Below are 71,746 nucleotides of genomic sequence, written 5' to 3'. Positions count from 1 at the left end.
ACACATGCAATTTCAAGGAGCAATCTAAATGACTCAAGACGTGCTACAAGAGTGAAAGTCTCATCAAATTCGATAACTTCTACTTGGGAGTATCCTTGTGCAACCAGACGAGCTTTGTTGCGGGTCACATTCCCATCTTCATCAATCTTGTTATTGAATATCCATTTTGTGCCCAAAACATTTACCTGTACAGGTCGAGGTACCAGATCCCACACTTCATTTCTGGAAAACTGATTTAGTTCCTCTGTACATGCACCATACCAGAATTCATCTTCAAGAGCTGCAACAATATTCTTGGGTTCAACTAAAGACACAAAACACGAGTACTGCAGCATTTCTTGGAAGTTAAGCTGAACACCTCTGGTCGTTCTTTCATTCAGATTTCCTATCACATCAGCAGCTGAATGATTCTTATGAACAACTAGCTTCTTTGTCGCAAAAGGTGCAACAGGTGACTGTGTCTCAGATGATACTTCTCTGTCATTGACTTTTTCTTCAACAACTGTTTTAGGTGCGTCAGCTGTAGGTGCTTCTGTAGACTCGACAGCTGCATGTGCTTCTGTAGACTTGTCTGCTACAGGTGCTTCTGTAGACTCGTCTACTACAGGTTCTTCTATGAACTCGTCTAGTACATGAGGTAACAGAAATATATTTTTGTCATCAAAGACCACATTGTCAGTATCAACAATGTACTTGGTCCTCTTGTTGTACACTCTGTATGTTGAGCTGTTTGTAGAGTATTCCAAGAAAATTCCCTCATCACTTCTAGAGTCGAATTTTCCAAAGTGCTCATTGTCATTACGAATATAACAAACACATCCAAATACACGAAAATGGCTCAGATTCAGACTTTTTCCCTTCCATATCTCGTATGAAGTGGTCTTTGTTCCAGGTTTTACATAAACCCTGTTGACAATGTAGCATGCTGTGCTAACTGCTTCTGCCCAGAAACCTTGAGAGATGTTTTACCATGTATCATAGCACGAGCCGTTTCCTGCAGTATTTTGTTTTTCCGTTCAACAACTCCATTATACTGAAGTGTTCTGGGTGCTGAATACTGATGTCTGATTCCTTGAGTTTTATAGAACTGTTCAAAAAACTCATTTTGGAATTCTCCACCATGATCACTTCTTATCTGAATGATCCTTCCCTTTTCATTCTGAAGTTGTAGGGCAAGAATCTTAAAACTTTCCACTGGTTCAGACTTCTCTCTTAGGAACTGAACCCATGTGTACCTTAAAAAATCATCTACCAACACAAAGATGTACTTCTTCCCATTGATACTTTCCACTTGTACTAGACCCATGAGATCCATATGAATCAGCTCAAGTACATTTTTAGTTTCAATTTCAGGTACCTTCTTATGATTGACCTTGATCTGCTTTCCTTTATTACATGCACTGCACAAAGACTCCAGTTTGTCAACCAGTTTTGGTACACCTCGAACCACTCCAGCGTTCACAATTTTAACCAGATTCTGGACGTTCATATGTCCAAGTCTCTTGTGCCACAGCTTTAAGTCTGATGCAGATGAAGATAGACAGACATCTGATGCCTTCCATATGTAGCAGTTATTCCCAGAGCGAACCCCACACAGTACAGTATTTCCATTCTCATCAACAGCTTTACAGTCAGTTCTTGTGAAGATCACTTTCAGACCATCATCGCGCAACTAACTTATGCTGATTAGATTAACTTTCAAGCCTTCAACATAGAACACATTTATTAATGATGGTTGATCATCACCTTCAATGTTTCCTTTGCCTTTTATGCATCTTTTACCACCATCTCCAAATGTTACTTTTTCGCAGGCCTCTTCTGTGAAGGTTGACGGAACATTCAGATCACCTGTTATAAGTCTTGAATAGCCACTGTCAAAGTACCAAGGGTTACTTGCAGTTCCATCTGTAGATGTGTAGGCTACCTTTTCTGTGAGACTCTCATCTTCATCAGACTCATCAAGTTGTGCAATGGTCACATTACAGGTCAAGCTGATTCCTTTAGATTCAGCAACTGCTCTGTTGTACTTTTCTTCATCATGCTCAGGATCTTTGTTGTACAGATCTCTCTTGCAAACCCAGACTTTACAGAACTTAGAAGGATCAATAAAGCATTTACGTGCCTGCCACAATTGCTTGATCTTGTCTTGAAACTTGTAACAAAAGTTTCTGGTATGACCTGGTTTTCCACAGTAGAAGCAATCAAACACTCTTCGACCTCTGTTGGACCTGGTCCACTTCTTTCTGGGTTCTGCCTTCCTGTATTTTACAGCCGCATTTTGTGAAGCATCTTGGTTTGTCTTTCTGGATTGCTGTTTCTACTCTACTGTTTTCACTCCTTGAGCATCTTCTCCATGATAGGTTGTACTCTTCACAAACTGGACAGTCTTAGACACATCCAGGGATGCTTTGGGAGCATAGGGCTGATACACCAAACCTTTGTGGCTTGATCCAACTATTCCCATGGAAAGAATCTGGTCAAGATTTTTACCACCACTGTTCAGTATTCGGATTTTCTTGTGGTTTTCACTCAGTTTTCTTTCCAGCATAAGAGATTTTTCTTTCTCTTTCTCATAACCTTCTTGAAAGAGATTCATCTTTTTCTCAAAAATTTGCTTCTCAGGCAAAGGTAGCTTTTCACCAACTTTCTCTTCTTTGGCTTCTACTTCTAACATGTTCACTTTTGCCATAAGCATCAGATTCTCCTTAGTGAGCTGCAGCTTATCATTGCTCAGCAGTACCCAACTGTCATATAGGGTGCGGTAGTTGTCGCTTGTGATCAGCTCTCCATCATTATCTGAATCAGAGTCCTCACTGCCTGATTTGTCGTCATCCTTAACGATGAATGCAACAAAATTCAGTATAACTTCTGTTGCATCATCACTGTCTGATTCAGAATTACTAAGACTCAGAAAAGACTTCTCTTTGACTTTCTATGCACTTGGACATTCAGATTTCAGGTGTCCAACACCATTACACTCATAGCACTTCATATCCTTACGTTTTGCTACAGGACATTCAGGTCTGGTATGTCCCATACCTCCACACTCATGACATTTTAGATCATGCCTTCTTCCTGATGTTTCGTTCGCATCAGACCTGTTGCCTGACTTTTTTGCATCAGACATGTTGCCTAACTTTCCTGCATCACCCTTGTTCCAACGGTTGGATTCCCTGTTTTAACCTCTTTCTACATGTTTCAGAGCTTTTCCAAGGTTTCTGGTTATGAGAGACATGTTGTCTCTAATTTCTTGCAGCGGATCTGGGCCTTTTTCTTCATCAGCTTTGAATGCTATTCCTTTGTTCAGATTTTGTTGATATTCAACAACTTCCATTTCATCAGACTTCAGAATCCCAAGCAGGTCTTCATATTTAAGAGTATCTGTGTTACCTGATAACCTCATGACAGCCTTGTGTGCAGCATACTTCTGTGGTAGACAACAAAGCAGTTTCTTCACCAATTTCTTCTCTTTATATATTTTTCCCAATGTCTTCGCTTCATTAGCAATACCACTCAGTTTGGATCTGTACTGAACAATCGTCTCTGCAGGATCCATCTTCAGATTTTCAAAATCTGTAGCCAATTGATCTAACCTGGTGCGTTTTACACTAGTTTTTTCTTCATGTGATTTTTGTAGAATATCCCACATCTGTTTAGCAGACTCACTTCTTTGAACCAGATTGAATTCATTATCATCAAGGCATGAGTAGATAGTATTCATGGCCCTTGCATTAAATTTGGACAGACTCTTCTCTGCATCATTCCAGTTTGCTTTTAGTTTCTTCACCTTCATACCTGCCTCGGTTGTGCTGAACGGAGCTTCCCAACCATCTTCAATTGCAGTCCAGGCGTCTTCACCCAGCCCTCTCATTAACTGCATCATCCGTGTTTTCCAGTAGCCGTAGCCTTTGTGGTCCAACATCACTGGTCTCTGGAGTTTTGTCTTCGACATCTGTAATCCGCAGTGTAACGCCTCGACCGCCAATTCTCTTAATGGGCCACACGTCCTCTCTCGGGCCCGCAGGCCCACCACTTTCGACGGCCAGTCTGTTATGTCCGGGAGGCTTTAAAGACTTGTTTGCCGACCCTATAAATCACCACATGATCTTTTCCTGTGTTTTGTCCTCATTCACACAGTTCCGACAATCACTTCCCGGAAGGTCACCTATCCTGAAATTGCTCCAGCTCAAGCACCCTTAACTGTGAAGTTCTTTCAGGACAATTGACCGAAAAGATAAGTGCACTTTCGTGACATAGGTGGCCAAATCAATTCTTTTAAACCTCTCTGCATGCACCACCATATTCTTGAAACCGGGGTGTTACAATTCACCCCCACTAACAGATCGCAACGTCCTCGTTGCGCACCAAGACCGTCACCCCCTACGGTGTGAGCCCTCTTGACTCCACACTCGTCTGGGTTCGGCTCTGATACCACTTGTAACGCCCCGACCGCCAATTCTCTTAATGGGCCCCACGTCCTCTCTCGGGCCTGCAGTCCCACCACTTTCGACGGCCAATCCGTTACGTCCGGAAGGCTTTAAAGACTTGTTTACCGACCCTACAAATCACCACATGATCTTTCTCTGTGTTTTGTCCTCACTCACATATTTCCGACAATCACTTCCCGGAAGGTCACCCATCCTGAAATTGCTCCAGCTCAAGCACCCTTAACTGTGGAGTTCTTTCAGGACAGTTGACCGAAAAGATAAGTGCACTTTGGTGACATAGGTAGCCAAATCAATTCTTTTAAACCTCTCCGCATGCACCACCATATTCCTGAAACCGGAGTGTTACACGCAGGATCTTAGCCTGTGTTGAGTCAGCACTCAGGTCGGTCACCTGCTCTGATACCAAATGTTATAACGTAGATGTCGTTGGGATTGAAAATAACCTCTTTTCTTTATTAGGAATCACTTAAACAATCTAATAGATCTGTTTAATCTGATTTACACGACGTTGACACAACTCGTCACTAACCAATTCCTAATCTACCCAATCTCACAAACACAGCAACAACTATGCTGGACACTCTGATCACTCACCAAGAACCCTAACAGCTTCTAGCCTAGAACTTGTGATTCACAGAGATGATAAACGATGGCCAACCTAAGCCTAACGCTTAGACTACCAATATATAGGTAGCCACACAAACGCAGCTAACCTAATTTCCTATTCTAAGATATCTTCAAATCTTTTTTCCTTGATTTGCATATATCTTGAATAACTTGATTCTCACGTTCTGGAAACTCCAGTCACCAATCGCAGCTTGCCACGTCATCATCATTTTATGTCTCGCAGCTTCCCGCATACAGCTCTCTCCTGTGCTCCAAAGGATCTTCCTGTAACTCGACATCCATATGTCTTCAGAATCGAGCACGCACTAGTCAAGAATAATGAGAGAGACCTCAAGATTCTTCTTTCTTGCCATCCAAGGAAACAGAGAAGACGAGTCAGACAAGTGTGAACCAAGAAACACAAAAGCCGTTTATTTCTTCGATTAACACAGATGATGAAGTCTTGAAGCGATATGAATCGTACAGGGAAAACCCAAATCACTACGACAGGGATAAAATCCTTATAATTAACGAGACAGGGCATAAGACCATGTTTTATTTTAACGGTTTGGCAAAGTGAGCGTCACCTCTCACGTTATGATAATTCAGCCAAATTCTGACCAAAATACCCTTGCTTACGTAACGATGTACTGTTTCGTGTACGGTTCAGTTACGCGGTTCAGTTACGCGGTTCAGTTACGCGGTTCAGTTACGCGGTTCTGTTATGTACAATGTTTAGTTAGGGTCATATATTTTTGTTTTTATTTGTTTTTTGCAGCTGTACAGTGAAAATGGAGGCTTAATAACATTAAAAAAACTATGTGCCATCATGATTAAATGCCAAAAAAGTTTAGACATGACTATTGCCCACTTTAATTAATGCAACCTCATCATTACATCTTGTAATATGTGTTTATACGTATATATGAATAATTTTAGGGAAGAGATTGATAATAGACTTTTCAGATCAATTAAACCTAAAACACTATCGTGTCGTCGTAGTATTTTAGGGTGTCAATCCAATCTAGTGCGATGCAAACAGATGAGATATGATCAGAATTTGCTAAGTCAAGCCAAGCAGAGAGTTGTTGTTTTCTAACAATCCTAATGCGAAATAACAGAAATGAAATGAAACCGAGATGCAAACTAGCAATAGCAGGCAGTTGAATAATAAAGCAGGTAAAATAGCAGGCAATCAAATGGATGAGAGATTCCTAAGGACAGGGTAATCGAATAGCGTGGTCTCCTTAATCTATTTAGACGGTTGACAAAACTTCACAGAAGCTATCCCTTGACAACAAGTTCAAAAGCAAATCAATTCACCACCGTGATAGAAATTCTCAAGCAGAGCTAGACACAGACCTAATCACCATTAGCGATCTCTAACTAAGCAGGCAATATCGAATCAACTTGTTAAAGCCAATACCCGCTCTAAACGGCCAATACCTTGGGATAGAGACGAGTATCTCTGGAATTAGTGGATCAAACATTCCATCAAACACCTTTTGGGTGCGGGAATGTCTGGATTCATTTTCCAGTTGATCAGAAAGGAACAAGCAATAAGCGCAACTAATCCAGAAGGGATTCAAACAATCTAAACTCAACCATCTAAATCGACTAAGACAACCACGACCACTCTATCCCATCCTCAGAAATACACTTCACTACTCAGACATAATCAAAAACAATAGCAATGAAACGATAGAAAACATGATAACAAGAAATGATAAAGAGTGAAACAAAAACTGAATTATAAAATACTTGAAAGCAAATACAAAGTCGCAGGAAGAACACACTGCGGCTACCAAAACGAGTCTAGGTAAAAACTGAAAATAAAAACTGGATGCCCTAGGGAAAACCCTTAGAGGCTGCTTATATAAGCGAAAAAAGTTAAATAAGGAAAGTTCGGGATAGTGGTCTTCACAACAAGACTTTGCGATCAAGCATCTGATGGGCTGAAATGGGCTTCCCTGTGATCGAGTGAAACTGATCAAACTGGGCTTCGGGAACTCTGTCTTGCGATCGAGTGGTCTATAGTGAAGACGAGATGGAATGGTCCAGCGACCTTGCGATCGAGTGGTGCGATCGAGTAAATGATGTGAGGTGGTGATCGAGTGGTTTCTTCAGCTTCTCTTCTCTTCCGTATGCTCAGCTTGTCTGGTTGAGTGAGGAATGAGTAGATGGGCTTCTGATGACAAGGTGGTGATCGAGTGGTGTAGAGTGGGTGATCCCTCCGAGCTTGCGATCGAGTGAAACTAAGCTGCTGGCTTCTCCAGGGTTGTTATCGAGTGATATGTCCTTCATGACAGCTTCTGCTCGATCTTGCGATCGAGTGGTTTCTTCTGAAATTGCTCCGGGGTTGTGATCGAGTGGTTTTGCCCTTCATAACAGTTTCTGGGGTTGCGATCGAGTGCTTTGCTCTGTCAGGGCTCCGAGGTTGCGATCGAGTGCTTTGGCTGAGGGAGTGATTGAGCGTTCTGAATTTCTGTTCTGTTTCTCCTCTGTTTGAACTCCAAAAGCATCCAAAGTACCTGAAAACAACCAAATATGCAATGCACATGCAATCCTAATGCAAAAACGTCCTAAGTATGCAAAACACACTAAAACGACTACTAATGAGATGAAATGTGATTGAAACAATGACAAAGTGATGAAGAATGAATGCTTAAATCATGCAAATTATAGACATATCAACTCCCCCAAACTTAGTCTTTGCTTGCCCTCAAGCAAACAAGAAAACATAAGCGGGAGGAGAGGTTTGAAGTTGGGGACTCAGAACCAAAACATGTGATGAAGTAATTAAGCTCAATGTCCAAGTTAATAGTTCTAAGATGCGTGGTGAACGACTTCTACTCAAAAACTTTAGCCATGCTCTGTCAAGATCCAACTCACACTCAATTGCATAATGCGTCAAAATCAACCAATCCCTTTAACATTCATTAAGTTCAAAATCATGAATCAAGCTGTGCAACGTTAGTGAACTCGTTTGGCTAAGGACAGGTTATGAGACAAAGATGGTCCCTTTAAGGTGGTTCAGATTTTAATAACAGCGGACTCTCAATAAGAATAGACTGAGCTTTAGAAGAATGCTAAAGGTAAGTGCCAACCTATGCATACAAGAATAGCATCCCATCTACCCAATGACATAAACTGTGAATAACAAGTAGATGGTCCTATTTCTAAACCCATTGATGATCCTAAGTCTACCCTTTTGCACTAAAGGCATATTTCGATATTTTTCTTGGATCAATCTGTCTTTTCTTTTCTTTGGCTCTTGTTCTTAAGGAGAAACTTTCTTATACTCTATGAGTCTAGTCTAGTGAATTGGTTTTTCTTAAACTCTTATGGCTCTTATAATCTTTTCTGTTTTTGTTGCCATTTTTTTTTTTTTTTTTTTTTTTTTTTTTTTAGAGCATAACTTAACAATTCTTTACTTCCCAAATATTCACTAGACCTGAGTATGATTTTCAACTTCCTTCTCCTAAAGACTTTAACCCGTTTTTTTTCTTTTTTCTTTTCACACTCAATCTCAATCCCAAATAAGTTCCCACCTAGTCCTACCAAGTCCGAAAATGCGGATTGGAACTACATGAGATACTACTCTTGTCGGCTCAAACCTAACACGTTCTACCAAGCTCAATCCTGAAATAGGCCTCACATGCTCTCACAAATAACATGGCTTGAAAGAAGGGTTGGTTAAGGGTGGGGAAACTACTCCAATAACAGAAGCAGCTACTTGGATTAACAAGAGTGGTGAATAAGTGAAAGAAAATCCAAGTATGTATTCTATCCACGAGTTCAAAACCGATGCAAACATGATAATTATAAGTCAGATTCAAGTTCAAATTGACAGGGAAAGGTTTCATGACATGCTATCGAGTGGTTTCTATAGAACATGGTGCAGTTTTACTTCAAAGTCATTCAAATGCATCAGACAACTAGTAACGAGGGCATTGAGTTTATTCAGTAAATCAACATGCTTACAAGGTTATTTCCTCATTATCCCCTATGCATATGCAACAATCCTAAATGAAACACTCTAGACTCGATCCTAAATGCAATGCAGCTACATGAGCACTCTGTTTTTGTGGAACACATTTTCAGAAATTTTCAAATTTTTTTGTTTTTTTTCTATGTTTTAGATGATATGCAGACTCAAATGATATTCACAAAAAATAAGTCAAATACGTCTTGAACCCTCCCCCAAACTTAAATTACACAGTCCCTTGTGTAATAAAAATTTGTGAAAGAATTCAAGATAAACACAAGAAACAAAAACAAAAACGGTATTTACAATTGTTTTTTGGTGTGTTACCTCAGGAAAATTGCCTGGAGATGTAGTCATCCATCTCCGCTTGAGTGTAATCCGTAGGCATGACAGGTCCTAGCTGCGCTTCCGCCATCTCCTCATCATCGTGCTCAATTGCAACCCCAGCAGGTTGTGGAGCACGGCGTTCATGCGATCTCGTGATCGAGTATGTTCAATAAAAATTTCGAACTGTAGCCTTCCCCTAAACCAAAGCACTCGATCGCAAGGCATCAATGATACCCCGACGTTGCGATCGAGTGTGTTCACCATATTTCTTCTGTTACTGCTCTTGACAATTACGCCTCTTGAGAACTAAAAAAACACTACCAACACAAATCAAAAACAACAAGAAAATAAAAACTATATACAAGGATAGTCATGGGACTTCCTCCCAAGTGAGCTTGTTTTAAGTCTCTAGCTTGACTCCTCACACTTATTAGGCCTAGGGAGGTTTGTGGAGATGAAATGCGGCCTCCTCTTCTTCCCCAGTAGATGGATCATCAAACTCAGCATGCTCTCTTGACAAGTCTGCAACTGAGTACTCAATGGCCGATTCTTTAAAGTAAGCTTCTTTCTGATCATCCGGATAGTCTTCTTCTATAGACCAATCAAATGTGAATTCATTTTTTTCTTTGCTAACCAGAGCAATGGCTTCATCATTTGGTACGTCCTTGATATTGAGTGGTCCTTGGTTGGCTTTCCCATGGAGCACTTTGACTTGATCCTTTAGATTTCTCACAGTGTCTGTTAACTCCCTTATGGCTTTGTCCTGCCATTTAGACCTCTCCATGAGTTTTAACCAATCGTCTGATGCAAAATTGTGAGACTCTAGCTTCTGATTAAGCAGTTTTGTCGAGCATGAGCTCTGTGGGCGAGTTAAAGGATTACTCGAGTAGACGGTCAAGTCAGCAGGTCGGTTATGGGGCGAGCTTGCCTCAATTGCTGCCATACCATTTTTTTCTGACGCAATCAAACCCTCAATGACATCTGATCCAGTTGTTGCCTTGCGTGAGTCTAATAAGTTCTCAGAGCTAAAGGTCTCACTTGGGAGATACCCAGCTTCACCACTCTTTGTTAAAGCAGTTTGAAGGCGATCTTCATCAGCAAGCTCCTCTAGCAGTTCATCAGCTAGCCGATCCATTTCCTTAACCATGAAGGTTTGTCCTTTTATTGTCGGCTTCTTTATAGCATCATTGATGTCCAACTTTATCTTAAAATCTTTTCCAAGATTAAGATCAATCTTCCCTTTTTTAACATCTATGACTGCTCCGGCTGTTGCTAAGAAGGGCCTTCCTATGATTAAAGGATCTTTTGGTTCTTCATCCATTTCTAGCACTATGAAGTCTGTGGGCACTTCAACATTTCCAATCCTTATAGGCAAATCTTCTAATAACCCATGAGGTAGTCTAACAGACCTATCTGCCAAGATCAAGGAGATGTTGCAAGATTTTTACTTGCTGTAACCCAGTCTATTGGCCACAGAGAGAGGCATGAGACTTATAGAAGCACCTAGATCACAGAGGCAGTTACTGAAGGCTAAAGGACCTAGAGAGCAAGGTAAGGTAAACGAACCAGGATCTCCCAATTTCTTGGGAATAATCTTCGTTTGGATGATTGCACTGCACTCATGACTCAAAACCACCTTTCCTTGAACTTCTCTGATTCTCTTCGTGATCATATCCTTCACATACTTGTGGGAATCTGGTATTAGTGCAAGACAGTCCACTAGAGGCATCGTTACTTCGAGGTCTTTCAGTTGTTTTTCCAGGAGGGCTTGATACTTCTTAATAAGCACTTTCTTGAATCGACCAGGGAATGGAAGCGGGGGTTTGTAAGGTGGTGGCACCAAGACTGTATCCTTGGTCTTTGCAGCAGCTGGTTTTTCAACAGTGGGAGCGACTGGTGAAGCTGGTGGGCGAGTAGACTGCTTGTCGAGTATGGGCTCCTCTAGTGTTTGGTCAGCCATAACGTCATCTTGACAAAAATCCTCCCCCTCTTGAACCACACTGCCCTCAGTGATTGAGTTAAGGGCATGTCGAGTTGGCAGCTCTCGATCATAGCAGATAGTGATAGCATGAGCAGTGGCATACTCCTTTGGGTTCTGGATTGCTTTCCCTGGAAGTTGGCCTGGGTTGTTGGAAATGGATGTTGAAATAGGATTGGCTTCCAGATAGCGTAGTCTAGTACTCAATGATTCAAACTTGTTGTTAAGGTTACAGAAATTGCGGTCGACTTTGTTGTTTAATTCAGCCAACTTTTTTGCAATTTCCATCGCTCCTGTGGCTTGCCCTTGAAGTATCTGTTGGACCATGTTCTTTATATCAGAATCCGGAGGCGAAGGTGCTTGATGTTGCTGTGATGGGAAACCAGGTGGTGGTTGCTGTTATTGATATCCTCCCTGGAACTGCTGCTTTGGAACGAACCCTTGACCTTGGTTGTATGGAACAAACGGTTTGGGTTGTTGTTGCTGCTGCTGCTGAGAAGGATAAACTTGGTCTTGAGGGTTGGAAACATTGTTGCTTCTGTATGACAGATTCGGGTTTGGTCTGTAGTTGTTGTAGCCACCTTGGTTCTGAATGTAACTGATTTCAGCAGACTGATCATTCTCCCCCTCTTGGACTTGGAATTGTTCATCTTCAGAGACGAAGTGAACATGCGTCTGTTGCACTTGCAGGAGCTTGTCAAGTTTGTCATTGAGAGCTTTCATCTCTTTGCGGTGCTTGTCATCAGTGTCAGTACTAGTGCGGATGCTTCTGTCATAATCCTCGTTGTAATTGCCATCCGACTGAGCTAAGTTTTCAACGAGCTCCCACCCTTCTCCAACGTCTTTGTTGAGGAAGTTCCCATTGGAAGCGGTGTCAAGTAGCATCCTTATCTTGGGAAGGACGCCTCTGTAGAGTGTGCTGAGAAGAGAAGCTTTTCCAAAGCCGTGATGAGGGCATTTGGTCTGATAACCTTTGAAGCGCTCCCATGCTTCACAGAAGGTTTCAGCATTCTTCTGAGTGAATCCGGATATCTCATTCCGGAGTCTTGCTGTTCTGGAGTTGGAGAAGAATTTAGCCAAGAAGGATTTTTTGCAGTCATCCCAGGTCGTGATTGAACCCCGGGGTAGCGTCTTTTCCCACAGATGGGCTTTGTCTCCAAGTGAGAATGGAAACAAGTGAAGCTTGAAACCATCTTCACTTACTCCATTGATTTTAGTAAGGCCACAGAGCCTTTCAAACTCGTCAAGATGATCAAGCGGATCCTCCATTGGCAAGCCGTGAAACTTGTTCCCGTGAACCATTGCAATGAGACCGCTCTTGATCTCAAAGTTGTTGTTCTGGACTGGTGGAGGAACAATTCCATGACGCTGGTTGTGATTGTGTGGGAAGTCACCAGCACCAATGTTGTTGGGTTGGTCTTGGTCATCTACAATATCAGCCATTGTGTCTGTTGCTTTTTGTTCTCTTAGTTGGCGAGCGATACGGTCGATGTTATCGTTGAAAAGGAGATTCTGATTTCCTCTTGACCGTGTATGCATATAACAGGTAACAGCAAGGCTTTAGCAGACCAATCAAAGATGAGTCTGTAAAGCTGGTTGCTGTGAGTACCTGAAACACAGACAGAAAAACACAATGTCAGTATCTTGTGTAACAAAAACGAACTTGATCTTAACGATTCTAATGATCTCAAATATAGCAAACAAACACTAAACTGGCAACGGCGCCAAATTGATAATAGACTTTTCAGATCAATTAAACCTAAAACACTATCGTGTCGTCGTAGTATTTTAGGGTATCAATCCAATCTAGTGCGATGCAAACAGATGAGATATGATCAGAATTTGCTAAGTCAAGCCAAGCAGAGAGTTGTTGTTTTCTAACAATCCTAATGCGAAATAACAGAAATGAAATGAAACCGAGATGCAAACTAGCAATAGCAGGCAGTTGAATAATAAAGCAGGTAAAATAGCAGGCAATCAAATGGATGAGAGATTCCTAAGGACAGGGTAATCGAATAGCGTGGTCTCCTTAATCTATTTAGATGGTTGACAAAACTTCACAGAAGCTATCCCTTGACAACAAGTTCAAAAGCAAATCAATTCACCACCGTGATAGAAATTCTCAAGCAGAGCTAGACACAGACCTAATCACCATTAGCGATCTCTAACTAAGCAGGCAATATCGAATCAACTTGTTAAAGCCAATACCCGCTCTAAACGGCCAATACCTTGGGATAGAGACGAGTATCTCTGGAATTAGTGGATCAAACATTCCATCAAACACCTTTTAGGTGCGGGAATGTCTGGATTCATTTTCCAGTTGATCAGAAAGGAACAAGCAATAAGCGCAACTAATCCAGAAGGGATTCAAACAATCTAAACTCAACCATCTAAATCGACTAAGACAACCACGACCACTCTATCCCATCCTCAGAAATACACTTCACTACTCAGACATAATCAAAAACAATAGCAATGAAACGATAGAAAACATGATAACAAGAAATGATAAAGAGTGAAACAAAAACTGAATTATAAAATACTTGAAAGCAAATACAAAGTCGCAGGAAGAACACACTGCGGCTACCAAAACGAGTCTAGGTAAAAACTGAAAATAAAAACTGGATGCCCTAGGGAAAACCCTTAGAGGCTGCTTATATAAGCGAAAAAAGTTAAATAAGGAAAGTTCGGGATAGTGGTCTTCACAACAAGACTTTGCGATCAAGCATCTGATGGGCTGAAATGGGCTTCCCTGTGATCGAGTGAAACTGATCAAACTGGGCTTCGGGAACTCTGTCTTGCGATCGAGTGGTCTGTAGTGAAGACGAGATGGAATGGTCCAGCGACCTTGCGATCGAGTGGTGCGATCGAGTAAATGATGTGAGGTGGTGATCGAGTGGTTTCTTCAGCTTCTCTTCTCTTCCGTATGCTCAGCTTGTCTGGTTGAGTGAGGAATGAGTAGATGGGCTTCTGATGACAAGGTGGTGATCGAGTGGTGTAGAGTGGGTGATCCCTCCGGGCTTGCGATCGAGTGAAACTAAGCTGCTGGCTTCTCCAGGGTTGTTATCGAGTGATATGTCCTTCATGACAGCTTCTGCTCGATCTTGCTATCGAGTGGTTTCTTCTGAAATTGCTCCGGGGTTGTGATCGAGTGGTTTTGCCCTTCATAACAGTTTCTGGGGTTGCGATCGAGTGCTTTGCTCTGTCAGGGCTCCGAGGTTGCGATCGAGTGCTTTGGCTGAGGGAGTGATTGAGCGTTCTGAATTTCTGTTCTGTTTCTCCTCTGTTTCTCCTCTGTTTGAACTCCAAAAGCATCCAAAGTACCTGAAAACAAACAAATATGCGATGCACATGCAATCCTAATGCAAAAACGTCCTAAGTATGCAAAACACACTAAAACGACTACTAATGAGATGAAATGTGATTGAAACAATGACAAAGTGATGAAGAATGAATGCTTAAATCATGCAAATTATAGACATATCAGAGATAAACAAGGAAAACAATCAAACAAATTTATATGAACGAATGTGATGCTGGAGAAGTTTTGATTTTGTTGTTTTACAAAGTTTGGAGATAAGAAAAACATTGATTGTGTAAGTAATGAAGTTGTTTAAGAAGTTTTTTCTTATAACACACTTGGGTCTTGACTGTGTACGAAAATAACATTGTTTTTGTTATAAAAATCCAGAAAATTTTATTTCCTCTTTTTGAATTGTTGCAAATTCTAAATGAAGATATATTTATGTTTTTAAAGTGTGTAGTTGGAAATTTTTTTTGTTTTTGTAGATATAAATCATGTTTTCAGTTGCATTTAATGGGGTTCTGGTGAATTTATTATTTAGGTGAGTAATGAATATTCATGTATTTACTTTAGTTGGTGAGTGGAGATGCAAAGAAGAAGAATGAAAAATCAAACCAGAGGAAGGCAGGTTTAGTCGGTGTGTACGTGTTATGGAAAACATGAAGTACACGGAATTTGTACGTACATTATGTGAGGTTTTCAGTTTGAAGTCCACTGAATGCAATCCTATAATTAGTTACTGTGCGTGGAAAGATGTCAATGATGATAGAAAGTAAACGTCCTCATGTGTACATTGACGATCAAATGAGCTTGGATACATTCTTTTTTATTCGTGGTGGGGATCCTAGTGTCAACTTGTTTGTCTCTTTTATTACAACCGCCAAGGCAGGCGGGAATACTGTCGGTAGGACTGATGGCCACGATATTGAAAGTGATCGTGTGTCGGGGAGTGAAAAGACACCAAAGAGACAAACACATTGTGTGTTTGAAACTGGACGATGTTCAGATCATATGAGATGTCGTATTCAGATAAAGGATGCAATAACCAAGCCAAGACGTCTTTTCAAGTTTACGAATGCATTGGCAAAACTTTCTGGATTTTTGCCAATGATACAAGATTTTTGGTCTAGAACTGAAGAGCTTATAACTTCCACCTCTGCACTGTTTCGCCTCTCAAAAAAGCTTAAAGCTTTAAAACCAAAGATCAGGGAATTAAGCAAGGAAACGCTTGGTGATTTGCAACGAAGAACAAAGACAACATACGAAGACTTGTGTGAGTGTCAGAAACAAACACTGTTGAACCCGTCGCAGGAATTAATGGTGAGGGAGTCTCATGCTTTTAATAAGTGGCAACGTTTGTCAGATATGGAGGAACGTTTTCTACGTCAAAGATCAAAAATGCATTGGTTACAAGTTGGTGATGGTAACAATCGCTACTTTCACCAAGCGGCAAAGAAACGAGAAGTACGAAACTCGATAAGAGCTATAAAGAGAGCAGATGGAACTATTGCTGAAACTCAAGACGAGATAAAGACTGAAGCAGAACTTTTTTTTCATTCCTTCTTGACGCTATCTGGTTTGGAAGGCAATGGAATCACAGAGGAGGAGTTACAAGGGTTATTGGATTTTTCATGTGACGAGGAAGATGGTGCAAAGTTAATAAAGGAAGTGACAGAGGAGGAAATAAAGAAGACACTGTTTGCCATGCCGGAACATAAATCTCCGTGTCCGTGTTGGTGTCGGATCCCGCACCAGAAGTCCGCGACCAACCAAAGATTGCCACGTAGTCAAAATAATGGCCCATAAAGGATGAAGCCCATTGGACCCATGAGCCGAAGGAGCGGTCGAAGTGGTTGTCACTACCTCGAGAATCCGAAGTGACTGCACTGTGACACGAGTTCGGTGTAGAAGACACGGGTAAGCCGGTTCAAGGACACTTGGGCCAAAAAGGCGAGGCCCATGAAGATCAGAGTCAACTCAAAATTCAAACGTTGAGCATTAAAGTCAAAGAATCAAAACGGACACATTTAAGAAGGAATAATTGTACTTAATTACTCATTTTAATGTCGTTTCTCTATGTATAAATATAGAGGCCAATGGCCATGTAAAGGGGATCTTTGAAGAAAGAAATATTATAGCAATTTTCGTAGCAATTTACAAGCTTTTACGCATTCATTTTTGTCCCTCAAGAATAATCTTTCCCACTTAATAAAATACTTGAGTGTGTGAATCCGACATCCATATTTTGGCGCCGTCTGTGGGGACTGATTAGGATTCTTGAGTGGTCAGATTTTTTCTTTATCACACTTCCGAGATAAGCAACAATGTCCGGAGGAGACGCCGCTGAGACATCATTGGCCGAAACCCTCAAAGCTATACAGCAAACCATGTCGGAAATATCACAAAAGTTCTCGGATGTGGAAAAGGCCGTCGATACGTTGCAAACATCCCAGGTATCTCTTAGTCAAAACGTCAATACTATACAAACTCGTGTTCGCTCTTTAAGTGCAGGAAACCCGGTGGGAATCCGAAGAGGGATATTCAACTCGCCATGTTCCGCTGCACGAAATGAAACCAGCGGACAAACAACCCCCGGTGCTACTAATAATGTAGCTCAGACGTTGGAGGAAGAAACGCAGCTCGGGGATGAAGAACAACTTGCAGCTCAATACGAGCAGGAGAACCTCGACCAGTTTGAGACCATGAGGAAGGTTAGCCAGGAATTAAAAGAAATGAAATCAAAATTTCATCAAGCTACAAGTTCGGAGCCAGACATCAATCGAGTCATTGAAGAGGCTAGGCGAACACCTTTCATCTCGCGAATTGCAAGTTTGAGGATCAAAGATTCCCGGAAACTCAAGTTGGACCCTTACAGCGGATTGGAGGATCCAAAAAGCTATCTCGCAGCTTTTCTAATTGCTGCTGGAAGAGTCGAGTTGGATGAAGCCGATGAGGACGCAGGCTACTGCAAGCTTTTTTCGGAGAATCTATGTGGCCAAGCTCTAATGTGGTTTACCCAATTAGAGCCGGGTTCGATCAGCAATTTCGACGAACTATCAGCCGTATTCTTAAAGCAATACTCCATCCTTATGGATAAAAGCGTTTCGGATGCCGATCTTTGGAACTTATCGCAAGGATCTAATGAGTCGCTTCGAGTTTTTATCACCAAATTCAAAGGAGTGCTATCAAAGCTCCCAAGAATCTCGCAGCAATCAGCTTTATCTGCCCTACGAAAAGGATTGCGACATGATTCAAGGTTTAAAGAAGACTTAATACTTCATAAACCAGACACAATTCAGGATGCACTCTTCCGCGCGAATAACTGGATGGAGGTAGAGGACGAAAAAGAAAGTTTTGCCAAAAGGAATAAACAAGAAAAGCCGGTGATCACCGTCCCTACCAAGAAGTTCGAGTCTAGGGAGAGCAAAGGACCAAGGAAATTTGGGTCGCAACCCTTCAACAGTACCGTCGTAAAGCAATTCCAAGGGAAAGGAAGATCAAACACTTGGGTCCGTGATGAAAGTCTATATTGCGATATTCATAAAGTAACCGGGCATTTAACCAAGGATTGCAGCGTTCTTAAAAAGCACCTCGCAGAGCTTTGGGCCAGTGGAGATCTTTCCAAATTCGATATGAAAGATTTTGTGAAGAAATACCACGAAGCGAAGGAAAACTCCAAAAATCAAGATTCCAAAAGACCAAGGTTATCCAACGAGGAAGAACCAAGGAGTTCGAAGGTAAGATCAATGTGATTCTAGGAGGTTCCAAGTTTTGCGGAGATTCGATAAGTTCCATCAAGAAACATAGACGGAATATCCTACTCAAAGCAAGCTTAAGCGAGGAAGTCGATTTTCAAGGTACATCAATATCATTTAATGAAGAAGAAACGCGGTACCTCGAAAGGCCGCATGATGATGCTCTAGTCATTACCCTCGACGTGGCCAACTTTGAAGTATCAAGGATCCTTATAGATACAGGCAGTTCGGTCGATTTGATCTTTTTAAGTACTCTAGAAAGAATGGGAATCAGCCGAGGAGACATAGTAGGACCCCCATCTCCGTTAGTTGCGTTCACCAGCGAGTCAGCCATGTCTCTCGGAACGATCAAGCTACCGGTCCTTGCCAAGAGGGTATCGAAGATCATGGACTTCGTTGTCTTCGATAAACCCGCAGCTTACAACATCATCCTTGGGACTCCCTGGATTTATCGAATGAAAGCAGTCCCCTCAACATACCATCAATGTATCAAATTTCTAACATCAAATGGGGTGGAAACAATTCGGGGAGATCAAGAAGCTTCACGGACGTGTTACTTAGCTAGCCACCGTTTGAAGATCCAATAGCAACTAACAAAGCCCGCAAAAGAAGGACTAAGGCAAAAATTTCCTAGTGGGCAGAAAAAAGAGGATGTGGTAGTCGAAGTGGTATTGGAAGAAGACAAACCAGATCGGAAAATTCGAATTGGTGCAACTTTGACTGGCCAAATAAAAGAAGCTGTAACACCCGCGTCCCGCGATCCTAAAGGGGGCCGGTTTATTTTAGGAAAAACTAGATCATGGTCGAGAAAGACCAATGAATAAGTTAACCCAAGGAAGGAATGAAACGTTTAAGTCATGAAAAGGGTAGATGACATAGACGACATCGGGATAATCTAGTGATCATGGAGAAATGATCACGGAAAGATTGGGAATGGCGTAGTCAAGGCTAAGAAAACGGACCAAAAGACTTAGCCGGAAAGAACGCGAAAGAACGTTTGAGCTAAACCAGCTAGGTGAGCTGGACAAGCTGGATGAACTAGCTAGCTCAGCTAGGTGAGCTAAACCAGCTGCATGACTAGCTAGCTCAGCTAGGTGAGCTGACCGACAGCTCAACCGAGCTCGGTGAACTGATCGAGTACTAACCCAGCTGGGTGGTCCGGTCAGCTGACACTGAGCTGGTGGACTATGGTAGCTCGGGATGAAGAGGTGTAAGGTCGAGCGGTTACCGACGAACGGTTACCGTTGGCCAAAGGGTGGATAAGGCCGAACGGTTACGATCGGAAAGATGCAACCTTTCGGAAGGGTGCAACGAACGGATGTGATGTTTCGGAAACACACCCATTCGCCCCCTATATAAGGGAGGACGCCCAAGGCATTCACAATCACCACAACAATCCAAAACAAGTCCCAAAACGCTCTACGAAGTGTTGGTCGGAAAGGGGGTGCGGCTCGGCGAGTATCTCCGGAATCGGAATGGATTCTCGGAGTCTCGACCGAACTGATGCGCATGCTACCTCCCGATCCAACGGTTCGATGGAATGTATAGGACGGATGGATGAGTCGGATTGGATGGGTCCAACCGATCGTCTTGGAGACAAATCGGATTGGTTAGACCGATCATCGGACGGATCGGATCGGACAGACCGATCATCGGACGGATCGGACAGACCGATCGTCGGACGGATGGATCAGATCGGAGAAGAAGACGGATCCGGATAGACCGTCGCACAGACGGATCGACCGACCGGGATAGGCGGATCGATCGTCGTGTCAACAAGTCGGATCGACGTATGACCGGATAGGTGTACGATCGGATAAACGGATCAAGGTTTAGATCGGCGGATTGATCGATCGTACCGATCGGCAGGATGACCGACGGTACGTATCGGAGATCTTGTCGAGGGAACATGGCGGATTACATGATCGAGGATTCGATGGGAACCACCGATGGGTTCGACGACTTGATTGATGGTTCGGGTCGATAGCTCGATTATGGGGTCGATGGATCGTCCGTTCTATGAATCATATCGTCGAGGGAAGGACACGAAAAGGAAATGGATCGGCAAATCTAAGATTGTCAATATGGAAGTATTGACGAATCCAAAGATACTCCGATAGATGATATGGTTAACGGGAAGTTAATCGGGAAGGCGTATAAGGGAAAGGTGTTCGAAGAAGCACGAGGATAAGTGCAACCGAACACACCCAAGGGTCGCCCATGGATGCAATCTCACCGGTAAAGGGAGTAAGCACCGAGAATGGGTAAGCGACGTGGTTCACCATGTAAGGATCTAACATCGCGGCCGCCTTCATGTATCAATCGTCATGGCCAATGGTGAAACCGATTAGGAATCGGTAACACCAATGGTGACTCGACGGATAACCAACGGGAAAGTCCACATTGAGAACTGGTGGACAAAACGGATGTTGGACCCGCGAGCAAACCAAAGGCCGAGGGACAAATGATTTCATGGGCTAGCCTACGATAATCCGATGGGTGAATCCACGGACCCTTGGGTGTGATAATGATATTGTTCGGATCTCATGGATGGATCGGTAAGCCGAAGGCGTTATGACCACCATGGACCGTACGGGTAAACGGTTAGTAGACCGTGGGCGGTCGTAGTGATAAACGACCAGATCGGAAACATGGATGGTTCGATAAGCCGAGGGCTTGATCGTCCACCATGAAACCGAAGGGGCGTACGTTTGGAGGACGGATGGACCAATGAGCCAAGAGCTTGATTCGGCCACCGTGAACCAAGAAAAACGTACGATCCCCAATCTCTATCGTAGGGACTTAGACCAGTGGGGTTGGTTGGATGAATGGCTAAGTAACGATAGAGATTGGTCCATCAATACACGATTGGTTAAGAATCGTTGTACGAATGGAATAAGGCGACGAGAGGGCTAAGAGAAGGATCAATAGACGGATCGAAGAGGAATCAAATCCGCATGTAGGCCAAGGTATGTAAACGCATCTAACTTATTAGTTAAGATAGACGTTTGGGAATTGGCCGTTGGATTAGGGATACAAAGAATATGCAATCGTTAGACTTAGAATGGTTAGCGAACAAATTGCATGACTTGGCCGAGTTAATGATCGATCTAAAGTCTAAGGGACAAAGATGATCAAACCGGTACAAGGGTTGGTTGGAATTAAACCAAGGGTAGAAAAGACTTCCGCTGAGTACTAAGAAAGCGATTACAGAAGAAAGCCTCGTAAAGGCAATCTATGTTAAATCGCGAAAAATATGGAGGTTCGGCCGGGAAGTGGCGCGAACGTGTGACCATGGTCGCCGGACGCCGAGACGTCCGGGACGGGGTCTCACAAGTTGGTATCAGAGCATGCTTGATCCTAGGATGGATAAGTGCTCGGGAATATGTCATGGTAAATGACTACTAAAGGTGTAACTTAAATGATTGAGTCATCGGAAAACCGAATTATTAACTTGAACATTAGTGTTGGTGAGCCGGAAGGGGATTGAGGCATGAACGCGATTACATGCTTGGAAACCAAGAGAGTTTGCCAAGATGAATTGGTTAAGCCAAGATGATTACCCAAGGGGCAAGAACTACACGCGTAGCAAGTGAATAATTATTCGGAAAAAGGGGGCTGATTATAGAAGTTGAAAATGTTATGCTAAGTGTTTGGCGGATAAGGAAGTTGAGGTGAATGAGATCGATGTGCTTGAGGAAAGATTACCCAAGGCATGATCGGGCACCAAGATATGACCCTTATAGTCAAACGACTTAACATAACGGGGAAATAGGTATTGATCTATTCGGAGAATGGCCAAGATCAATAGAAATTAGATCTCGTCGGAATTTGACGAAGATCGGGAAAGACTTGATCTATTTGTTGAAAAGATCAAGGGGTATTGACCGAGTCCGGTAAAGGGCCAAGGTCGGGAATTATTGACCAAGTCCGGAAAGGACCAAGGTCGGGAATTATTGACCGAGTCCGGTAAGGGACTAAGGTCGGGAAAAGTGACCGAGTCCGGTGGGGACCAAGGTCGGGAAAATTAACCGAGTCCGTATAGGACCAAGGTTGGGAAATATTGACCGAGTCTGATTTGGACCAAGGTTGAAAATTTGTTCTAGTCGGGATTGGACTAGGATGGGAAACATTTTATCGCGTTCGGGAAATGGAACAAGATCGGGAAAATAGATTGAGTCCGGTAATTGGACCAAGATTGGGAAAATGGATCAAGTCCGAGAAAGGACCAAGATCGGGAAAATGGATCAAGTCCGAGAGAGGACCAAGATCGGGAAACTTGATCAAACTCGGAAATAGATATTTGGTCAAGTATGGAATCTAAAGTCTTGGGAAGACTAAAGATGGGGAAACATTAAGGAGTAACGAAACTCTAACACCCGCCGAATTCGAGGACGAATTCATTTTAAGGGGGGTAGACTTGTAACACCCGCGTCCCGCGATCCTAAAGGGGGCCGGTTTATTTTAGGAAAAACTAGATCATGGTCGAGAAAGACCAATGAATAAGTTAACCCAAGGAAGGAATGAAACGTTTAAGTCATGAAAAGGGTAGATGACATAGACGACATCGGGATAATCTAGTGATCATGGAGAAATGATCACGGAAAGATTGGGAATGGCGTAGTCAAGGCTAAGAAAACGGACCAAAAGACTTAGCCGGAAAGAACGCGAAAGAACGTTTGAGCTAAACCAGCTAGGTGAGCTGGACAAGCTGGATGAACTAGCTAGCTCAGCTAGGTGAGCTAAACCAGCTGCATGACTAGCTAGCTCAGCTAGGTGAGCTGACCGACAGCTCAACCGAGCTCGGTGAACTGATCGAGTACTAACCCAGCTGGGTGGTCCGGTCAGCTGACACTGAGCTGGTGGACTATGGTAGCTCGGGATGAAGAGGTGTAAGGTCGAGCGGTTACCGACGAACGGTTACCGTTGGCCAAAGGGTGGATAAGGCCGAACGGTTACGATCGGAAAGATGCAACCTTTCGGAAGGGTGCAACGAACGGATGTGATGTTTCGGAAACACACCCATTCGCCCCCTATATAAGGGAGGACGCCCAAGGCATTCACAATCACCACAACAATCCAAAACAAGTCCCAAAACGCTCTACGAAGTGTTGGTCGGAAAGGGGGTGCGGCTCGGCGAGTATCTCTGGAATCGGAATGGATTCTCGGAGTCTCGACCCAACTGATGCGCATGCTACCTCCCGATCCAACGGTTCGATGGAATGTATAGGACGGATGGATGAGTCGGATTGGATGGGTCCAACCGATCGTCTTGGAGACAAATCGGATTGGTTAGACCGATCATCGGACGGATCGGATCGGACAGACCGATCATCGGACGGATCGGACAGACCGATCGTCGGACGGATGGATCAGATTGGAGATGAAGACGGATCCGGATAGACCGTCGCACAGACGGATCGACCGACCGGGATAGGCGGATCGATCGTCGTGTCAACATGTCGGATCGACGTATGACCGGATAGGTGTACGATCGGATAAACGGATCAAGGTTTAGATCGGCGGATTGATCGATCGTACCGATCGGCGGGATGACCGACGGTACGTATCGGAGATCTTGTCGAGGGAACATGGCGGATTACATGATCGAGGATTCGATGGGAACCACCGATGGGTTCGACGACTTGATTGATGGTTCGGGTCGATAGCTCGATTATGGGGTCGATGGATCGTCCGTTCTATGAATCATATCGTCGAGGGAAGGACACGAAAAGGAAATGGATCGGCAAATCTAAGATTGTCAATATGGAAGTATTGACGAATCCAAAGATACTCCGATAGATGATATGGTTAACGGGAAGTTAATCGGGAAGGCGTATAAGGGAAAGGTGTTCGAAGAAGCACGAGGATAAGTGCAACCGAACACACCCAAGGGTCGCCCATGGATGCAATCTCACCGGTAAAGGGAGTAAGCACCGAGAATGGGTAAGCGACGTGGTTCACCATGTAAGGATCTAACATCGCGGCCGCCTTCATGTATCAATCGTCATGGCCAATGGTGAAACCGATTAGGAATCGGTAACACCAATGGTGACTCGACGGATAACCAACGGGAAAGTCCACATTGAGAACTGGTGGACAAAACGGATGTTGGACCCGCGAGCAAACCAAAGGCCGAGGGACAAATGATTTCATGGGCTAGCCTACGATAATCCGATGGGTGAATCCACGGACCCTTGGGTGTGATAATGATATTGTTCGGATCTCATGGATGGATCGGTAAGCCGAAGGCGTTATGACCACCATGGACCGTACGGGTAAACGGTTAGTAGACCGTGGGCGGTCGTAGTGATAAACGACCAGATCGGAAACATGGATGGTTCGATAAGCCGAGGGCTTGATCGTCCACCATGAAACCGAAGGGGCGTACGTTTGGAGGACGGATGGACCAATGAGCCAAGAGCTTGATTCGGCCACCGTGAACCAAGAAAAACGTACGATCCCCAATCTCTATCGTAGGGACTTAGACCAGTGGGGTTGGTTGGATGAATGGCTAAGTAACGATAGAGATTGGTCCATCAATACACGATTGGTTAAGAATCGTTGTACGAATGGAATAAGGCGACGAGAGGGCTAAGAGAAGGATCAATAGACGGATCGAAGAGGAATCAAATCCGCATGTAGGCCAAGGTATGTAAACGCATCTAACTTATTAGTTAAGATAGACGTTTGGGAATTGGCCGTTGGATTAGGGATACAAAGAATATGCAATCGTTAGACTTAGAATGGTTAGCGAACAAATTGCATGACTTGGCCGAGTTAATGATCGATCTAAAGTCTAAGGGACAAAGATGATCAAACCGGTACAAGGGTTGGTTGGAATTAAACCAAGGGTAGAAAAGACTTCCGCTGAGTACTAAGAAAGCGATTACAGAAGAAAGCCTCGTAAAGGCAATCTATGTTAAATCGCGAAAAATATGGAGGTTCGGCCGGGAAGTGGCGCGAACGTGTGACCATGGTCGCCGGACGCCGAGACGTCCGGGACGGGGTCTCACAGAAGCTTTGATCGAACTCTTAAGGAAAAACAAAGCATCATTTGCATGGTCAGCAGCGGACATGCCTGGCATAAATCCGAGTGTAATTTGTCATGAACTAAACGTGGATCCAAGCTTCAAACCGGTGAAACAAAAAAGAAGAAAGCTTGGAGTGGAGCGGCCAAAAATAGTAAATGATGAAGTGGATAAACTTTTGAAAATAGGGTCCATACGAGAAGTGCAATATCCGGAATGGGTAGCAAACACTGTCGTTGTCAAGAAAAAGAATGGGAAAGATAGGGTTTGCATCGATTTTACAGACTTGAATAAAGCATGTCCCAAAGATAGTTTCGTGCTCCCGCATATAGATCGACTTGTGGAGTCCACCGCTGGAAATGAGCTGTTAACGTTCATGGACGCCTTTTCGGGTTATAATCAGATAATGATGAACCCCGAAGATCAAGAAAAGACGTCATTTATCACAGATAGAGGTATCTACTGTTACAAGGTAATGCCTTTTGGTTTGAAAAATGCAGGAGCAACTTACCAACGGTTGGTGAACAAAATGTTTCACAATCACCTCGGGAAGACTATGGAAGTCTACATAGATGATATGTTGGTTAAATCGTTGAAGAAAGAAGATCATGTTAAACATTTGGAGGAATGTTTTGATATTCTCAATAAATATCAAATGAAGCTGAACCCGGCGAAGTGCACATTTGGAGTCCCATCCGGAGAATTTCTTGGCTATATCGTGACAGAAAGAGGGATTGAAGCCAATCCAAATCAAATTAACGCCTTTCTAAACATGTCATCTCCAAGAAACTTCAAAGAAGTACAACGGTTGACTGGGCGGATTGCGGCTTTGAATCGTTTTATCTCGAGGTCAACAGATAAGTCGTTGCCTTTCTACAAAATTCTAAAAGGGAACAAAGGATTCCTTTGGGATGAGAAGTGTGAAGAAGCTTTTGGGCAGCTTAAGGCATACTTAACCACTCCGCCTATACTGTCCAAACCGGAAGTGGACGAAAAACTTTATTTGTACGTATCAGTTTCAAACCACGCGGTTAGTGGAGTCTTGGTTCGGGAAGACCGTGGAGAGCAGAAGCCAATTTACTACGTGAGCAAGTCAATGACGAATCCGGAAACCAGGTACACAATGATGGAAAAGCTTGCACTCGCGGTGGTAACTTCGGCTCAGAAGCTGCGTCCATATTTTCAGTCCCATGCGGTTGAAGTATTAACTAACCAACCACTCCGAACAATACTTCATAGTCCAAGTCAGTCCGGACGTTTGGCGAAATGGGCGGTGGAATTAAGTGAGTACGACATAGAGTTCAAAAGCCGGATCAGTATGAAGGCTCAGGTCTTAGCAGATTTCCTGACCGAACTACCAATACCTGGAACGATAGAGCAACCGGAGAACCAAACTTGGAAATTACACGTAGATGGGTCTTCAACAAAACAAGGATCCGGAGTGGGAATCAAGTTGGAGTTTCCGACGTCAGAAATTCTAGAACAATCATTCCGGTTGTTATTCAATGCCTCCAACAACGAGGCAGAATACGAAGCCCTGATTGCCGGACTTCGGTTAGCACAAGGAGTTGGAGCTAAGGAAATATTGGCTTATTGCGATTCGCAATTAGTAGTTAACCAATTTAATGGAGACTATGAAGCCAAAGATTCAAGAATGGAAGCGTACCTCGAAGTGGTAAAGGATTTGTCTAAAAATTTCTCGAAATTTGAATTAATCCGCATACCTCGAGGAGAGAATACAACTGCGGACGCGCTTGCCGCATTAGCGTCAACATCAGATCCTGAGTTGAAAAGAGTTATTCCAGTGGAATGCATTTCGGAGCGAAGCATTCAAGACAGCAAAGAAACCCTCGTCATTACAAGGTCTCGAGCGGCGGCACACGACCGTGGCGAACCAGAGATCGAACCGCCACCCAACAAACGGAGGAAGTCAAGGGGATCAAATACATCTAACAAGGAACCCGTTGCCTTAACTGAAGATGTAATTCCAGAAACAGTATTAGAAACTGAACCGTTAATCGAGGAGGATGTTCTTGAACCAAACGAGCATCCCGAACCAGAGCCACGAATGTTTCACAAGGTTGACCAAATTCTGGCTAAAGACTGGGGGGCTGACTGGAGGGAGCCAATAAAGCACTACATCATGAAGGATTATGTGGGAGTCATTCATCAGGACGAGCTATGGCTTTTAAAGTTAAAAGAATGGGGTATTTTTGGCCCACTATGATCACAGATTGTGTTAAGTTCGCCCAAAGATGCAAGCGCTGTCAACTCCATGCACCATTGATCCATCAACCGTCGGAATTATTCTCTTCCATTTCCGCCCCATACCCGTTTATGAGGTGGTCAATGGACATCATTGGACCATTGCACAAATCAACTCGAGGTGTACAGTACCTCTTAGTCCTTACGGACTACTTTTCAAAATGGATTGAAGCTGAGGCGTATGTTAGTATCAAGGATTCGGCGGTGAAGACCTTTATTTGGAAAAACATTATATGTCGACATGGAGTTCCATACGAAATAGTCACTAATAATGGACCACAATTCATTTCACACGAGTTTGATGCCTTTTGTGCGGACTGGGGAATCAAAGTTAGTTATTCTACTCCACGATATCCGCAAGGAAACGGTCAAGCTGAAGCCGCAAACAAGACAATATTAAGCAATCTCAAGAAACGCTTAAGTCATCTAAAGGGAGGATGGTATGAAGAGCTCCAACCCGTCCTTTGGGCCTATCGTACAACCCCTCGGCGGCCTACTGGAGAAACTCCATTTTCTTTGGTTTACGGCATGGAGGTGGTAGTACCAGCTGAACTCAATGTGCCCGGACTTCGTCGAACAGAAGCACCGTTAAATGAGGGAGGAAATTCAGCAATGCTTAACGATTCACTAGATACTATAAATAAAAGGCGTGATCAAGCTCTAATTCGGATTCAGAATTACCAACAGGCAGCAGCCCGGTATTACAACTCTAAGGTTAAAAGTAGGCTGTTCTTCGTGGGAGATTATGTATTAAGGCGCGTCTTTGACAACAAAAAAGAAGAAGGTGCCGGTAAACTTGGTATTAATTGGGAAGGACCTTATATTATTACCGAGGTGGTTCGAAACGGTGTTTATAAGTTGAAAGACCTAGAAGACAACCCAGTCAAGCGACCTTGGAATGTGATCAACCTAAAGAAGTTTTATGTTTAAAAGCTACATGCATTGTTTATGTACATGAACTACGATGTGGCTTGATCCCGAAATGGGTACGTAGGCAGCTCGGAAACGAGTTCAGCTATTAATAAAAATTTGTTTTATTTCTTTATTAAAGGAAAAAGGTTCGACTGTGCGAACAAGTGAAGCAAATAGAAGGTTCGGCTAAGCAAACGTACAAGAAATTGGGAATACAACGTTTATTCAAAAGACGGAATGTCCCTCACCATACACTTCGGACTATGAAAATCTTGTTGACGAGCAGAACACTTCAACTCCTTGACCAGCAAGACCGAGGATTGGCATCATGCAGTCTGGAATTCGAGCAAAGTCAGAAATTCCAAGCTCAATCCACTCTCCGGGGTGAGATTCAAGGATATGAAGATTTCTTGACACCGTAGTAAGCCTGCGTTGCATCCGGTTAATCCTCTTCCGAAGTCTCCTCTTTTCCAACATAAGCCTCCGATGTTGAAGCTCGAGTGCCTCTATGAACGCCGTCGCTGTTCCTTGGTCTCTGATTGGGAGATCCCTGATCATAGCACATGGGGCTCGGATCTGAGTTCTTAAGAAGCCGCGAGGTGGAGGAGGCTGCCTGTTTGGCTCATTTGGAACATCTTCGCTCATCATTCCGATTCTGGAAAAGTCAGGCATAGATTCTGAACAGCGAAGATTGAACTCCATACCTGCTAAAATAAAAAGAGTGGTGAGAAGTAAAGGGAAATTGAACCTATAATTTATAGGAACCCCATATCCTTAGCAAGCTGCGGATTCTATCCAAGGAATGGAGTGATTCGCGGAGAGATTTATGCCCTCGAACGGATCCTGCATTAAAAGGCGCATCTCCGAGAATATTTGAAAAGAAAGGAAAGTTGCAAATATTTCCATAAATAAAAAGGGGCCGAAGCCCATTACGAGTTTTTTAAAAAAAAAGAGAAGAAGTGAAGAAGTTAAAGAACATTTATGGGAGAGGCTCAGGAACAGGCTCCTTCATCGCCGGTTTAGTTTTCGAAGTGGACGCCTTGTTCTTGGCATCCACTTCGAAACGATCCCGAACGCGTTTCCGGCAGTTGCTGGCCTCCTCCTCCAAGTCCTCTTCCTCTTCACTGTCAGATGGAACGGCGCAGACAGGGGCGTTCACGGGACCCGGGACTCCTCTAGCGCGGAGATACATCCGAAGCATCTTCGGGATCTCAGCAACGGAGTCGAAGTTCCGCCACTCCCATTGAAAGGGATCACTCTCCAAGGCCCGTATCTTCCTTTCCACCCGAGCGATGCGAGCCTCGAGCGTCTGCCTTTTGAGTCCCAGCCGCTGCCTCTCTTCACACAAGCGACGGTGCATGTCGGCAACCTAACATAAAAATGAGTAAATAAGACGAAACAAGAAGTTTTTAAATCAAAAACTTTAATATTTACCTTGTCAATAAAATCGCAAGCCTCTTTCTTCTCCTTCGAAGGAAAGTGAAAGACGGCGTGAGGGAAGAGAACGCCGGCCGGTTCAAAGCCGTCGCCGGACAAGAAGAGTGGGCTGCCAGGATCAACGGGGGCTACTGTTTCGTTTTCCATTCTTAAAATATTTCTCAAGTAAGATTCTAAAGTCATGTTTAAATAAAGCTTAGAGGTAGGTAAGCCCTTATTTATAATGATTTAGGGTTTGTCTTGGAACCATAAATCCATTAATGGTAGCGTGTCCGAATGGTTTAAACCATTTTTGGAAAATCGAGAAAAGGCAGTTATTGCATTAAAAGACGAGCCGTTTTCCTTGAGAAGGGAAAGAGCAACCGTCGCATTAACTACAAAAATTTCTAAGGCCCAAGCCCAATAAATTTATCGAGTTGACTAAACCCGAAGTGGGGAACTCGCTTTAAGCCGAGCTCAGTTCTCGCATCCTAAAGAGAAAGGTCTGATCAACCTAAAAATCTCAAAAGCATAACCACAAGGCTACAAAAGGTTAAAAGCGGACTTTGCAAACCCGCATATAAATTTAACCAAACCCCCTTGGGTCACAACCTAGAAAGGTTTAAAAGCCTCCTCAGGCAAATATCTTGTTCAAAAGAAAATAATAAAGCCTCCTTAGGCAAAGACAAGTTCGAAATTAAGTCTTAAAATTAAAGGGACAATTCCCAATTTAAAGTGGACACAGCCACTACGGAGCAGCAGCCACCTCGGAATCCGGCTCAACAGTCGAAGCTTCATTCGCCTCCTTGGCAGCCGCTTGGTCAGATGAAACTCCTGATCCACTCTCCACGGTACGACCAACCTCCGGAGTGACCTCCGGTACCATAGGAACTACGGGCGGGACAACGTCTTCCGTCTCACTTGAGCCTAGGAATAATAATTCCAGTCAATCAAAGGTACAAGGTAAGAAAAGGTAATAAATATCAGGAGCCAAGCATTACCTGCCCAGTCTAGACCTGATTCACTTATAGGAGGCGATTCAGTGAAGAATTCCTCGAAGTCCTGAGGGTTGAAGGTCGAAGTAGGAAGAGCTGCCAAGCGACTCCGCTTTTCAGAAAGATTAGCCGACAGATCGGTTCTCTCTTGCTCCTCGGAGAAATCTGTGTCATGGATTTGATCCAGCAGGATCAGGTTGCTCTCGTGCTCCTTTATGTCTGATTCCAAATCAGACCTAGCCTTCTCAGTCTGCATGAATCGGATGGCCCCTTGGATCAACTCCATCCCGCGTCCCTTAACCTCTTTTCTGGCTTTTGATGCCGACCTCGCCAACTCGGAGTCACGCAATTTGGCAATCGCCTTGTACTTCGCGTTAAGCTCGATGAGTTGGTTGTTCAGGGAATCAGCGTTTGATTCGGACTCTTGAAGCCTACCCTGAACACCAGAAAACTCTTCCTGGAGCTTGAAGTTCTGGTCGTACTGACCTTGCAGCTCCCCCTTTATCTGCGCAAGCTCGGATGTTAAACTGTCGACCTTATCCTCTAGATCGTGCTTGGAGCCGGCAGAAGAACTGAGTTCAGCCTCAAGGGCAGAGAGTTTCTTTTTCCACATGTCAATCTCCTTCTCCCGTCCAATGACCAACCCTTCGTAATGTTCGATCATGTCGTTAAATTCGCTATGAGCCTGGCATTATACATGAACCCGGGATGGCGAGTCAGTTCGCAAAATGGCGCAGCAAAAAAAAAAAAAAAAAAAACGGAACTAACCCGAGATGAGTGATGCGCGTGAAGCAAATAGCGTTCACGAATCGCAGGGCGCCATTTGTCGAAGTCTGGCAAGATCGAACCCGATCGGGTCTTGAAGCATCGGAAGACGCTGCCCTCTTTCTCCATAGCTGCGAAGAAAGAAGAGTTGTAAAAATCGAAATCTTAATGGAAATAAAAAACGTTGAAGACTGTATGAATCACCAAACCTGAAAACGATTTGACTTGAGGGACAAGAGCAGGTTTTAACCTCGAGGAAGCATCTCGAGATTCAGAATCTCCCTTTTTCGGAGACGCACTCCGAGCAGTCTTTCCACTATCAGGCTGGGAAGAGGAAGACATATCAGCCGGTCGTGGAGGACCCATTGGTTCAGGAGGAGGGGATGATCGAGGTGAGCGGTCAGTCCGGGCCCTTGACTTTTCCCTCCTCGGGGAAGAATCACTGCGAGAGGACTTGTCTCTCTTCCGGCGAACCAAGTTCTTAATTGGTTCGTTACTAAAATCATCTCGGGGAGGACGAGGTGAGTCACGGCGAGGAGATTGATCCCTCCGAGGAGAACGTGAGTCGCGACGATCGCGACGAGGAGTTAATCTGAAGGAAGCGACAGATCGAGCTCCCTCGGTGCTGCCATCATCAACCAGCAAGGTCCTACTGTAGTCCTTCTTGTCTATAGAAGTCGCGAGAAACTTTTTCTTCTCCTCGCAAGCCTCATCCATCGGCTTGGAAAGCAACTTACGCTTGGCCGCAAGGGCCCGAGATGACATTCCCTGAGTTGAGGGAGGAGGCGGAATTTGGTGAAGATGACCAGGTGGACTCATCCTGAGTCTGTGGTTAGCTTCTAGGAATCGTTCAAGAGTGAAAGAATTCCAAAGGGTTTCCCCTTCAAGAATTATTTTGAAGAATTCGATGAACTCTTCAGATGGGAGAGTGGAAGCGACGAAAGCTGCGAAATGAAACAACGGTGTTAGTCAATAAAGATAAAGAAACAACCGAGAAAGATACGGGCGACCTAATCACTACCGGGTTTCGCAGACCACTTCGAAGGGAGAAAATCTGCAAGATTTCCAATCGAAGCGGGAGTTTTCTTAATCAGAAACCAAGGATGATGCCAATTTTCATCCTTGTTCGGAAGATGTGAAATGATGTTCCTGTTGGCATTAGGATATGCTGAGAAATACCCCGTTTTCTTCGATGAACTTCTCACGCTTAGAAGCTCATTTAGTTCAGTAACTCCGACAACGTAACCGGCCTCCGCCGCGATTGTTATAATTCCAAGAATAGTACGGAGGAGATTGGGGGTTAATTGAGGAAGAGCGCTTTCAAGAGCCGCTAGGTATAGAACTAGGGCTTCGGAAAGAGGAAAGGTCAGCCCGCAACCCTTGAAATAAATCTCGTACACACAGAAGTAACCATCGCGATGGTTCTCTGGGGATTCTGTGGGGGAAGCTATTTGTGCTTCCGCCATAATTTCCGGCGGAATCCGGCAAAGCTCTCTCAACCGCTCGAGGGATTGAAGAGTACAAGTGGACCTATAGTGCGGACCGGCAATATCATCAGAGCGGGTGCACTCATCATTGCTAGAACGCCTCTCATCGAAAGACGGAGACTCGGGTCTATCGGAATCGGAAGTCATTGGGAAGAAGGAAAAATTCAAGATCCGGCGAAGAGGGGTTTTTGTGAGGAAACAAAGAGAGAGGTTCCGATTAAAGTACAAAAGTAAAAGAAGAGAGTAATGGTGAAAAGAAGTTACCTCAGGCTAATGATGAAACTGCCTCGGAAGTTGTGTGGGAAGTGGGAAGGTTTTTTTTTCCCGTTTTAATAGTAATTAATCAATATACGGTCATAATGATGACAGATGTCACTGGGTTAAAAATGGCTAGTGTCGAAATTAAAGGAGTGGTGAGATTTTCGGCGGGAAATCAGAAAGATTCTCGAGCGCAATCTTTGGCCACTTGAGCATTTAAAGTCCTCCGAATTGGAATAGCACTTCGAAGAACTTGGGGGGCTAATTGTTGGTGTCGGATCCCGCACCAGAAGTCCGCGACCAACCAAAGATTGCCACGTAGTCAAAATAATGGCCCATAAAGGATGAAGCCCATTGGACCCATGAGCCGAAGGAGCGGTCGAAGTGGTTGTCACTACCTCGAGAATCCGAAGTGACTGCACTGTGACACGAGTTCGGTGTAGAAGACACGGGTAAGCCGGTTCAAGGACACTTGGGCCAAAAAGGCGAGGCCCATGAAGATCAGAGTCAACTCAAAATTCAAACGTTGAGCATTAAAGTCAAAGAATCAAAACGGACACATTTAAGAAGGAATAATTGTACTTAATTACTCATTTTAATGTCGTTTCTCTATGTATAAATATAGAGGCCAATGGCCATGTAAAGGGGATCTTTGAAGAAAGAAATATTATAGCAATTTTCGTAGCAATTTACAAGCTTTTACGCATTCATTTTTGTCCCTCAAGAATAATCTTTCCCACTTAATAAAATACTTGAGTGTGTGAATCCGACATCCACAGTCCGGATGGGTTTACTTGTGAATTCTTTAAAGAAGCTTGGGAAGTGGTAGGTAAAGATTTTGTTGTGGCTATTCAATCCTTTTTTGTGAAGGGCTTTCTTCCAAAGGGTTTGAATACAACAATACTGGCGCTCATTCTTAAGAAAACAGAGGCACAAGAAATGAAAGATTACCGTCCGATCTCATGTTGTAATGTTATCTACAAGGTAATCTCTAAAATACTGGCTAGTCGTTTAAAGCAGGTGCTGCCAAAGTTCATTTCACCGAACCAGTCAGCATTTGTTAAGGATCGCCTCTTGATGGAGAATGTCTTGCTCACTTCGGAATTGGTAAAGAACTATCAAAAAGACACGGTCTCGGCTCGTTGTGCAGTCAAAATAGATATCTCGAAGGCATTTGATTCTGTCCACTGGCCATTTCTTCTATCCACTTTAAAGGCGTTGGCCATTCCAGAAAAATCCATTCATTGGCTTCAATTATGCATCACCACGGCATCTTTCTCTGTACAGGTAAATGGTGAGTTGGCTGGTTTTTTCAGAAGTACAAGAGGACTTCGCCAAGGCTGTTCATTGTCGCCATATCTGTTTGTGATCTGTATGCAAGTCTTATCAAAAATGTTGGACAAGGCGGCCAGAGAACGACGAATTGGATACCATCCCTATTGTCAGAATCTTTGCCTCACGCATTTATGCTTTGCTGATGACCTGTTAATGTTTTCTGATGGAAAAAAAATAGTCCATTGAGGGCATACTTCAAGTGTTTCAGAGTTTCGCGGCAGTCTCGGGTTTGAATATCAGTCTGGAAAAATCAACACTTTACATGGCGGGAGTTTCAGCAAGAACAAGAGATGACATCCTTAAGAAATTTCCATTTGATAGTGGCTCCCTTCCGGTTAGGTATTTGGGACTGCCTCTATTGACTAAGCGAATGACTGTGAATGACTACACACCTTTATTAGAAAAAATTCGATCAAGAATAAGATGTTGGACAGCGAGGTATCTCTCATTTGCTGGTCGTCGTCAACTTATTGGATCAGTGATTCATAGCCTTACCAATTTCTGGATTTCAGCTTTTCGCCTACCTAAAGCTTGCATTGAAGAAATAGACAAACTATGTGCTGCATTCCTATGGTCTGGGCCTGATTTGAATACAAAAAAAGCCAAGGTTGCTTGGAAAGATGTCTGCAAACCAAAGGAAGAAGGGGTTTGGGATTACGTTCAATTCTGAAGCTAATAAGGTGAGCTGCTTGAAACTTATTTGGCGAATTTTATCTGCTCACTCTTCTCTATGGGTCAACTGGGTTCGAAGGTACTTAATACGCAAAGGATCTTTATGGTCGGTTAAAGAAACATCATCTCTTGGTTCTTGGACATGGAAGAAGCTGCTGAAATACAGAGATATTGCTGCACCTTTGAATAGAATAGAAGTCTACAATGGTGCATCCACGTCATTTTGGTTTGATAACTGGTCACCAATGGGTAGATTACTTGACATCACAGGTTCACGAGACAGCAAAGATTTGGGGATACCTATATTTTCGACCATCGAAAGTGTGCTGGCCACACATAGACGCCGAACTCATAGAGTGGATTTTTTGAATAATATTGAAGCAGCAATTGATTCTCAACGTCAACGAGGCTCTTCGGAAGAAGAAGACTTGGTTTTATGGAAACATAAAGGAGACAAATTCAAACCCAGATTCAGCTCTAAGGAAACATGGTATCTAACTCGAGAATTGCAGCCAATAAAAGAATGGTATAAGGGAATCTGGTTCACACATGCAACTCCCAAATACTCATTCATGGCATGGCTTGCAATTCAAAATAGATTATCGACGGGTGATCGAATGGTTGGTTGGAACATGGGTGCTCCAACGGTTTGTACATTCTGCCCAGAGCCAATGGAAACTCGGAACCACATTTTTTTGAGTGTCCATACTCAGCAAAGGTTTGGCGAAGTCTTACTCATAAGCTCTTTGATTCGACGTTCACGGTAAAATGGGATTGCATAATTGGGTTCCTGGTTGATAATGCACAAGATGCTCTCCGCCTTTTCCTCGTGAGGTATGTATTTCAAATCTCAATACATACAATTTGGCGGGAGAGAAATGGTAGGCGACATGAAGAACCGGCGACTCACCATTCTAAGCTAATTCAGTTCATTGACAAGCAAGTACGTAATAGACTTTCGACGATTCGAGCCATAGGAGATACTAGATTCGACAAAGGATTGTCGACATGGTTTGCAACACGATAGAATAATCTTTCTACTTTTTTCTTTTAATCTTTGAAAATAGTCATAGAAATTCTTTAAACTAGTTGCAATTCTTTGTACAAAACGTTTTCTTTTTGAATAAATTTTACATTCTATTCAAAAAAAAGAAAAAAAAAAAAAAAAAAAGAAAGTGTAAGTGGAGTCCAAACCCGTGGTTAAACACGACAAGTAAAGGCCGATAGATTGATGGTAATTGTCAACTCCTTCTAAGATATGGTTAAAGAGATTAACATACCTTGCCATACGAGCATGCATGCCAAATGCTGAGCTGTCCTTCCCTCGGAGTCTTCTTCATCTTTATTAGCAGTAGCAACGCAGTTTTCAGACCCTTCACAGTGAGTTTACAAATTACCCATCAGAAATAATCCCAACTAAGGATGAGATTCAGGCAGAGTAGGAAGCAGTTTACCTTCACATCACCAAAAGCAGCACTCTTATGAACAATACTTATTTCTTCATCCAGCCTTTTGAACACACTTTCTTCATCCAGTACAACTTTAATACATTTCATCTAGGAAACAAAATTAACCATGGTAAGTTAGGTCGTCCAAAACCCGCGTATGTAAGGGCTGATCGATTGATAGTAATTGTGAACTTTCCTTCTTTATTGTTTCGTAAAGATTTCAGTTCTATCGAAAGGTTTTTGGTTGGTAAGAGATTGACATACCTTTTCATACTCAAGTATAATCTGCAATACTTTCCTTCCCTCAGATACTTCGTTACCACCCGATGCCGACGCAGTTTTCAGACCCTGATTGGTTAACGAAATCGATTCACAGTTAGTTTACACGCTACCCTCGGGAAATAATACCGATTAAAGATAAGATTTAGGAGGAGTTACTAAAATCTTCGATTCCCATTAAAATCTTAGCCCAATCGAGAATTCTGTTTCGATCGTGTCGTAAGAGGGAATCGATTTCTCCTCCTTAGATCATCCTCTCCTCTTCTTCTTTGTTGACAGTTTATAATTCTCTTCGTCCCTCTCTTCTTCATCTCCTTGAAGAACAGAAGACGAGATGGTGATTAGAATATTTCTTGTGATATTTTTTATTTATAAAATCCTTCCAAATAACACCTATAAAGGTGTGATTTGTTCATGCCTATTTTTCAAGTAAAAACTTATCCAAAAGTCTCCCAAAATCAATGTTGAATATCTCTTTCATTTTTTTTTGGTAAGTTTCAATAACAGTTGATTTGATATGAAGTTTTTAAATCTTTGATTGAATAACAAGTGATTGTGAGTTATTTTGAATGACTTTACATAAATCTCAAGTTCAATAACATGGGATTTGGAAAGATATTTAAAAATCATAAGTTGAATAACAGTTGATTTTAAGAAAATCCCAAAATTTTATAAAATCCTCCTTCCAATACACCCCCCTTATAGTCACATATATTTTTAGAATAGAGAATAAATATTTACAGCATAATTTAGAATTTATCAAAAAGATTTTAAAATATTCCATATATATTCTAACAAATTTAACACAATCTTATCATTATATCCTATACGGTTACCCTACAGAAAAAAAAAAAAAAAACAAATTCGATTTCTAGTATTGGTGCGCATGTTTTAAAAATCATAGAAATTGGTTTCTACGGGAAAAGGGTATTTTCATACCCGTACAATTTGTAAAGTGTGTTTTCATACATGAACAAACACGTAGGGTTAATTCCAACTTAAACCGTAAAATTTTTTGAATTTCATACCCAAACTTTAGATTTAGTGTTTTTTCGGAGTCCTAATTAACCAGTGTTAGTCAACCATTACGGTTGCTAAGTCAACTGGCACATGTTTGATGAGGTGGCTTAAAACGACGCCGTCGTGTTTGTTGGAGTTATATTATTATTATTTCTTTGCAAAAATCGGGTTCCGAACCCCTTACATCTCATTCGTTTACACAACTTATAACCCACAACCAGTAAGATTTCGGGGCTTCGAGACCCAATTTTTGCAAAAAAAATACAATATTAATTCCAACAAACACAACAACATTGTTTTAAGCCACACCATCAAACACGTGTCAGTTGACTCGGCTACCGTGACGATTAACTAACACTGGTTAATTACGACTCCAAAAAAACACTAAATCTAAAGTATGGGTATGAAATTCAAATTGTTTTACAGTTTGGGTTGGAATTAACCCTACGTGTTTGTTCAGGTATGAAAACACACTTTACAAATTGTACGAGTATGAAAATATCATTTTCCTGGCTTCTACGTATCTTGAAATATCGATTTTTACACGGACTTATTGGATGGATTAGGTAACAATGTCATTCATATTTACTTAATATTTTAAAATCTTTTATCTATAATATTTTATATGATTTATATATGTCCAAATTCAACAAAATTTAAATTTTTATTTTTATATGTAAATCTTGATGACTAGAAAGATTTAAAAGGCAATAAAGTAAAGGAAGATTTAGAAGGTGATATGCGATAAATTTTGCCTTAAGGAATAGTATTTAAAGATTGAATTCAAAAAAGAGTGATAGGTATAGAGATTGAATTAAAAAAAGAAGATCTGGCTAAGACAAAACTAAACTTGGGGGTTTTGGTTTTGGGTTTTCTAATGACTAACCAAAGAAACAAGTAAGTAAACGTCGATTCTAAGCTATGGACTAAGACGTTGGGCATGCACAATCTTAAAACAAATAGTTAAAATGAGATTATTATGTAAGATATTTTAAAATAAGAATAAATAAAATAGCACAATCATATAATATAATTGTAATAATTATTACTTTGTCAAACATTTTTTTTATTGAATAAAATGCTTGTTAAAATTAAAAATAAAAACTGTAATGCAAAAGTGTAATTTATTGGGCTCATTAACAAAAAAGCCGATTTAAAGCTGCTGAATCCGCCAAATCTCCAGCACCGCCCAATAACAATGCCTATAGACAAATCGAATTAGCCCCCTTCCGTCTAGCACCTAGGCGATGCCTAAAGTAGCCGCCTAGAAAGCCTTTTAGAACACTGCATGTGAGTAAGGACAAAGTAAATAAAGAAAGATCAAGTGGTGATTTGCATGATTGGTAAACAAGTCCTTAAAGTCTCCGGAAGTAGCGAACTGACCGTAGGACAAGAGTGGGCCCATAGGCCGAGAAAAGACGTGGAGCCCACTAAAAGTGGTGATCGTGGAGGTAGGATCGTTCCAATTGGTATCAAAGCTAGGTTAAGGCCATTATGGTGCTAACCCAGAGGGTCAGATTTTGAAAACCATTTCACAAAAAGTTTACAAAAAAGAAAAAGTTTTGAATGATTGATTTTGTATTTTGCTTGAACTTGATGATTGGTTAGTTTGCTAGCTTGAATGTCTTGATTGCGTAAGTTGTTGTTTGAGACTTTTTCGCTTGTGCGAGAAACTAGGAATAATGTTTTGCGCTAAAAGTTTTGTGGAGATTGAGCCAAAACATCGTATAAGAAGTCTTGAGAGTGATGTAGCAAAAGCAAAGCTTGTGTTATTAAGCAAGCGCCTGCTTAAAGAAATGGGAAAGTTTGAACCTAAGTAGGAATGTTGTCTGCTAGTTATGATGCACGTGGTTGGGGTGTTCATGGAAATGAATAGAAGAGTGGAAAACAGTAAGTTCGATTGAAGAACTCTCTGCCAAATAAACCGACGATGAATTTCATTTAAGTGGAGAGAATTGTAACACCCCGCTCTGTTACTTCTCTATTGGGCCGATTTGCATCATTGATTGCAGCCAATTAGATCCCAAGCTCTATTTAACGACAAGGGTTTCGTGACATGTGCATATATATATTGATGTCAAAGAGAAACACAAAACCTAGACTTATGAGCATACCAGCACTTCAATCATTGAGTGTTGAGAAGATATAGGAAAAGATTGGTATCATTGAATTAGGAAAATAACTAAAAAATGTTACCAATCATGATTTGTTTTTAAAAATTTGTATTAGAGGTTGAAGTTTATTGAGTTATGAATGACTTACATTTTTGATTTATCTCCTTTGTAAAATTGCTAAATCAAACCTTAACTCAAAAACATGGAAATTCTCATGAGTTAGGATGTGGTAAGTTGAGTTATAATTTTTACTTTTTTAAAAAACGAAAATTAGTTTTAAATTAAAAGAAAATATCTTAAATTAATTTGAATAATGAGAAAAATTGTTATTATTATCTTAATTTTATTCAATAACATTTCATAAAAATAGGTAATTAAATTTCTTAATTTTCTTAACATCTTTAAATTTTTAAATTTATGTTTTTTATTTTCATTTAATTATCAAAACTATTTACAGGATTAGATTTAATACATATGAAAGTTTAAATATGCTATGAAATGTAAGTCATTAGTTTTATAACTATTATGTAACAAAAATATTTTTCAAACTAACTATGTTTTTAGTATTATTTTATTTTATTATTTAATTTTTAAGAATTATTATTATTATTATTAATGATATTTAATTTAATTAGTTTTGATAACATATACTGCAACTTTTAAAGAAACACAATAGTTACCAGTCACTTGTATTAATCAGATTGATAACTCATGTTTTTACAGCAAATTACTACATCCGTCTACAGTTTATACCACATAAATTTTACTGTAAATTACATCAAATTATAACATCGACTGTAATTCAACCTTAATAACACGTGTTATCAGTCGGAGCGTCGTGATCTTGTCGTTGATGTCATTCATTCTTTGATTTTGGCCATGATGTTATTTAATGAATGATCCACTAAATCAAATTAACACTAATATTTTTACTAATCTAACTTTTAAGTTTTAACGACCGTTGTGACTTGAAAAAATAGCTCCCACAAATCGAGAACAACTCTATTCACCTGTCTTGTTTCTAATCACATGTCTTGACTTTTTCGTTTTTTTTCGGTTAAAGTAAAAAACAAAAAGAGAATCTAAAAGAGGACAAGTGTTAGAGAAGCACGACGACGATTATTCCCTCTGATAAGCCATGTCAACTGGCGATTGCTTCCGTTGTCATCAACCAGGCCACTGGGCCAACAACTGTCCTCTCAAAACCACTACGATACCTACCACCGTCGCCGTCGCTTCTCCGCCGGTCATTCACTGTCCCTGTAACGCCGGAGCTTGCAACATTTTGACTTCCAAAACTGAGAAAAACCCAAACAGGAGATTCTACACATGCCCAAGCTGTAAATTTTTCAAGTGGTGTGATCAAGTGAGTATCAAATCGGAGCCAATCGCCGATCTCCCTACTTGTCCTTGTGGCGCAGGACCTTGTAAAAGAGTAACAGTCATCGACGGACCAAACGCTCAACGTTCTTACTTTGTTTGCTGCGTTAAGAAGGTTAAGACAAAACCTAAACTCATCTTCATTACATACTTCGGATTCTGATTTGAAAAGTTGTTTCTGTTTTTTTTTTTTTTTGTTAGGGTTTTGGGGATTGTGGATTCTTTAAATGGGAGGATGATGTTCAAATTCAACCTGAATCTGAACAAGTAGAGAACGATAGATTTTCGGGTTTTGATGAGAGTTTGCTTCACGAAACCGAGTTGGATTCTGATGGTAATGTGAAAAGGAACAGACTTGGAGTTGTGGTTGAATCAGAATTGAATCCAACTTCATCTAGTGAGTCTACGACTCTTGGAAACAGAGTTGTGGATACTCTTCCAATGAATGCAGTCACTGTGGGAAAAGAATCGATTCCGGTTTTCGCAGGTTTCAACAATCAAGAATCGGTCTCCAACGGTGTAGTTGCCTCTGCAGATGGTATTTCTCTGTTTCTTTATATGAAGCGAGTTGTTTTACATGTTGGCAGTCACTAATTTGAGTGCTTATTCTTGTATGTTTTTTTTTTGCTAGGGATTGTCCCTTCATTTGATTTGATTACACTACATGATGATGCGGTTCGCCTTGAGACGGAAGAGCAAGTACTCCCTTTAGTTGCCCCTAAACATCTTGATCCTCAAGTGGAGCCTTTGTATGGTAAGAACAGTTATGCATCGGAGGGCGTAGCGGGTCATTCTGAGAACACAAGCGATCCAGTTTTGAATGGTAGCAAAAAACCTGAGCATATACATCAACCATCTATGACATCTGGTAAAATCGAGGCCTCATTTTCAGGTGGCTCCTCCATGAAGAAACTTATTGAACAATATAACTCAGAGAAGCTCAATTTCGAGAGTATATCTATGAAACATGTTGATGCGTTGACTGCTTTTATGGATTCGTACAAGCAATTAGAGTCGCTTCGTGATAGAGCACATAGCCTCAGGAAACAGCTACTTGAAGTAGAGAAACAGGTGAAGCTTTACGAGGCTGAGACCTCAGAATTTGCAGCAAGTCTTCAAGAAGTTTCTGGTGAAATGGCGAAATCGCAAAAGAAAATGGTGGAGACAGCAGGGAAAGTAGCTAAGGAAGTGAGAGTTAACAAGTAAAGGGATTACGCAGCTCCGTAGAGAAGAAGAAGAAGCTGAGAATGGACTTATCTTCCACATGAATGTATCTATCTATAATATGTATATTGAAGATGATCGATGTTTTGTAAAACTTATGTATTATTTAGCGCTAAGCATTTTGTGAATTTCCTATCCAACTTGTAGTCTTTTCCCTTTCCTTGAATTAGATAATGAAGTTAACTACATTCACCCTCTATATTGATCCCCATTAGCTGCATCGTATGTAACCGGGCTTTCGCTTCTGCTTCCAGAGGTGATAGTACAGTTCTAAGTTTCCTTTAGAATCACAGACAATACAACACATAGTCTCTGAACACAGTTACTTAAAGTTGAGAAACAGATGAAGTTTTACGAGGCTGAGACCTCAAAATTTGCAATGAGTCTTCAAGAATGTTTTACCAATACAAACTAAAGTTGTTTTATAGACAAAGTAAGCTAAATCAGTTTACAAGTGAGTGCATATGTCTAGAAGTGAAACAATGTCCACTAAAAGCATGAGAGAAGCATTCATCACAGTCACATATATAGCCATTTTGCAACGCATACATTCAGAACACAAACGACATTACCCGCTTGTCTCAAGAGTCATTCATCAAACAGTAGCAGATAGGATTTGGCTTCAAAAGGCTTATCAAAGAGAGAGTCACAAAATAAGCTAGCAAAGCGAGTGCAGATCTTTTACAAGCGGAAAAAACGTCAATTGCATTTTGCTAAAAACACAAGACATTCCTCAAAAAGTGACATGCTTAAAAAAAAGAAACCTAGATAACCTGATTCATTACGTTCAAACCTATGTCATGGGTCATAAATCAAAGAGTAGCAGCGATAGCACTCACGAATTTATAAGACTTAGGAACTGTAAGCACCGCATCAAACCACTCGACCTTCCCCGAAATCTCTTCACCACTGCGCATTTCAAGCGAAATCTCTGCACACCAAATCATCTTCTTCTTATACCCACTAGCAGGCACATACTTGTCCCAAAAAACCACCAACTTACCACCGTAATCCGCCAATCTAACAGTACAATAACTAGCAAACTTCGGTAGCCCTTCTAAACCCGCTACTCTTTTCCAAACCGATCCCGCAATACTAAACTTTTTCCATAAAAACTCATTGTTATAAGTTATAACAATAGGTTATGTTCTCTATCATACAAACAGGACACTGATCCGAATCTATATCCAATCCTACCAATTCCCATTTCAAATCCTTTGGCTTAAAAGCTACACCAAACACTGCATCCAAGCTCATGTAAATCTTTCCTTGTACAATATCAAATTCGTATCTCAATGTTTCGGGTGGTACAGGTTTCCAAGTCTGAGTCTTTGTGTTGTAAACTTCAACACAGTTCAAAGAATCTGGATTCTCAGAACTTCATGGTAAATACATCTTCCTTTCAAACTCACCATCCGGGTGAGATAATGACATTCTTGGAGCTTCAAGCCAAGTATGAGTTCGACAATCAAAAAAACAAATGTTATAGTGAGGAGCTTCTTCAATGTCTTTGCTAATGGCGTAGAGATTAGAACCAACAGCTACAAGACCTGACCATTCCACTGTCGGAGAATTGAGAATTGTGATTGAAGCTAAACGATTGCCACTTCTTGAAACCTTCTTCTTCTTCTTCTTCTTCTTCTTCGTCTTCTTAGTGGTGTGATTGGTTAGGGTTTGATTAGGTTTGAGAATGAACCAGCGAGGGTTAGCTTCATGAGGGAAGAGTAAGCACACGTAGAGAAAATTCTCAGTGAGTCCTAAGAGGGTTCGGGTTTGGTAAAGCTCCGGTGAAGCAATGATTGAGCGGAAGTTTTTGGAGACTAAGGAGAGATTTGGGTGATACGATCTCGAGACGCGAGCTAAGCAGGTTACTACTAAATCATTTGGAAGTGAAGGATTTGAGGTTTGCTCTTTCGACTGCGTCTGCTTCTTCTTCCACGGTGGTTGGCCGTCCGTTGCGGCGGAAGCGGAAACGGAAGCGGTGGACGACATTGATGAATTCTAGCGCTGGGAGTTCGGTGAAAACCGATCAAACCGACCCGATCAAACCGACATTTTCGGTTATCGGCGTAAACCAAACAGCTTCTTCCTAACCGATCGGCGAAATTAATTTGGGTAATCGGATTTCGGTTCGGGTCGGTCCGGTAATCGGAACCGATCGGTTTTACTTAAACCGAGAATTTGCAGCCATATATAAGGATACTGAGTCATTTACCCTAATTTGGTTTCATTTTCTTCTGCGCCTCTGCCTCTATCTAAAGCCGAGTTCATCTTCTTCTCCAACCTAAGCCATAATCAGCACCACGTTTCTTTTTCTTCATCAATTGTTGTTAGCTCTTCCTCTTTCTACACCCGTAACCACAATTTTTTAGGGATAAGCTCTTTTTTTCTTCCCTTAATCGCTTCTTAGTTTGATTATTTGTTGTTTTCTCGCTAAGCTCTTCCTCATCACCAAACTCACGGCTGGATTCACTGGTTACTCTTTAGATCTGACCAACCTTCGTTGAATTTTCAATTTTTTTTACTTTTATGTGGTTATGATGATGATATCTAATAGATCTTGTTGGTGGCAGATTTTCTTGCGGTTGGCAAATAACAAGCTTCATCGGACATAAAGATTTGACATCACCCTCGCCGTGGTTGCCTCGCCGTCGCCGTCGTTGTCTCTTTGTCACCGTCGTTGTCTCTTTGTCACCGTCGTTGTCTCGTTGTCACCGTCAACCATTGTCGAAAACCCTAATTTTAATGGGTTGGACCTTGTAAAATTATTTATTGGGTTTGTAAATTTGTTAATGTATTTTGATGATGTAATGAGTTTGGGCTTTGTTGCAATTTTTTTTTTGTAATTCGGTTTAAATTAACCGAAATAGAAAACGATCGGTTTAATTTCGGAAATAATTTTAAATACTATAACCGAACCGAATAACCCGAGTACCGATCAACCTGAACCGAAATTAATTTTGGTTCAATTCGGGGAGATTTTTCAAAACCCGAATTTCCCCAAAACCGAATAACCCGACCCGAATAACCCGATTTCACCGAACTCCCAGGGCTAATGAATTCGCTTTTTCACTTGAATGTTTCTTTATTTTTTAACAACCAAAGTTTTATATAATAAAACTAACTTGTTATCTATTGTCACGTTATCGAGTTATATTGCAGGTGACTTTTGGGATTGTGGTTTGACATACATTTATTTGACATGGAGGTTTATTTTACAAAATAAAATTACATGGAGGGTTTTTTAGCAAAAATCCCTTATATTTTCAATGCAAAAATCCCGGGTGTCACGTCATCGCTACACGGGAGGGCTGTATTGCGGGTGACTTTTGAGATTGTGGGGTTGACTTGCATAATTCAGACTTGGAGGGTAAACTTGCAAACGAAATTGACTTAGAGGATTGTTTTGCAGAAAACCTTATATAAATAGTACTCTCTCCGTCTCATAAAGAGTGTCGTTTTAAGGTTTTATTTTTGTTTCACAAAGAGTGTCGTTTTAGGTTTTCAATGCAAAATTTAATGATTTTTTTATGTTTTATGACTATTAGTATTCTGCATATTGTTTTACTATTGGGCATATTATGTTTAGGTATATAGTTAATGATGTTTTTGTTTAGAAAAAACAAAAAATTTAATGTTTTCTTAATCTGTGTGCAAAACTCTAAAATGACACTTTTTGTGAAACAGAGGGAGTAGTATGTAGTGGTGTGGTCGGAAAAAAAAATATTGAGCTGCTGCGGACTAACTACACTGTTTTTATTTAGAAATAAATTTGGTTCATAAGGGATTGTTGTCCGTCTTAAAAATAAGACAGTCTAGAGGACCGTCTCTACCCCTAGGCAAAGTAGGCATATGCCAAGGGTCCAACATTAGTTTCTTAAAATTTCTTAAAGAAAAAAGGCCCAAAATTTTTTTTACTAAGAGGGTTTTAAATTTTTTTGGTTTTGCCATAGGTCTCATTATATATTGAGACGGTACTTCAAGTCCATTACTGGTTTAGTTTGCTCCGACTGCACCGTCTATTCAAAGCCTAAATAACATGACTGAAGATGAGATCTATCTAGGGCTAAGCATTTTGTAACATATCTTAAGTATCAGCCACCATATTATTCAATGTGTAGTAATTGCCTTTTTCTATTATTTAGATCATGAAGTTGATAATAAATCACCCTCCACATTAGATGCATTGTAACAGGGCTTTTCCTTCTGTTTCCAGAGGTGATAGTTACAATTTTTGCAGTAAGTTACTTCTGTGAATCATGGACAATACAATCTGCTGTGGCAATCAGGACACTGGTTTGAAGTATCATCGATACTGTTGTGGCAGGATTCTGATATTACAGAAGACTGTATCCATTCATTCACATCTTTACTGGCTTTCCTAACGCCCTGGGGGTATCAATTTGTTGATAGCCGGAAGATAATGCTATTTCTGTATTTCCAAATACGCCATACAATCTTCGTTTGTGAAACCGGACAGGAGAATAGAACATGATTGATAGACTCAGGTGTTGCACAGCATCTTTGGCATGTTTCATCAATCTTCGTTCATCAAGATTGTCACATTGGCAAAGCCCTTCATAAAGTGTTTTAAATTTCGATGCCACTTCAAGCTGCATTTTATGTAGCAGTTTTCCCTTTCTTTTTGTAGAGGTGATAGAGCAATTCCAATTTTTGCAAAACGCGGTAAGCAGTAAGTTCTGTGTAAATACAATCCGCTGTTGCAGTCATATCCAGGTAAATGTCCAGTTTCCTCAAAAGAGTCTTCGATATTGTTGCGGCAGGATTCTGATTTCGCAGAAAACACTGTATCCATCCATCAACATCTTCAGTAGCTCTGGATGATATCAGTTTCTAGATTTTCAAATACGCCACACACGAACGAATATGATGTGTTGTGGGTACTACTGTAGCTCACAAACCATCAAAACTCTGATAGTCTAATATAAATTGAAGTGTATTCAGTTCTGTTGTGAGCACATTAGCTTTTGTGGCCATGTCATTAGCGAAACCGGACCAGAGAACAGAACAAGATTTCTAGATTCGGGTGCTGCACAACATCTTTGACATGTTTCATCAATCTTGACACCACTTGAGTTTAAACATGGACAGATCCCTGCATAGAAAGTGTTCTGATTTAGATGCCACTTTACACTTCCATATTCCTTGTTTCAACTCCATGTAAATTTCTGCAACCTCAGAACACCATTAGCGTTGGAAGATCTTACTGTGACATTGTAAAAATAAATGAAATCATTATATTGACTTATTGCTTCGTTCGATACAAAAATATATCCTCTGTAAAACCTGGGAATGTGCTCAATTAATGAAACCATACCCATTCGTTATAAATTACAATACAACCACCAAAACAAAATCAAACATTATAAACAAATAAGTATAGGTGTATGGAAGGATATATGTTTTGGTCGAAAATGCTCTGCGGTGAGAATAGCTTGCCGGGTGAGTTATGCGTGTAGTGTAGGTTTCTTCTTTCTTCTAAGAGAGAAGAGGAAAATGGTGGCCAGGAAGGTTCGGTGGATCGAGGCTGATCAGATTAGCCCATAGATTCGCAAGTGGTAGCAAGTAATGCTCTCCGTTCCACTCCACTGTCTTGATTCCTGCTTCACAGATCCAAGTGGAATAAGCAATCAGAGTTTCAGTTCATGAACAATTGCATCCTTTAGGTCTAGATGATATTTCTAAATGCAATTGCTAGAATCAGCGTACCTGTTACTATGTCGGTATTTAGCCCAGAGATGTAGCATGTGGGTGATGTGGCTGAGGTTATGCAGGTGTGAAGCGTGGAAGCGTCAACTTCGTTTATATACTTGATTGATTCTAGAAGTTGATCAGCAGAATCGTCATGGTCAAGTTCTTGACGGTTGAAACCATTCAGCAGAGCTTCTACTAGTCCAGAGCTCAACCACAACTTCACACACTCGTCCAGAACAGCCAACACATTGGATGAAGTTGGAGATAATAAAATCCATGGTTTATATAATCTGGTTGATGCTCTCAGAATTTTTACTACTCTGTAAATTTCTCCCACTGAGAGAGCATAGCTCTTCCCTGGGCACACAGAATAAGAATAAGTCACGGTTAAAAATGGCCTCCATGCAAGAGGATTTATGGGGTAATGGTTGGTACCTTGAGGTTTAGATAGGATTTCTTCTTGAACATCATATTTAATCACCTGCTTCCAAATGGATGCAGCATGTCGCAATTCTTGAGCACAGGCCGAAGCAATTTCAAACCAAGTGGAAGCGTGTTTCGACTGTTGCTCAGGTGAACCCAAGTTTAGGATCTTCAGGGTCAGCGTAGTGTGTTTGAGTAGTTCGATTGTTGATTTCCAGTCCTTCTCTGCCTATGAAAATATGTTAATTATATCTTCAGTGTAAATATTTCACGTTAAAACCATTCATCTCAATATACAGGGCACGGAGAACTCCGACAGAACTTAACTGATAACAATCTCTCTGTCAGGAGATCTTCTGAATCAAGTGGTCGAAACTTTGGCTCCTGGATAACTTTAATAAGTTCAGTACTGCCAGAGGATCTTGGTTGGAGACTTTCTAAGTTGACTCCACTGATCAAAACATCATCGTTCAGCAAGTTTTGCAGATCCTAGAAGAGAAACACAATAATTAACTCACTCTGAAGCATTCCTACAATTCGTTTAAGGAAAATTAAGGAAATCATCGAATATACTTACCTCGATTTCACTGTCGCATTTTTGAACTTCAAGGACTTCATCAGAATCAGCAGCCAAGTCACGAGCTTCCTTCAATATCCAAAAGTCTAAATGATGTAACAAAAATAAAAAATATGGGATGTACAAAGAAAGTGTTATGCAGGGAAAGGTCCAGACACAAAAAGTCTACTGACCTTTAATTTCTCGAGATGGTTCAGAGCAATGTGGTATAAATCAATCTTCAGCTTATGAAAGAGATCTTGGTAATCACTAGGTTCTATCCGAATTACTGGTTTTTCATGCAATTCTCCAAAACCATTTGGAAAAGAGGATCGATTCCCATCTTCATTTTCCACAGAACTATGTGTATATTCCCATGAACCATTATCTCCTATCCTCGACGTTGTATCTTTCACAAGCTGTTTTGGACCTTGAAACTCCCAGGAATCATCGTCAAACTCATCGACACCTTCTGTAACATCAGAGTTTTTCAAAGCTGGAGAAGGACCTTGAAACTCCCAAGTACTGTCAAAATCATCAGCACCTTCTGCTATGCCCGAATCTGTTATGGGCTTTTTGGGGCCCTGAAACTCCCATGAATCATCCTCACTATTTACTACGTTAGAATCAGTTGCAGACTTTTCTGAAATATTAACAGCAATCTTCTCCTCCACCTGACTGTATAAACTTGATATTAAGTCACTGATGGACACAGTTGGACTTGGAGCCTTAGTTTTCTCTCTCACAGGAAAATCGCTGGCTAAAATAAATTTATCTTCATGAACCAAAGTGTCAGAGGTTTCCGATTTCTCATCCTCGAAAAAGGACAATGGCAAGACTCCCTTGGGCTTGCCTGTTTGCAATTCCTTTTCCTGAGTATAGGTACGTACAAAATCAAGAAGATGAAAAGGGAATTCCATTAAGCTAAACAATGTATATAGAGGTTTCAGCTTCGGATAACATAAAAGAAAAGATATATATATAAAGGCAAATCTTAGCAGCAGTTTTATATGTTCGCACCTAATTAATGTTCAATACGATGTAATAAGATACCAACCGCAGGTGAAGCAAAGTTACAGATGAATAGCATGTCAGATAAAACATTTAGTAGTATAGATATGACAGATTAACCAAGATCAGAGTAACGATACCATCAAAAGTCAAAACTATTCATTTCAAATCTAGCAGACAAAATATCTGTAAAGCCCAATTATTTTGCTGGAAATAAGAAACACCACATATTATCCTATGTTAACAATCAAATACTATGCAGGTTAAAAGAGATATTACCTCTTTCTCGTTTCCAGTTTCCAAAGATGGCTGCTTAAAGGCCCAAGAAGTTCCTCCAGAATTCACATCTCCATTGCTTGGAAAGGAAATCGAGCCATTTTCCATCTTTTGTGTCTCTTTCTCAACGTTTGATTGAAAAGAGTTGATTGTTTCGATTTTAGAAATGGGTTCGAAACCAAATCCGAACTCCCACCCGTTAGATTCCTGAAAACACATGGCAAGTAAAGCTTGTAACCTCTACCAATGCAAGGATTGTTTTTATGAAATGAGGCTGGTACCTTGTTTGTTAAATCGTTCTTTGGCTCTCCTGCTTCAGCAACTTTAAACTCCCATCCGTCATTGTCCCAAGGGTCATCATCTCTGTTTTCCCGTTCAGAAACTAACTTAACTGCATCTACTTTATCAGTATCAAAATTTGGACCTGTTCCATTGGTATATGAACTCCAGATGCTTGAATTTAAATCTCTTGTATTCTGAACCACAACAGATTCACTTTTAGCATTCTCTCGTTCCTCCTGCTTGAATACAGTTATGTACAAGGGCATTAAAATATCTTGCTGACTATGTCACAATGTCAACGTAAAGCTACATCTTCCTTAATATTTCCAAGTCTAAGACCACAACAAAGAGGTACTTGATATCTTAAAAGACTATACAAATAGCAAAATATTACAAATTGCTCTACGAAACAAGTACAATTTCCTCACTAGATTTATAGAGAACGATAAGAAAAAGGTGTATGCTTAATTACAACATACCTTATAGCTTCCATCTGGAGTTCCAAACATAGACTCAGCTGTCTTAAACTCCCAACCATCAAGATCATCGTCATTTTTCTCGGCAAAGCCAAAATCTGAATAATTTGGATCCAATGTGACCCCAAGAGTACTTGAATTCACCACATTGCTCGCCTTTTCAGACCTCTCTGTACCCAAATTCAATGGATTCCAGCTCATAGTCTCCAAACTAACAGCTGAATTCTCAATTTTACGATTCGAACTTGAGAGATCTACATTGAATCCATTTGAATTCCTATATGAATCATTCCCATTCATTTCGAGATTCGCAGGATTACGTTCTGGCAAATTCAGATCACTATGTCCGTTCTCTCTATACAGATTTGCGATCAAACCACTAATTCCAACAGTAGGATTCGTATTCGAATTCACTACTCTATTCACAGATCCGTTGCCATCATTGTGTTTACTGGAAAACGAATCAAATGAGAATCCAAACGATGGAACCGACGCACCTGATTCTGCATCGTCTTCTTCTTCTTCTCCGAACACAGAGAGTGGCACCGGACCACGAGAATTAACATAATTCGCCTGACTCTTCTTCTCCGACTCGATCCGATTAGGCGACGGATCGGCACCGTTTCGATCTGCATCGGAAGAGACGACGAACTCTCCCCAATCATCACCCTCGCCGTTGTTTCCGGTGGATGTATCGACGGTTGGCGAAGGGGAGAAGAAGAAATCGAGGCCGTTCATTTGATCGGGAAACCAGTTTTAACGGATGGCTTTGAAAGCTTCGGTTTTAGTCGGCAGTTTAAAGCTCCGCCTAGTTGCTGGGTGGGTGCGCAGGATAGCTTATCCCGCGCACTTGAATCTTGTACGATTTCTCAATGATTGCATTGTTTATACCTTCCTAATAATATACGTTAATTGTTATTCTAGGCTATAAAAATATGTTAGGGCTCTCGATTAAACACATAAAAAGCGGACGCGGATGCGGATACAGATGCAGATATAGATGTGAGAATTTGCAAAAACGGACGATTATGGTTTATTAATTGATTTTTATGACTAGTATGACGATCGTTTTAAATAAGCATAGGAGTTTGGTTTACTTTGGGTCAATCGGCTTTGACATTTCGGTTAATCGGTTTTTAAAATATCCTACAACTGTTATTCGAATAAATATTTAATCCATGTTTATAATCCATACAAATATTCAGTTCGGTTCAGTAACAAGTTCGATTTGGTTCGGCTACCGAATTTTGAGGAATTTTGATATATTTTTGGTTTATTGTAGTTCAAAAAATCGGATAACTGTTTGATAAATCGATAACCGAGCCCATCTAAAAAGTCTGATGATCGGCTTACCTTTAGTAACTAACCAGTAACCATGTACTAAAATGAACAAACACCGAATCAGTTCAGTTTGAATATTTATGGCAAGCTAGTTTCAAACTTGACAAATGGATTTGATCGCGGCTAAATGAAAAATAAACAAATTATATTTTTTTAGATAAGTATTACAATATGTGAATGATACATGAAAAAACTAGTATAGATGGTTAGAAAAATATTGGACATACACAATGATAAAACATATAAGGATAAATAATAAGATTAGCATTGTCGTTCACATCATCGTAGTTAACAATAGATATAACATTACCATTCACCATGTACTTTAAAGCATGTTTCCGTATATTGTTGATGTCATTTGGTTTGATCGGTTTTTTCTCATAAAACATATTTTGTTGCGCATGACAAAGGCTCTTGCTCAATTCTTTTGTTCACTACCATTGTAATCACTGTAACAATCAATCTTCTTCGACATCAAGAAGGCGTTGAAAGATTTGAAGCCGGAAAAGATTAAATGTTATAGTAATTTTGGTTGACATGAACAACAACATTGAACAAGAAATTTTATCATATGGAACTATTTGTTTTATGAGATAACTAATACCACACATCAATATCATATGGAAAACAAGCTATAAACCACAAAATGAAGTGTAAATTCACATCCATTGATGATAATGACGAGGAGGTGCACAACAATGACAACCTTATTATTTGTCCTTACATGTTTTACAGTTTGTGTTTATTTTGTTAATTTGACTTAAAGATTAACGAAAATGTAGAAAAATAAAATCTAATGACGAAAAGATAATCGTTCTCCGGTAGAATAACCGAGAAGACGGGAATACAAGAAAATTTAAAGATACTAGAGACATTGAAATCTAATCGGTACGAATCCGAATTTTATAATATTAGGTCATTGCAAACGTCAATATTATAAGGTAAGAAACGCGGCACACATATCGAGTATTGATGTATTAAATAGTTAGAGAAAGTTTATCCTTTTAGATATTGTAAAACCAATACCACAGAATTTTAAGAAAGATTTTCAAAGTCAATCATCCAATAATACATGAATTTGTTTTCAAATTAACTAACCAATGTTGCTCACTCAATTTCAAGTCAAATGAAATCTCGAATAATTGCCAAAAAAAAATATTTTTGATGAAATCTTAAAAAGATTCAACGATAGAGTTCATAGGGAAAAAATTGGCATATCCTCATATTTTGGTATATAATAACTTTTTGATTTTATTTTTTGTATTTATTTATAAATACTTCTTTTCATTGACAATGGATTTTATTCAAATATTTGTTACTTAATTTAGCCCAAAAAATTGTAATGGAAGTATTATAAGCCAATATTGAACATGACCCTTGTATGGTTTGCACCTTTTAGAAAAAGTACACCAGCAAATGCAAATTTGAGTTGTTTTTACCTTTTTCCAATGTATTTGCTTTATTCTTTCAATTAAAAAATATCATCTTTTATTATATAAAACCAAAGCCAGTCGGCAATCGTGGTTGCGACACGTGTCATCCTCAATTTTAAAATATAATTATTTTAGTTTTTAAAATTTCTTTAATAGTCATTTTTTTAACGTAAAAAAAAACATCCAATATCTAAGGTCTTTGTTTTCCACGATCCTAAGATGAACTTCCTACGTTCATCATATTTTATCAACTGTTTTTTAACAAATCACCACTATATATATTACAATCAATGAATCATATATATGAAAGAATGTGAACTTTCTCCAGAAAATGGACACGTCAGCACACGAGAAGTCACTACAAGAAAAATGCACATTCTTAGCTCACGATAAACGCTATGATACGTAATCAATAGCGTTTTTCTAAACGCTATTTCTGCCCCAGCTATAATAGGGTCTCCCCATATAATAGCGGTTTTTGATGCGCTATTATATGTCGTTCTATTATAGCGTTAATTGAATGATGTAATATATATTCTTATAACACATTTTTAATGTTATATTATATTTTACTGTAACACTTAATAATTGCTGTATTATATGTGCTCTTATTATGTGATATTTTACCCCAATATTAAAATTCTGTTTTGCATAATATATTTAATTAGATTTATAAAAAAAAATTATATTGCATAAATTATCCAAAACATATATTCCAAGTTACATCAAACCATGTCTTATACTAACTAATTCACTACTAGGAATCATGCTCTTCACTCCCAACAAGTTCTTCAATCTCTTGAATAGTCCGAATGACACTCTTCTTAACTCCCAACAAGTTCTTCAATCTCGAATTGCCCCAATGACACTCTTAAGCCCCTGCAACGTTAGTACAAGAAGAAACTTATCATTCAATTCAAAAAAATAAGCTAACAATATAAGAACACATTAATGGTCGGAGAAAAAAGAGTATTGTGTAAATTTGGTGTGAAAGCAAATAGACATCACCACTTTTTGGAGAGAACTAAATGTCAAAGCAGATCTCAACACTTGCAACCTATACATAACATGATCTGAGTAAGTAATATAATCACATAATTTCAAATGCTTGACTCAAAATACAACATAAGCAACTTTCTCTTTAGTATATGCGGTTCCCTTCACATCTGAACATATTCCCATGAGGAAATCATATGAAAGAAAAAGCCTCTAGCACTAAACCAAAGTAGTTTCAATCCCATAACAGCAACATTCTCATATCATGTCAAACGTCTTTGCGTTACCCTTAACAAAAGAACTATACATTATCAAGATCACAACCTAGATACCACAACAACAAGAGTAGAAAACAACTAGCATAGTACGACCTAGCATCAGACTAAATCAATTTTGCAAAACTAAGAGCAGAGCTTAGAGAAGAAGGAAATGTGGATTACCTTGCCTTGCTCTCGGATGAGATAAGCATACTTGTCAATGTTAGGCACAATAAGAAGTTTTGGCATAAGGTGATTCATGAATTATCCTTCTGCTACCTTCACCGTCTCACCAGCTTTGCCAAGCTTCTCAATGCTCTACAAAACCAGAAGAGATCAAAAGGAAGACAATAAAAAAAAAACCAGAGTCTGATTCAACGAAATCAAATGAAAAGCAATTTCAAAATCAATCTCCTTGCAGAATCATTAAACCCACCATTGTAAGAATAACTTCCTTGATAGGGGAATAACGCTCCCAAACCCTTTCTCTTTTTATGAGCTCACGAACATCATCTCCCACACCTCTCCTAATTCCATCAATCGAGCAATGAAAGACAAATTTTAGGGTTTAGAAAAACAAAACCGAATTTGGTTCTACGCACCAGCCATCGAGAGGGAATTCGGTGACGAAAAAGGGAATGCCGAGACATGAATCCCCCTCTCTCTCTTTGATTCCCGTTTCGTCGAGATTATTGTCGTTCATCTTCTCCGTTCCCATGGCGATTCTCATACACGGTGACGCAGCCGATGTCTCCGCCTCTCTGCTTCTTCTTCTTCTTCCATCTTCCACATCCGCGTCACCACTGATAGTAAGATTTTAACTAAGATCAATTATCCTTAAATCACTGTCATGTCATTGCAGTATTTAAGGTGTCAATCCAAATGGGTGTGATGCTAGCAATCAAGATGCAATCAGATTTTACAGAGTCAAGCCAAGCAATAACAGGTTTTGATGTTGTTAACAATCCTAAGTGATCATGCAAAAACAGAAATTATAACAGAAATAGCTAATATACTCGACCAACACAGCCTGATGCCAAGCATTGGGCGTGGTCGAGTATCAGGTCGAGTACCAAATGGAAACTGCAATAAAACTACTCTACCACACAGTTCGTTTCCAAACCACTGTGTGTGGTCGAGTACTTCAAGTGAATTAAGCAAAAACGAAAATTAAGAACCAAGTGACAAGATCAAGCAATCAATAGCGATGTAAACAAAGAAATCAGTTGGAAGAGAAATTCCCGAGGATGGGCTAATCGAGTAGTGAAGTCTCCTTAATCTAACAGGTGGTTAACATGCTCAACAAACTATCCCTAGACAACAAGTTCAATAACCAAATCAAAGTGCTACCGCAACAGAGATCCTCAAGCAAAGCTAGTCCCAGACTCAATCACCATTGACGAGAGCTAACTTAACAGGCATTACGAAACAACAAGTCTAAGCCAAAACGCTCCCTGTAACCAATACCTTGGTACAGAGCCACGAATCTCTGGAATTAGTGGTTCAGACATTTCATCGAACACCTTTTGGGTGCGGAAATGTCTGGGCTCAGATTCCAGTTGATCAGAAAGCAATCAGCATTAAGAACAACTAATCCAGAAGGGATCTACCAATCAAACTCAACCACCTATCAGATTAAAGATTCTAAGCTACTCTAACCCATCCTCAAGAACCCTAATCACTACTCAAAATTCATAACCAAGAACACAAACCCAGAAATGCATAAAAACTTCATATTAGCAAGATCTCAACAAGATGAACAACTTTGTAGAAGAAATCAAAAGCAAATACTCAATAAATTAAGAGAAATCTGGATTACAAAGATGAAGAATACACTAATTGTTCTGCAGAATAAAACTTAGACAGAATAAAACTTAGTCTGAAAATTATGAGAAACAACCTATTTATAGCAAATACTAGGAAACCCTAAATCACAAGACGACAAAGTATTAAGGCGGTTTACGGAGACATTCGGCTTCGTGCAATCGAGTGAAGAGGTCGAGCAAAGCTGGCTCCTTTGCGGTTTCTTGATCTGGTCGTGATGCGATCGAGTGACTAGGTCGAGTATGCACTCGAGTCCCGCTTCATCTTCTTCTCTTCCTTATGCTCAGTGTCTGGTTGAGTTGGGATCTGAGAAGCCTCTGAAGCGTGCAGTCGAGTGCTTGGTCGAGTAAGTTGGTGGAGGATACTCGACTGCGTGCTCGAGTCGTGATCTGGAGTCGTGGTCTACTTGGTGAAGGAGCTGGTACTCGACCACGAGGTCGAGTGGTAGGTCGAGTTGGTGAAGGAGAGGGTACTCGACTTGGTGATCGACTTGGTGCTCGAGTTGGTGATCGACTTGGTGCTCGACTTGGTGCTCGACTTGGTTGTGGTCGAGGGCATTTGGAAGGTCATGATGATGGTGCTCGCCCTCGTGGTCGAGCATACTGATGGGTTCTGGTCCACTTCTTCCAATTTGCTCAGCAACAGCTCCAAATCACCTGAAAACAACTCAAATATGCAACATGCATGCAAAACTATCCTAATCATGCAAAGTGATGACAAATGATGAAGAATGATATGAAACAATGACGAAATGATGATAAAGTGATGCTAAATGGATGCTCAAAACAAGTAAAATATAGACATATCAACTCCCCCAAACTTAGTCTTTGCTTGCCCTCAAGCAAACAATTAAGAACAAGCTGGAGGAGAGGTTTGAAAGCGGGGACTCAGAACCAAAGCATGCAAACTAAGCAAATGAACTCAATGTCCAAGTTAGTAATTGTGGAATGCTTAGAGACCAAACTCTACTTAAAAACTTTAGCCATATTCATCACAAGACAACCTAACATTTGTTCCAATCTACACACACCTTCAGATCATCAATTCCCTTTAACATTGATTAAGCTCAAACCATGAATCAAGCAAAACATTGTTGAAGAACTCATTTGGTTTAAAGGACAAGGCTGAGAAACAAAGATGGTTCCTCTGTAAATGGTTTCGGACTTTTTCACAGTAACAGGGAACTCTCATGAATGGACAGAGCTTTAGTAGAATGCTAAAGGTTAGAACCAACCTACGCATACAAGAACAGACCCCATCTACCCAAATAACCATAAGTATATCAAACTCCATAGATGGTCCTATCTCTAAACCCCATAAATGATCCTAATTCTACCCTTTTGCACTCAAGGCATGTTTCAATAATCTCTTGGATCAACCCATTCTTTGTTTTTGGTTTTTGTTTTAAGGAGAGGTTTTCTTTTAGACTTTCTAGCGGATTGGGACTTTCTTTAACAACTAAGGCTCTTCTTCTCATCTCATGACTTAAGACAACTCTAGGCTTTTGCCTTTCTTTTTACTTTGCACAGAGCCTAACTTCTTTTATTTTCAAGCTTCCCAATTCCTTTACTAGACTAACATGATATTCTTTTCTGTTTCACTTCCATCTCCTAAGAACAATAACACTTGTCTTTCTTTCTCATTTTTATTCCAAACACATTCCCAAACCCAAAGTAAAACTCCCACCTAGTCCTATCTAGCCCAAAAAGCGTGGACTAGAACTACATGGGATACCATTCTTGTCGGTTCATACCTAACTCTTTCTACCAAGCTCAATCCGGAAATAGGCCTCATGATATGTCTATAATTTGCATGATTCAAGCATTCATTCTTCATCACTTTGTCATTGTTTCAATCACATTTCATCTCATTAGTAGTCGTTTTAGTGTGTTTTGCATATTTAGGACGTTTTTGCATTAGGATTGCATGTGCATCGCATATTTGGTTGTTTTCAGGTACTTTGGATGCTTTTGGAGTTCAAACAGAGGAAAAACAGAACAGAAATTCAGAACGCTCAATCACTCCCTCAGCCAAAGCACTCGATCGCAACCTCGGAGCCCTGACAGAGCAAAGCACTCGATCACAACCCCAGAAACTGTCATGAAGGGCAAAACCACTCGATCACAACCCCGGAGCAATTTCAGAAGAAACCACTCGATCGCAAGATTGAGCAGAAGCTGTCATGAAGGACATATCAATCGATCACAACCCCGGAGAAGCCAGCAGCTTAGTTTCACTCGATCGCAAGCCCGGAGGGATCACCCACTCTACACCACTCGATCACCACCTTGTCATCAGAAGCCCATCTACTCATTCCTCACTCAACCAGACAAGCTGAGCATACGGAAGAGAAGAGAAGCTGAAGAAACCACTCGATCACCACCTCACGTCATCTACTCGATCGCACCACTCGATCGCAAGGTCGCTGGACCATTCCATCTCGTCTTCACTACAGACCACTCGATCGCAAGACAGAGTTCCCGAAGCCCAGTTTGATCAGTTTCACTCGATCACAGGGAAGCCCATTTCAGCCCATCAGATGCTTGATCGCAAAGTCTCGTTGTGAAGACCACTATCCCGAACTTTCCTTATTTAACTTTTTTTTCGCTTATATAAGCAGCCCCTAAGAGTTTTCCCTAGGGCATCCAGTCTTTATTTTCAGTTTTTACCTAGACTTGTTTTCGTAGCCGCAATGTGTTCTTCCTGCGACTTTGTATTTGCTTTCAAGTATTCTATAATTCAGTTTTCGTTTCAGTCTTTATCATTTCCTGTTATCATGTTTTCAATCGTTTCATTGCTATTGTTTTTGATTATGTCTAAGTAGTGAATTGTATTTCTGAGGATGGGATAGAGTAGTCGTAGTTGTCTTAGTCGATTTAGATGGTTGAGTTTAGATTGTTTGAATCCCTTCTGGATTAGTTGCGCTTATTGCTTGTTCCTTTCTGATCAACTGGAAAATGAATCCAGACATTCTTGACCCAAAAGGTGTTTGATGGAATGTCTGATCCACTAATTCCAGAGATACTCGTCTCTATCCCAAGGTATTGGCCGTTTAGAGCGGGTATTGGCTTTAACAAGTTGATTCGGTATTGCCTGCTTAGTTAGAGATCGCTAATGGTGATTAGGTCTGTGTCTAGCTCTGCTTGAGAATTTCTATCACGGTGGTGAATTGATTTGCTTTTGAACTTGTTGTCAAGGGATAGCTTCTGTGAAGTTTTGTCAACCGTCTAAATAGATTAAGGAGACCACGCTATTCGATTACCCTGTCCTTAGGAATCTCTCATCCATTTGATTGCCTACTATCTTACCTGCTTTGTTATTCAAGTGCCTGCTATTGCTAGTTTGCATTTCGGTCTCATTCATTTCTGTTATTTCGCATTAGGACTGTTAGAAAACAACCACTCTCTGCTTGGCTTGACTTAGCAAATTCTGATCATATCTCATCTGTTTGCATCACACTAGATTGGATTGACACCCTAAAATACTACAACGACACGATAGTGTTTTAGGTTTAATTGGTTAAAAACCTATTATCAATTTGGCGCCGTTGCCAGTTTAGTGTTTGTTTGCTATATTTGAGATCATTAGAATCGTTAAGATCAAGTTCGTTTTTGTTACACAAGATACTGACATTGTGTTTTTCTGTCTGTGTTTCAGGTACTCACAGCAACCAGCTTTACAGACTCATCTTTGATTGGTCTGCTAAAGCCTTGCTGTTACCTATTATATGCATACACGGTCAAGAGGAAATCAGAATCTCCTTTTCAACGATAACATCGACCGTATCGCTCGCCAACTAAGAGAACAAACAGCAACAGACACAATGGCTGATATTGTAGATGACCAAGACCAACCCAACAACATTGGTGCTGGTGACTTCCCACACAATCACAACCAGCGTCATGGAATTGTTCCTCCACCAGTCCAGAACAACAACTTTGAGATCAAGAGCGGTCTCATTGCAATGGTTCAGGGGAACAAGTTTCACGGCTTGCCAATGGAGGATCCGCTTGATCATCTTGACGAGTTTGAAAGGCTCTGTGGCCTTACTAAAATCAATGGAGTAAGTGAAGATGGTTTCAAGCTTCGCTTGTTTCCATTCTCACTTGGAGACAAAGCCCATCTGTGGGAAAAGACGCTACCCCGGGGTTCAATCACGACCTGGGATGACTGCAAAAAAGCCTTCTTGGCTAAATTCTTCTCCAACTCCAGAACAGCAAGACTCCGGAATGAGATATCCGGATTCACTCAGAAGAATGCTGAAACCTTCTGTGAAGCATGGGAGCGCTTTAAAGGTTATCAGACCAAATGCCCTCATCACGGCTTTGGAAAAGCTTCTCTTCTCAGCACCCTCTACAGAGGCGTCCTTCCCAAGATAAGGATGCTGCTTGACACCGCTTCCAATGGGAACTTCCTCAACAAAGACGTTGGAGAAGGGTGGGAGCTCGTTGAAAACTTAGCTCAGTCGGATGGCAATTACAACGAGGATTATGACAGAAGCATCCGCACTAGTACTGACATTGATGACAAGCACCGCAAAGAGATGAAAGCTCTCAATGACAAACTTGACAAGCTCCTCCAAGTGCAACAGACGCATGTTCACTTCGTCTCTGAAGATGAACAATTCCAAGTCCAAGAGGGGGAGGATGATCAGTCTGCTGAAATCAGTTACATTCAGAACCAAGGTGGCTACAACAACTACAGACCAAACCCGAATCTGTCATACAGAAGCAACAACGTTGCCAACCCTCAAGACCAAGTTTATCCTTCTCAGCAGCAGCAGCAACAACAACCCAAACCGTTTGTTCCATACAACCAAGGTCAAGGGTTCGTTCCAAAGCAACAGTTCCAGGGAGGATATCAACAACAGCAACCACCACCTGGTTTTCCATCACAGCAACATCAAGCACCTTCGCCCCCGGATTCTGATATAAAGAACATGGTCCAACAGATACTTCAAGGGCAAGCCACCGGAGCGATGAAAATCGCAAAGAAGTTAGCCGAATTAAACAACAAAGTCGATTGCAACTTCAATGATCTTACTAGCAAGTTTGAATCACTGAACTCAAAGATACGAAACATGGAAGGCAAGACAGCTTCGACATCCGCTTCAAATAAAACAGGACATCTTTCAGGAAAAGGAGTGCATAGCTCACAGGAGTATGCTCATGCAATCAATCTAAGAAGCAGAAGACAATTGCCCACCAGGGAAAATCCTACTCAAAACACTGAGGACAGTGTGGTTCAAGAGGAGGAGGATTTTTATCAAGATAACGTTTTGGCTGATAAAACAATCGAAGAACCGATTCTTGTAAACCAACCTACTCAATCACAAGCTCCGCCTATCGTTCCCCCTGTTGAAAAACCGGTTGCTGCAAAAACCAAGGATACAGTCTTTGTCCCTCCACCTTATAAACCCCCGCTTCCATTCCCTGGTCGATTCAAGAAAGTGCTCGTCAAGAAGTACCAAACCCTCCTAGAAAAACAGCTGAGGGATCTTGAAATCACAATGCCTCTGGTAGATTACCTTGCGTTGATACCAGACTCTCACAAGTACGTGAAAGATATGATCACAGAGAGGATCAAAGAAGTCCAAGGGATGGTGGTATTGAGTCATGAGTGCAGTGCAATTATCCAACGAAAGATCATACCTACGAAATTGGGAGACCCTGGCTCGTTCACTCTACCATGTTCATTAGGTCCTTTAGCATTCAACAGATGCCTCTGCGATCTAGGTGCATCAGTGAGCCTCATGCCTCTCTCAGTTGCAAAAAGACTAGGTTTCAGCAAATATAAAGCTTGCAATATCTCTCTGATTATAGCAGACAGATCCATCAGAATACCTCATGGCCTTTTAGAGGATTTACCAGTCAGGATAGGTGCCGTGGAAGTACCTACAGACTTCGTGGTGTTAGAAATGGACGAAGAGCCTAAAGATCCATTGATCTTGGGACGACCATTTTTAGCTACAGCAGGCGCCATTATTGATGTCAAGAAAGGAAAGATCGACCTTAACCTTGGAAAGGATCTCCGCATGACTTTCGACATCACCAACACAATGAAAAAGCCTACGATAGAGGGTAAGGTCTTCTGGATTGAGGAGATGGAATTATTAGCTGATGAGCTATTGGAGGAGCTAGCACAGGAAGACTACCTAAAGAGCGCTCTGACCCAGGAATGCAACGATGGGGACTTGCATTTGAAAACTTTGGGATACCATAAGCTAATGGACATGCATAAGGAAGCTGATGACCCGGAGGACTTTGAGGAACTGGCTGTACTCGATCGCGAGGAGGATTTTTCTCCCGACAAAACCACTCGATCGCATGGTATTCACAACCACTCGTTCGCGTCACTTAGTCATGATGCTAACCTTGACTCTGAATCAACATCTGACGATTGGTCTGAGCTCAAGGCACCCAAAATTGACCTGAAACCGCTTCCAGAAGGGCTAAGGTACGTTTTTCTTGGTAGTAATTCCACTTATCCTGTTATAGTAAATGATGAACTAAATGCTGAACAAGTAAATTTGCTGATAACTGAACTAAAAAATTATAGGAGAGCTATAGGGTATTCGCTAGATGATATCAAAGGTATTTCACCTACTTTGTGCACTCATAGAATTTACCTAGAAAAAGAATCATATTCTAGCATTGAACCCCAGAGGAGATTAAACCCAAATCTGAAAGAAGTGGTAAAGAAGGAGATACTTAAACTATTAGATGCAAGTGTAATCTACCCTATATCTGATAGCACTTGGGTGTCTCCTGTCCACTGTGTCCCTAAAAAGGGAGGAATGACGGTCATTAAAAATTCTAAAGATGAACTGATACCCGCTAGGACAATAACAGGACATAGGATGTGTATTGACTATAGGAAGCTTAATGCTGCCACTAGGAAAGACCACTTCCCTTTACCCTTCATTGACCAAATGCTAGAAAGATTAGCAAATCACCCCTATTACTGTTTTCTAGATGGGTATAGCGGATTTTTCCAAATTCCTATTCACCCCGATGATCAAGAGAAAACTACGTTCACATGTCCCTATGGAACTTTCGCTTATAGGCGAATGCCTTTTGGGCTTTGTAATGCACCCGCCACTTTTCAGCGGTGCATGACTTCTATCTTCTCCGATTTAATAGAGGAGATGGTTGAGGTGTTCATGGATGATTTTTCCGTGTATGGCTCTTCTTTCTCCTCCTGTCTGCTTAATCTGTGCAGGGTACTCAAGAGATGTGAGGAGACAAACCTGGTGCTAAACTGGGAGAAATGCCACTTCATGGTCAGAGAAGGAATTGTCTTGGGGCACAAAATATCAGAAAAAGGGATAGAAGTTGACAAAGCCAAGGTAGATGTGATGGTGCAGTTGCAGCCACCCAAGACTGTGAAAGATATCAGAAGTTTTCTTGGGCATGCGGGGTTTTACAGGAGATTCATCAAGGATTTCTCCAAGTTGGCTAGACCACTCACAAGGCTGTTATGCAAAGAATCAGATTTTACTTTTGATGAAGAATGTCTGACAGCCTTTAGACTGATCAAGGAAGCACTAGTCTCTGCTCCAATTGTCCAAGCACCAGACTGGGATCACCCCTTCGAAATCATGTGTGACGCTTCGGACTATGCTGTAGGAGCAGTTCTAGGACAGAGAATCGATAAAAAATTGCATGTCATCTACTATGCTAGCAGAACGATGGATGAAACACAAGTGAGATACGCCACAATTGAGAAGGAACTATTGGCAGTGGTATTCGCATTTGAAAAGTTCAGGAGCTACTTAGTGGGCTCTAAAGTAATCGTTTACACCGATCATGCTGCACTGAGGCATATTTATGCGAAAAAAGATACGAAGCCAAGATTGCTAAGGTGGATTTTACTGCTTCAAGAATTTGATATGCAAATAGTGGATAAAAAGGGGATTGAGAACGGTGTAGCTGATCATCTATCGCGAATGAGAATCAAAGATGCGATCCCTATCGATGACTCTATGCCTGAAGAACAGCTTATGACTATCAGGAAATTGAACAAAAGCATCCAATCCCTAGATGAGGCACTTGCAGTAGAGGAAAAACTTCCCTGGTATGCCGATTATGTCAACTATTTGGTGTGTGGTGAAGAGCCTCTGAACTTGTCAAGCTATGAAAAGAAAAAGTTCTTTAGGGACATAAATCGCTACTACTGGGATGAGCCCTACCTCTATACTCTCTGCAAAGATAAGATTTACAGGAGATGCACTTCAGAGAATGAAGCAGACGGTATCTTGCAGCATTGCCACGGTTCCAGCTATGGTGGTCACTTCGCTACATTTAAAACAGTATTAAAAATCCTGCAAGCAGGTTTTTGGTGGCCGACGATGTTTAAAGACGCTCAAGAGTTCATCTCGAGATGTGATTCATGTCAAAGAAGAGGGAACATAAGTAGAAGGAACGAAATGCCACAAAACCCTATCCTGGAGGTCGAAATTTTCGATGTATGGGGAATTGACTTCATGGGTCCGTTTCCCTCTTCTTATGGAAACAAGTACATACTGGTCGCAGTAGATTACGTATCGAAATGGGTGGAAGCCATAGCTAGTCCCACGAATGATGCAAGAGTCGTCATAAAGCTGTTCAAAACCATCATCTTCCCTAGATTCGGAGTTCCCAGAGTGGTCATCAGTGATGGAGGTACGCACTTCATCAATAAGGTCTTTGAGAGTTTGCTGAAGAAAAATGGAGTTAAGCACAAAGTCGCAACTCCTTATCACCCACAGACGAGTGGACAAGTGGAAATCTCCAACAGGGAGATAAAATCAATTCTAGAGAAGACAGTGGGAATTACAAGAAAAGACTGGTCGGTGAAGCTTGACGATGCACTATGGGCTTACAGGACAGCTTTCAAGACCCCCATTGGCACAACTCCTTTCAATCTTCTTTATGGAAAATCCTGTCACCTGCCGGTTGAACTTGAATACAAAGCCATGTGGGCAGTCAAACTTCTAAATTTTGACATCAAGACCGCTAAGGAGAAGAGGTTAATACAGCTGAATGATCTTGACGAGATCCGACTAGAAGCCTATGAGAGCTCTAAAATTTACAAGGAACGGACCAAGTCGTTCCATGACAAGAAGATAACCTCAAAAGATTTGAGAGTAGGCGACCAAGTACTGCTATTCAACTCTCGCTTGAAACTCTTTCCTAGAAAGCTCAAGTCAAGATGGTCTGGCCCTTTCAGAATAGTTGATATAAGACCTTACGGAGCTATCACTTTAGCAGGAAAAAGTGGCGACTTTACAGTCAATGGCCAGAGAGTAAAGAAATACATGGTAGACCAACATCTTCCAGAAGGAACTTTTGTTCCATAGGATGAGCCTCCCAGCGCCTAATAACTGTAAGGAGTCAAGCTAGAGACTCTAAACAAGCTCACTTGGGAGGAAGTCCCATGATTATCCTTGTATATACTTTTTATTTTCTAGGTATTTTTGATGTGTTTTGGTTGTGTCTTTGGTTCTCAGGGAATAAATAGCATCTGGAGTAATAAACAAGTGTGCGATTGAGTGTTGAAATAAAAATTGTTTCAATTTTTACTAAACCACTCGATCGCAACATAGGAGTGGAGAGCTCGGGCATGCGATCAAGCAAAATTGTTTCGATTTTGGATCCGTCTCTCGCCCCGTAACTCACTCGATCGCAACACTGTCACAACTGGAAGTCACCTCTCTCATTCCCTTTCGAGTGGTCATTTATTTGGCTAACCCATTTAACTCGATCGCAAGGGTAGGTAAAGTGTCCGACAAGAACTTCAATGACAACCCATGCTTCAATAAGACAACATGTCTTCACTCACTTCACCGAGCTCAACAACCTGCTGGGGTTGCAATTGAGCACAATGATGAAGAGATGGTGGAAGCGCAGCTAGGACCTGTCATGCCTACGGATTACACTCAAGCGGAGATGGATGACTACATCTCCAGGCAATTTTCCTGAGGTAACACACCAAAACACAATTGTAAATACCGTTTTTGTTTTTGTTTCTTGTGTTTATCTTGAATTCTTTCACAAATTTTTATTACACAAGGGACTGTGTAATTTAAGTTTGGGGGAGGGTTCAAGACGTATTTGACTTGTTTTTTGTGAATATCATTTGAGTCTGCATATCATCTAAAACATAGAAAAAAACAAAAAAATTTGAAAATTTCTGAAAATGTATTCCACAAACTCAGAGTGCTCATGTAGCTGCATTGCATTTAGGATCGAGTCTAGAGTGTTTCATTTAGGATTGTTGCATATGCATAGGGGATAATGAAGAAATAACCTTGTAAGCATGATGATTTACTGAATAAACTCAATGCCCTCGTTACTAGTTGTCTGATGCATTTGAATGACTTTGAAGTAAAACCGCACCATGTTCTATAGAAACCACTCGATAGCATGTCATGAAACCTTTCCCTGTCAATTTGAACTTGAATCTGACTTATAATTATCATGTTTGCATCGGTTTTGAACTCGTGGATAGAATACATACTTGGATTTTCTTTCACTTATTCACCACTCTTGTTAATCCAAGTAGCTGCTTCTGTTATTGGAGTAGTTTCCCCACCCTTAACCAACCCTTCTTTCAAGCCATGTTATTTGTGAGAGCATGTGAGGCCTATTTCAGGATTGAGCTTGGTAGAACGTGTTAGGTTTGAGCCGACAAGAGTAGTATCTCATGTAGTTCCAATCCGCGTTTTCGGACTTGGTAGGACTAGGTGGGAACTTATTTGGGATTGAGATTGAGTGTGAAAAGAAAAAGAAAAAAAACGGGTTAAAGTCTTTAGGAGAAGGAAGCTGAAAATCATACTCAGGTCTAGTGAATATTTGGGAAGTAAAGAATTGTTAAGTTATGCTCTAAAAAAAAAAAGATGGCAACAAAAACAGAAAAAATTATAAGAGCCATAAGAGTTTAAGAAAAACCAATTCACTAGACTAGACTCATAGAGTATAAGAAAGTTTCTCCTTAAGAACAAGAGCCAAAGAAAAGAAAAGACAGATTGATCCAAGAAAAATATCGAAATATGCCTTTAGTGCAAAAGGGTAGACTTAGGATCATCAATGGGTTTAGAAATAGGACCATCTACTTGTTATTCACAGTTTATGTCATTGGGTAGATGGGATGCTATTCTTGTATGCATAGGTTGGTACTTACCTTTAGCATTCTTCTAAAGCTCAGTTTATTCTTATTGAGAGTCCCCTGTTATTAAAATCTGAACCACCTTAACGGGACCATCTTTGTCTCATAACCTGTCCTTAGCCAAACGAGTTCACTAACGTTGCACAGCTTGATTCATGATTTTGAACTTAATGAATGTTTAAGGGATTGGTTGATTTTGACGCATTATGCAATTGAGTGTGAGTTGGATCTTGACAGAGCATGGCTAAAGTTTTTAAGTAGAAGTCGTTCACCTCGCATCTTAGAACTATTAACTTGGACATTGAGCTTAATTACTTCATCACGTGTTTTGGTTCTGAGTCCCCAACTTCAAACCTCTCCTCCCGCTTATGTTTTCTTGTTTGCTTGAGGGCAAGAAAAGACTAAGTTTGGGGGAGTTGATATGTCTATAATTTGCATGATTCAAGCATTCATTCTTCATCACTTTGTCATTGTTTCAATCACATTTCATCTCATTAGTAGTCGTTTTAGTGTGTTTTGCATATTTAGGACGTTTTTGCATTAGGATTGCATGTGCATCGCATATTTGGTTGTTTTCAGGTACTTTGGATGCTTTTGGAGTTCAAACAGAGGAGAAACAGAACAGAAATTCAGAACGCTCAATCACTCCCTCAGCCAAAGCACTCGATCGCAACCTCGGAGCCCTGACAGAGCAAAGCACTCGATCACAACCCCAGAAACTGTCATGAAGGGCAAAACCACTCGATCACAACCCCGGAGCAATTTCAGAAGAAACCACTCGATCGCAAGATCGAGCAGAAGCTGTCATGAAGGACATATCACTCGATCACAACCCCGGAGAAGCCAGCAGCTTAGTTTCACTCGATCGCAAGCCCGGAGGGATCACCCACTCTACACCACTCGATCACCACCTTGTCATCAGAAGCCCATCTACTCATTCCTCACTCAACCAGACAAGCTGAGCATACGGAAGAGAAGAGAAGCTGAAGAAACCACTCGATCACCACCTCACGTCATCTACTCGATCGCACCACTCGATCGCAAGGTCGCTGGACCATTCCATCTCGTCTTCACTACAGACCACTCGATCGCAAGACAGAGTTCCCGAAGCCCAGTTTGATCAGTTTCACTCGATCACAGGGAAGCCCATTTCAGCCCATCAGATGCTTGATTGCAAAGTCTCGTTGTGAAGACCACTATCCCGAACTTTCCTTATTTAACTTTTTTTCGCTTATATAAGCAGCCCCTAAGAGTTTTCCCTAGGGCATCCAGTCTTTATTTTCAGTTTTTACCTAGACTTGTTTTCGTAGCCGCAGTGTGTTCTTCCTGCGACTTTGTATTTGCTTTCAAGTATTCTATAATTCAGTTTTCGTTTCAGTCTTTATCATTTCCTGTTATCATGTTTTCAATCGTTTCATTGCTATTGTTTTTTATTATGTCTGAGTAGTGAATTGTATTTCTGAGGATGGGATAGAGTAGTCGTAGTTGTCTTAGTCGATTTAGATGGTTGAGTTTAGATTGTTTGAATCCCTTCTGGATTAGTTGCGCTTATTGCTTGTTCCTTTCTGATCAACTGGAAAATGAATCCAGACATTCCCGCACCCAAAAGGTGTTTGATGGAGTGTCTGATCCACTAATTCCAGAGATACTCGTCTCTATCCCAAGGTATTGGCCGTTTAGAGCGGGTATTGGCTTTAACAAGATGATTCGGTATTGCCTGCTTAGTTAGAGATCGCTAATGGTGATTAGGTCTGTGTCTAGCTCTGGTTGAGAATTTCTATCACGGTGGTGAATTGATTTGCTTTTGAACTTTTTGTCAAGGGATAGCCTCTGTGAAGTTTTGTCAACCGTCTAAATAGATTAAGGAGACCACGCTATTCGATTACCCTGTCCTTAGGAATCTCTCATCCATTTGATTGCCTGCTATCTTACCTGCTTTATTATTCAACTGCCTGCTATTGCTAGTTTGCATTTCGGTTTCATTTCATTTCTGTTATTTTGCATTAGGATTGTTAGAAAACAACAACTCTCTGCTTGGCTTGACTTAGCAAATTCTGATCATATCTCATCTGTTTGCATCACACTAGATTGGATTGACACCCTAAAATACTACAACGACACGATAGTGTTTTAGGTTTAATTGATCTAAAAATCTATTATCACCTCACACACACACAAATTTATTCAGGGCTTGAAAGAAAGGTTAGGTTCAGGGTGGGGGAAACTGTTCCAATGATGGGAATCAGCTACTTGGATTAGCAAGAGTGGTAGAAGGTGAAAGAAAATCCAAGTATGTGTATTGGTAGCCACAAGTTCAACAACAATGCAAAGACATGATAATTATAAGTCAAGTTCAGGTTCTAATAGATAGGGAAAAGAATCACATCAAGCATGCTTCAATTAAAACAAGAGAGTCAAGTTGTGAATTCCAAATATGGTGCAGTCTTAATTCAAGTTCTATCACAAGCATTAAACAACTAATAACGAGGGTATTGAATTCATTCAGTAAATGAGAATGATTACAAGGTTATCTCATCATCATCCCCTATGCAAATGCAACAATCCTATATGAAACCTTCTAGACTCAATCTTAAAATGAAAATGCAACTACATGAACACTCTATTTTTGTGAAATCATTTTCAGAAATTTTTCAAATTTTTAGGGTTTTTTCAATAACATAGATGAATGCAGACAATATGTACAATGCAAGAAAAATTTGAAAACAAGAACAAAGCAAACACATCAGATACTTCCTGAGCCCTCCCCCAAACTCGAATCACACAGTCCTCTGTGTGATCAAACTTGGAAGAGAGTACTCAGGACAAACAAATAAAGAAAGAAGACATGAAATGGTATAATCAGTGAGAAATGGAGTTGTTACCTCAACTGAAGAAGGAGTTGATGTGCTCATCAATGCCTGCTTTGTGTAAACTGCCAGGCCATTGAGGAATCTTGCTGTTGTGCTTCTGCTCCTTCTCCTTCTTGATGCTCGACCATGTC

The 71,746-nt window shown here is 41.0% G+C and overlaps 3 protein-coding genes, 1 long non-coding RNA gene and 1 pseudogene across 7 annotated transcripts; 1 reads left to right on the top strand and 4 right to left on the bottom strand.

Moving 5' to 3' along the window:
* Positions 1-30,778: 30,778 nt before the first annotated feature.
* LOC110224371 (meiosis-specific protein ASY2-like) lies at positions 30,779-33,424 on the bottom strand. Its single transcript, XM_021010356.1, has 5 exons — positions 32,812-33,424; positions 32,000-32,734; positions 31,794-31,954; positions 31,032-31,710; positions 30,779-30,957 (listed from the first exon to the last, which is right to left on the bottom strand). Exons 1-5 carry the CDS (start codon positions 33,422-33,424, stop codon positions 30,779-30,781), a joined length of 2,367 nt encoding a protein of 788 aa, XP_020866015.1.
* Positions 33,425-36,700: 3,276 nt separating this feature from the next.
* Positions 36,701-37,945, bottom strand: LOC110224372. The gene is made up of 4 exons (XR_002328986.1): positions 37,429-37,945; positions 37,255-37,338; positions 36,997-37,098; positions 36,701-36,915 (listed from the first exon to the last, which is right to left on the bottom strand). It is a non-coding gene; the product is annotated as an uncharacterized LOC110224372 (long non-coding RNA).
* Positions 37,946-41,439: 3,494 nt separating this feature from the next.
* LOC9327981 lies at positions 41,440-43,204 on the top strand. Its single transcript, XM_021014341.1, has 3 exons — positions 41,440-41,898; positions 41,985-42,321; positions 42,415-43,204. Exons 1-3 carry the CDS (start codon positions 41,542-41,544, stop codon positions 42,987-42,989), a joined length of 1,269 nt encoding a protein of 422 aa, XP_020870000.1. The 5' UTR covers positions 41,440-41,541; the 3' UTR covers positions 42,990-43,204.
* A 301-nt stretch (positions 43,205-43,505) lies between these two features.
* LOC9327980 lies at positions 43,506-45,454 on the bottom strand (annotated as a pseudogene).
* A 2,788-nt stretch (positions 45,455-48,242) lies between these two features.
* On the bottom strand, positions 48,243-52,632 carry LOC9330674. 4 transcript variants are annotated; one of them, XM_021012560.1, is made up of 9 exons: positions 51,750-52,632; positions 51,270-51,506; positions 50,992-51,195; positions 49,896-50,573; positions 49,723-49,791; positions 49,473-49,634; positions 49,158-49,374; positions 48,738-49,079; positions 48,243-48,631 (listed from the first exon to the last, which is right to left on the bottom strand). In XM_021012560.1, exons 1-9 carry the CDS (start codon positions 52,482-52,484, stop codon positions 48,507-48,509), a joined length of 2,769 nt encoding a protein of 922 aa, XP_020868219.1. In that variant the 5' UTR covers positions 52,485-52,632; the 3' UTR covers positions 48,243-48,506. The 4 variants fall into 4 exon arrangements, with proteins under 4 accessions (XP_020868219.1, XP_020868220.1, XP_020868221.1 ...); XM_021012561.1 differs by having other exon boundaries at positions 48,243-48,628; XM_021012562.1 differs by having other exon boundaries at positions 51,270-51,464.
* Between the last annotated feature and the right edge of the window lie 19,114 nt (positions 52,633-71,746).

The sequence above is a fragment of the Arabidopsis lyrata genome, assembly GCF_000004255.2.
Source record: "Arabidopsis lyrata subsp. lyrata unplaced genomic scaffold ARALYscaffold_1, whole genome shotgun sequence".
Taxonomy (NCBI): Eukaryota; Viridiplantae; Streptophyta; class Magnoliopsida; order Brassicales; family Brassicaceae; genus Arabidopsis; species Arabidopsis lyrata.
This window is presented reverse-complemented; position numbering and strand designations above follow the sequence as displayed.

What these genes read in the sequence shown, in the direction of transcription:
- LOC9327981 (XM_021014341.1), top strand. Translation starts at nt 41,542, where the DNA reads ATGTCAACTGGCGATTGCTTCCGTTGTCATCAACCAGGCCACTGGGCC. An exon ending in TTGTTTGCTGCGTTAAGAAG is followed by an intron (nt 41,899 to 41,984) that starts GTTAAGACAAAA and finishes TTTTTTTGTTAG; the next exon opens with GGTTTTGGGGATTGTGGATT. An exon ending in TGTAGTTGCCTCTGCAGATG is followed by an intron (nt 42,322 to 42,414) that starts GTATTTCTCTGT and finishes TTTTTTTGCTAG; the next exon opens with GGATTGTCCCTTCATTTGAT.
- LOC110224371 (XM_021010356.1), bottom strand. Translation starts at nt 33,424, where the DNA reads ATGACTTCCGATTCCGATAGACCCGAGTCTCCGTCTTTCGATGAGAGG. An exon ending in TCAAGTCAAATCGTTTTCAG is followed by an intron (nt 31,955 to 31,999) that starts GTTTGGTGATTC and finishes ATTTCCATTAAG; the next exon opens with ATTTCGATTTTTACAACTCT. An exon ending in ACGCGCATCACTCATCTCGG is followed by an intron (nt 31,711 to 31,793) that starts GTTAGTTCCGTT and finishes GTATAATGCCAG; the next exon opens with GCTCATAGCGAATTTAACGA.
- LOC9330674 (XM_021012560.1), bottom strand. Translation starts at nt 52,484, where the DNA reads ATGAACGGCCTCGATTTCTTCTTCTCCCCTTCGCCAACCGTCGATACA. An exon ending in AATCCTATCTAAACCTCAAG is followed by an intron (nt 49,080 to 49,157) that starts GTACCAACCATT and finishes CTGTGTGCCCAG; the next exon opens with GGAAGAGCTATGCTCTCTCA. An exon ending in AAATACCGACATAGTAACAG is followed by an intron (nt 48,632 to 48,737) that starts GTACGCTGATTC and finishes GGATCTGTGAAG; the next exon opens with CAGGAATCAAGACAGTGGAG.